The sequence below is a fragment of the Xyrauchen texanus genome, chromosome 4 (genome assembly GCF_025860055.1).
Source record: "Xyrauchen texanus isolate HMW12.3.18 chromosome 4, RBS_HiC_50CHRs, whole genome shotgun sequence".
Lineage (NCBI taxonomy): Eukaryota > Metazoa > Chordata > Actinopteri > Cypriniformes > Catostomidae > Xyrauchen > Xyrauchen texanus.
This window is the reverse complement of record NC_068279.1, coordinates 34,594,818-34,666,906: the sequence shown is the minus strand read 5'-3', so window position 1 is coordinate 34,666,906 and position 72,089 is coordinate 34,594,818. Positions and strand designations below refer to the sequence as shown.

At 36.5% G+C, this 72,089-nt stretch overlaps 1 protein-coding gene across 2 annotated transcripts; it reads left to right on the top strand.

Moving 5' to 3' along the window:
- Positions 1 to 42,624: 42,624 nt before the first annotated feature.
- On the top strand, positions 42,625 to 70,516 carry LOC127634219 (transmembrane protein 161B-like). 2 transcript variants are annotated; one of them, XM_052113681.1, is made up of 12 exons: positions 42,625 to 42,839; positions 54,014 to 54,117; positions 54,930 to 55,016; positions 58,862 to 58,959; positions 59,092 to 59,248; positions 61,826 to 61,977; positions 62,960 to 63,020; positions 63,190 to 63,330; positions 64,241 to 64,354; positions 64,542 to 64,716; positions 67,384 to 67,480; positions 67,582 to 70,516. In XM_052113681.1, the coding sequence occupies exons 1-12, from the start codon at positions 42,837 to 42,839 to the stop codon at positions 67,845 to 67,847; spliced, it is 1,455 nt and encodes a 484-aa protein (XP_051969641.1). In that variant the 5' UTR covers positions 42,625 to 42,836; the 3' UTR covers positions 67,848 to 70,516. The 2 variants fall into 2 exon arrangements, with proteins under 2 accessions (XP_051969641.1, XP_051969642.1); XM_052113682.1 differs by lacking the exons at positions 42,625 to 42,839; positions 54,014 to 54,117; positions 54,930 to 55,016 and adding an exon at positions 56,768 to 57,557.
- The last annotated feature ends 1,573 nt before the right edge of the window (positions 70,517 to 72,089 follow it).

Genomic DNA, 72,089 nt, shown 5'->3' with positions numbered 1-72,089 from the left:
TTTGTTCATGATACCTAATACATTAACTAATGTTAATGAATGGAACCTTATTGTAAAGTGTTAACTCTGTTTTGATACAGTGTTCTTGACAACAACATTTCATTAACAAATGTATTTATTCACATTAAAAACAGATTTTTTTTTTCTCATCCTAATAAATGATTGGCTAAAAAAGAAAAAATGAGGTCAGTGCTTTAGCTTTTTCAAGTTTAGATATTTTTCAAGTGTGTCAATGGCTTTTCATTATTCTCAAGGAGAAATATTGCAAATATCAAATAACCCTCCCTACTAACTCCCCACGAGTTTGAAAATAGGACTTGATGATATTCATAGCTGATTACATTTTTTTGTGAAGCTGCATGATAAGTAAACACTCGTGTGAGAGTAATATAATTTTACAGCTGTTCAGCACCATTTGGAAAAGTATCTTTCAAAATTTGTTTCAGTGACATATTCTGATAATCTCAAATTCATCTTTCTTTCTTTCTTTCTTTCTTTCTTTCTTTCTTTCTTTCTTTCTTTCTTTCTTTCTTTCTTTCTTTCTTTCTTTTCTTCACCATTTATGGAGACTCTTCCATAGAGCATGCACACTTTTATGTGTACTTTTCTTTAGACGTGTGATAACCTAGCCTGGGTATTATCCGCAAGGCAGTGGTGGAACAATGGTGTATTGCTACAATTTATAAACGTGGGTGAGTGGGTGTGGTTGTCTGTATGCGTGTATGTGTGAGTTCTTCCTTTTCCAAAAAGATCAGTGATTTGTGTGCACCAGCACATAAAAAGGCCATTAAAATAATGCCCATCCCCAGACAGGAGACACAATGCTGCATTAGTCTGTGGCACACAAATGCATGTCTGGGCCTCTGCTCAGACACAATATGGCAAATGGTGTGGGAAAGAGAGAAGAGAAGGGGGTGTGAAAGCACAGACAGACACTCAGAATAATTCATAATGATGTTAACATTCCTGCATGTCTAATAGAGCAGGACCCAGCACACAGAGATGCACCAAGTCATATGAGCATATATGTGTTGTGTGTGTGTGTGTGTGTGTGTGTGTGTGTGTGTGTGTGTGTGTGTGTGTGAGAGAGAGAGAGAGAGAGAGACACCATGTACTTGTGCCTGAGACAGCATGCAGAGATGATAAATTAATTTGGCCTCTTTATTCGAGGTTGTAGCAGTGAGTGCTGGCCCGAGCACTGGGACGTTTAGCCCAATCATGCTAACATGTTACTGTAATGTATCTCTCAGAAACACATATACAGAGTGTCCATTGTATGCTCGATGTAAACAGAAACTCATTTTAAATTTTACCAAAATGCTTTTGCAGTATTTTGGTATTTTAAAATATTGCTACGCTTTTGCAGTGTTAGACTGTGTCGTCGAAAAAGTGTAGAAAAGTGTGTGCATGCAGGAAGATTCGATATGACAATGTGGCTCCGTCCAGCATGCACATGCATATTCTAAAAAATCCTAGTGGCTACAAAGCAACACTCCTACCCCATTTCAAAACCATCTCATCCTCCGACCTGGGTGGCTGTATTATTTTAATTGGGAGCTTAGACTGAGGTGAGATTGTCCCGTTTCCATTTATTTCATTTTGTTAACCTCACATCAGGCAGAACCTTGCCAATGGGACCATCTGAATTGCATATGAAAATAGACAGGAAGCATTTGTCGAGAGGGAGAAAGAGTGAGAGAGAGAGAGACAGTCATCTCTGGAGGAAGGAAAAGCTCATTTTCCATGGCCACCCTGTGCTGTCTGCATTGCAGATCGGTGAAAATCCTGGCGAATATGACGGCAAGGCTCGGGAGAGGGTTTATGTTATCTATGCCTTTGGTACGCTTCCTTCCATATTTTTTCTCTCTCTGGTCGCAAAATAATGTCATGTTAATTTCCTGGGTGGTGTGAGCGACGCTTCCCCATGTGCTGTGTGACATGGTGAGTGTGAGTGTGTGTAGGGAAGGTAGTGGTGGAAGAGGTTTGCAAAGAGGAGCTCATGCAATGTGACACGTTACATGCATGTGTGTGTGTGTGTATATGTTTTCTTTAAAAATAAATATGCTATATACAGTATATGTGTCTGAGGGGGAGTATGTCAGCATGGCTGCATTTTATGTGAACGAACAGTCACTTTGCACATGTACTGTAAATTAACCGTTGCTACACTGTGTTAGTGAGAGTTTCGGGACCTCATTTGAATGCAACACAAGTTGAAGGATTATGAGTTGATTATTTTACAAGAGGATTCAGACCTGAACCGTATTATAGGGTTCACAGACATCCCCCAGCAAAATTAAACACCCTCTCCTAAATAAGAACAGTCTGCCTGATATTAAGGTATATCTATCTATCTATCTATCTATCTATCTATCTATCTATCTATCTATCTATCTATCTATCTATATAAATATATATATATATATATATATATATATATATATATATATATATATATATATATATACACCTTACTTACACATATACTCACTCAGGCAGGCAGACTGTTCTTATTTAGGACCATATATATATTCTTATTTATTATATAAACACACATTCAGAATGACTCGTTGTAGATAATTTTTTATTTTACTGAAAAAGTTGTGAATAGTATGTACAGTATATACATCAACATATACTGAACAACAATTCCATGAAATTGTTCAAAATAGAGAGGAAGGAACCATATTGAATATTTTATGGATTGCAAAGTGTATATTTGTGTGGTATGTAAATATAGATGTGAGTGTCTCTCACTGTTTGTACACTGTTTTTTTTTTTTTTTGTTGTCCTATCAATAACTCACAAATTGATTATCCTTGAAACTTAGTCACACAAACAATTTCAAAATTTTATTTTACAGATTTTACAGAACGCCCTTGATGTACAGAATAAAAGCACTCTGAGAAACCTTCATTATCCATTATGAAATCTTCTCTTGTTCTTCCTCTGGTGGTGTTCTGCATATCAATGCAAATATTAGCTTATGGCTGTGGTTTGTCAATCAGGAAATTACACTGAGTGAATAAGTAGTGTAGGTGTATTTTTTATGCAAGAAAATATACTGATAGACCTGAGAAATGTTGAAATGTGGAGGAAGGCATTTGTCACTCTCGCTTATGCTGATCTGTGTCTCTGCCCCACAAATGTCACATCCCATAAGTTGGAAAAATCTCACCAGCCTTGCCTAATTGCACATATTCATGATGGCGCTTTGCATATCGCTTGGAGTGGTGACGTAGTGATATATATATGTATATAAATGCACTGCAAAAATGTGAATTGGGACTTAAACACACAGTTTTCTGTAATAAATCACAATAAATTGCAATTAAGCTATGCATGATGCATTACAACAAACATTTAAAAAATCATCATTAACATATTTACTTTTTCTCAACGAACTTGCAAGAAATTGGTTAGTCATTGTTTATTTAAATTATTTAAATATGCATGTTAAAATATTCTTTTTATTAATTTATTTTATCAATTTAATTTAATTAATTCGACACATTTATACAAGTTTTAATCGTTGATGCAAGTATATCTAAACATGCCATAAAATCAGTGGATATTAAAGTAATTAAAATCACCATTTTACAGTGGATTTAAAAAAAAATTATAGTATTTGCCCAATGTGACACCTTTCTCCTATGAGAACGGTTTCAGGAAGTAAAAAAGATATGCACACTGTGTTAATTGCATTTTTTTTAGCGTTGAATTTCCCAGCTATAAAAACAAACACACACGCACGCACGCACGCACACACAAACACGTTGGTATGGCTATCATTATGAGGACTCTCCATAGACATCATGATTTTTATACTGTACGAACTATAGATTATATCCCCTAAACATAACACAACCCCTAAATCTAACCCTCACAAAAAACTTTCTGCATTTTTACATTTTCAAAAAACATCATTTAGTATGTTTTTTCTAGCAATTTGAATTATTGGGACACTAGAAATGTCCTCATAAACCACATTTATAGCATAATACCCTTGTAATTACCAGTTTGTAACCTAAAAAAAAGTCCTCGTAAGCCAGACAAACTCGCCCACACACACACACACATTTATTTATATATTACATATTTTATTATTATTATTATTATTATTATTATTGTTGTTGTTGCTTTTGCTGTTGTGTTCTTGTCTGTTTGTTTCCCACCCACAGAGGGTTTGTCTCTATCTCTATAGTTTTAGCATCTCCTACAATTGTTGCTGATGATCCATGTGCACATCAGGAAAAAGTGCTCTTGCATATTGTATAGGCTAAACAGATACATGTGAGTAGTTTATTAGTGGGCATGTTTGATTGCACTATGATTAGAAAAAGGTAACTGTGGATGGTGTATAATGCTATGAATGAGTCCCTCATTTCTGAATCACTGTAGCTGAAAGGTAGTTTTAGAGTGGAGTGTACAGAGCAGACTTAATCAGGAGCCTTCCGATTAATTAACGGACACAGCAAAGACCTCTGCTGCTGCTTGGGTAAACAGCAACTGTTTTTGGCCCTGGGCTTCCAAACAAGGTAACAATGATGATAATGTCCCATTGCCCCTCATTAGGGGAGTGTGAGGGAAACTTAGGTGGATTGTATATGTGTGTGTATGCAATCAGTCTCCCATGATCCCATTACCGCTTCCTGGTCCTGGCTCCTATCACATCGCTCGTGCCAGTTGCGGAGAGAAAGAGAGCAAGCCTGTCATAGCATCTTCACATCAAAACAACCTATCTATGAGTGAAAGAAAGGGTAACGGGGACGAGGACAGAAATAGAAAGAAAGAGAGTTTTGTGTTTGGACTTCATAAGCATAGAGGAAGAGGGGCACAAGGGAGGAATTTACATCCTTGTTAGTGAGAAGAAATCAATTAGCAGAGCCAGACTTTCCCTGGCTAAAGCTCTGTGGTCTTTGAGTGAAATTTCTCTCTCTTTCTCTCTCCCTGATGAATAATTGTTGTCATCATATGCTTGATTGGACTAAAGCAAGTGACAGTGCTTTTTATTTTCATTTGTGTGTGTGTGTGTGTGTGTGTGTGAGAGAGAGAGAGAGAGAGAGAGAGAGAGAGAGAGAGAGAGAGAGAGAGAGAGATAGAACAATGACATTTGATTTCAAAGGCACAAAATATGCCTCAGTAAAATATATCTTTGTTTACAGGAAGAGTATAGAAACATATCTGTCATCATACCCTCTTCAAAGTTATTTTTGTTACACTTTCTTTATCTCTATCTCTGTCTGTCCATTTATACATATTTTCATTAACCATTATCCCAGAATCCTATGATGTTTTTCTCCACCTATGAAGCTTAGTAGCTGCAGTCTATATCTAAAAAGCAAGGGATATTTCTCCTTCCCGCGGCCTACTATTACTTAAGTCTGTAATATCTAATTAAATGACAGGCATGTATCCAGTACTGTGATGTCAGATTGTAGATTTTTGTGAAAAGTTTAACTTTAGAATTACAGTTTTCTCTTTAATATCAAGATTGTTATGAATTAATTTGTTATGTTCCTAAATGTTTCCATTAAAGTGAACAAACAGTTGTGATTTAAACATTTAAAAATAACTTGCTAAAGGATCATCATTGAACCTAAAAAAAAAATTCATTTTCAAAGTCTTCATTATAAAAGACAACTGAACCAAATGAGTTATGGCTTTATAATACAGTAATAACAATGTTATTAATATGTTATTAATGTATTAATAATAGGTTCTAGATTTCATCTATTAAAAGAGCATAAATAATTTGAAAATCACTTGTGTATGGCACAAATCAACAAATTCAACACATTTATTGCATGACTATACATGACAACAACCTCTGTAACTATGGGCATCACAATCCCAGCAAACTCATCTGGAAGACAAGGACACAGTCTAAATTTAGGGCCTTCATTTCAAACATCTTGATTTTCTCCACATCATCACATCTGAGATGTATACAAATAGAAGGCTTGCAGATTGTGTCGCAAAGGCGTCTTCTGTTAAGCTGATGGTCTCAGCCAGCTCCTTCAAATATCTGTCAAATAGCATACACAAACACCCTGCATTTCCTAAAATGCCAGGTGTTTCCTCTGTACCCTCCTCCTCTGCTCATTTCTGCACATATGTGGTGTTTAAAAAGGAAGCTCAGATACATTATCACCCCCTTTTATTAAATTGGAATACAGATTGTGTCCATAGTGGCAGTCCACCAATCTGCAAATCCCCACATAGGGTCTTTGTGGCTGCTTCATTTGCATAGAGACTGCCGCTTGCTTGGCACTCCCTTAATGGCACATTGCCATGGCAACAGCATATTGTAAGCAAGGGAATAATTAATGTTGACCCAATGATATGGGTACTAACAGCATAGACGGGCAGTGGCAGCACTCGGGTGGTATACATCGTAAAGCATTAGTCAATATTAGGGAGAAATGCATGGCACCTTGATGTTTAAAGAGTGTTGAGAAAGGAACAAAGAGATAGAAAGAAAGAAAGAAAGAAAGAAAGAAAGAAAGAAAGAAAGAAAGAAAGAAAGAAAGAAAGAAAGAAAGAAAGAAAGAAAGAAAGAAAGAAAGAGGACGTAAATGAATGGAGAGGCGTAGGCACAGCTGAAGACGTGGGGCTTCCGTATATAGTGAACAGATGCTGGTAGTCAGCGCCAGGAAGAAAGCAAAGATCTGAATACGATTGACACTCTAATAGTGGTGGTTTGTTTTGCAGCTAGCGCAATGCACACTGTGTGTGTGTGTGTGTGTGTCTGTGAGTGTGTGTGTATACGCATCTGTGTGTTTTGATGCGAGGGTGCTTGAACAGACTCCCAATTGAAAGTTGAAATCTTCAATATTTAATACAGTGGGAGAGAAAGAGGGTGTGTGTGTGTGTGTGTGTGTGTGTGTGTGTGTGTGTGCGGGGAAGGGTGTGGCTGTAATAATTATTTGTGACAGAAGACTGTGTGTGTGGGATCAGTCAGCTGAATGTAGGGCAACGTCAGGAAGCCTTTCTGCCTTCTGTGGGTGCTGCTGTTAAGAGAGCAGGAGGGGGCTCATACAGCCCTTTGCTGCAACTGAGGAATACCCTGTGTCAGTGCACTTTGCCTTTTTTGTTTAATCTCAGCGGTTGTTATTTGAGAAAAATGTGCTTTGCTAAAATATGGTATCTCTTTCATTGCTGCGATGCAAAACTAAAAAAGAGAGACAAATGCATTACCAACTTTCTATTTTTATACCTCCTATTCTTGAAGACATGTTAAATACAAACTCAAGACAAACCTATCATTTGCTGGTTGAATTGTTCCTCTGCATTATCTTTTGCAGAGTCTTATTATGCAATAGTACTCTCAGCTTCAGCACCACATTAACTTTTATCTCAGTGGTCTGAACATTTATTGAGAAGGCACATCAGATTGATTGTTCATTAGCACAGATTAGCAAGCTAAATGTTTATTACATTGTTATTGGCTACTATGGATCACTCTTATAAAAAAGTGTCTTCAGTGGTTCTTTGTAAATTATTGATAATGATTATCTCATTATTTACTCACTCATATGCCATCTCATATGACTTTCTTTCTTCTGCAGAAGACAAACTAAAATATTTTGATTGCAATACAATGTGAATATCTCCATACAATCCAAGTCAAAAGAGTCCAACATTTCCAAGCTGCAAAATGGACATATAGGCTGCATAAAGATTTAATTGTGTGATCTAATCCATGTCTTCTAAAGTTATACGCTTGGTTTGGGGTGAGAATAGACCAAAATGTAAATAATTTTTCACGAAATCTTACCATCTGCAGTCTCCTAGTCACAATAATGATTTGACGCTTGATTACACTTTGTTGTACTTGACGCAGAGTGCGTGTACATTGGCATGGGCAAAAAAAAAAAAATGATGATTTTGGTTATATAATATTTTTGACTTGAATAAAACATCTTGGTTACGTGAAACGTAATCCTGGTTCCCTGAGTGGGAACGAGATGCTGCATAATCGCATTGGGACAAGCCCTGAGAGTCACATGGTCTGAAGCCCTTGTACAATTATGCCAAATTATTAGCTGCTGGTACTTAAGCAACGCCCATAAGGAGTTACATAATGGGCTCCATAAAAGCGCTCACTTGGGTGCACATTGCTGCATAGAAAGCTATAGGATGCACCCTTGCTCCCTTGCTCCCTATTTAGTGAATATTTAACCTCCAGTGTGCTGTCTGTCTCCACTGGTCTCTGAACAGTTAGAAATGCACCTTATTTTCATCCAAAATGCAACATCCACATTTGTGGACGTGGGGTCACATAAGGTGAAATTGCAATTCTGACTATCATGAATAACATATATAGCAAGCAGCTCACTCAGTTTTAATCAGCTTGGATAAAAGTGTCTGCCAAATGCATAAATGTAAGAGAGAGGTGTGTGTATTGGTTTGCAGGGATGGAGGCTTATCTTCCCATTCAAAGAGGGCAGGGACATGGCAATGCAAAGCCAAAAGTCCCCAAATGCACACAAACTCCCACAGCAACCATGGGAATGAAGGCTACTGGGGTTCAATGCTAGAATAGGGAGGCCTGCAGTTGCATTGTTTGTTTTGCCCCAGACACATTTCTCACAAGCATTTGCAAACACACACACACACACACACACACACACACACACACACACACACACACACACACACACACACACACACACACTACCAATACCAAATACATTTCACCAGCACCTCCAACCATTTGAGTCTGTTTGGGTGTGGCACAAAACTAACAAGAGCAGCATCTCACTGTATGTGTGTGTATGTGTATGTGTATGTGAGTGTGTATTCACATGTGCACACTCACCCGTCCTATCAGTGGCCTATATAGAATCAACAGCTGTACATATACACAGAGGGTAAATATCCCACAGCTTTGTTTGTCAATCTGTACAAGCTTCGAGCTAGCTGGCCAGCTAGCTGTGAGAAATGATCTAAGACCAAGAGAAAAGAAAGACTGTGGTTAAGGCCGAGGAGAGAGTCTGTGATTAGCTCCTTTGTTGGAGGTCTTTTAAGCTTCAATGGTTCCAAAGAAAAGCCATCTAATGAATCCATCCAAGCTTGGCCGAAACTTTGTATGGACGACAAACTAAGTTATGGTGGTCTCCCCGTGCACTGCAGCACAGCATAATGATACAGAACGTTTGCACATATGGTCCCCTGATTTCAGGACCCCACATAAACGCTTTCTCATATGCCTGGTTGTCTGTCTGGTCTGAGGCACTGGAGGGGTTGGGGGGGATTACTGGGCCTGGGGAGATGGAAATGTGTTAATAAAAAATATGTTGTGTTTTAATAAAAAATATATATATATAATTTATGCTCAGCAAAATTTTGTTATTAAACAGTGTCAGAAGTATTTTTCCCATAAATTCCATAGACATTTAATAAAATCCTTCATAAAAGAGTTCTAAGTCATGAACCAATCCAACCAGCTCCAAGGTGAATCAAGCAAGAAAAGGTTTTTGAAAATCGGATAACCAAAGACAAAGGTAGAAGACTGTGTACTTACCTTCTTTAATGAGGGAATGAACCAGTGTGTACGATCAAACCGGTGCGATCTATATTCATGCTGTTATTAAAGCACAGATTGACTGAAGCGTTTTCATAATAAATCAGCTGCTTAAATAGTATTTTCAGCATCACAATATCTTACTGTTGGAGCTGACTGTTTTGATGCAGCAATGCAACAATGTTTTCTGAAGTCTATAAAAGAATATATGAATTTAATTTTATAAAAAGAATATATTGCTTATAGAATATATATATATATATATATATATACAAATTCAGTGAGCACCATATAAGTAAAAATAGAACCCTTCAAATTTCCCTTGAATCTTTAGCCAGACACCCTTTGGGTTATGAGAAGATATATCTTGTTCACCGAGAGCTGGCATGCTCATCAATACAATACTCACTAGGACAGGGGGTTCCGAGGCTCACTATGGTTTGAGTCTAAAAGTTTCCGTCAGTCTGGGAATGTCCCAGCAATGTTGTCCTTGTCCCATTGTCCAGGACCCATAACTGAGCACGGCAGAAGAAAACGGGCCCACTTTGTAGCCACACAGCAGGAGCGGGCCTTACCTATTCTGCTCCCCAAACTGTCATGCATAACAGCTTTATTGTGACACAAATGGGAGCTGAAAGCAAAGAATAGGGCAAGGGAATGGATGATGAGAGGGAGTGAGAGAATTCTTCACTTCAAGCAGAAATGAAAAAAGGAAGATCAGGGATAAATTGAGCTTAAAGATGACAAATTTAGAATTCATTGTGGACTCAAATGTTATCATATTGAAATATGGAGCATAACCGTATTTTTTTATATACTGTAGGTATGTATGTGTATAGTACTAGAATGAACTGAGATGTGTTTTGTGGGAAAAGGAAAGTTTTTGTTTGTCTGTTTGTTAGTTTTTTTGTTTTTTTGTTTGTTTGTTTTCTTAAAAGCACAAGCAGTGTAGGCCCAAAAGTGGCCAGTGTACTGTCACGTGTTTGTTTGTGGCATAGTTAAATGTAAAGTTGGTGATAAGTCAAGTTAATGTCCAATTTCAAGTTTAATGATAAGGCTGAACCTCTCTGAAAGATGAAAACCACCCAAATCAGCTAGCCAACAAAAACCAATGAGATATATAGCTGAACTTCATGTAAATCCCCTCAGTTTGAACGGTAGGGATCTACTCCTTGAGAGTTTGTTTAGAATGAACGTCATGGAGTGAGACTATTCAGAGGATATTGAGCCAGAATTAAAAATCCTTGCTGTGAGGTTATTATTGAGGGTATAAGATGGTCTCCTTCTCTTTTTTCTCTGATATTCTCTGGCATGATATTCATTTGAATCAAGCCAGACTACCAAGCCTCTGAAATAACGTGGAAACAAGCTCTTTTGTGATAGTATGGAAAAGGTAAAAGTTAACTGTGTGTGAGAGAAAGAGAGAGAGAATAAGAACAGAGGGGAGTGGTCTGTTCAGATCACAGGATTGAGAGAAGTAGCCCATGGCTCTGTGAGACTCAACAAAAGGCCATCTCTATCCATTGTGTTAGTGCTGGATTTCCCATTAGAGCCCAGTGCTTGAAAAGGGAAGTGGATCATTTTCTCCTGACATGGATGTTTATTCATTCTGTGGCCAACTGTACCCCTAGCTCAGAAGGATTCACCTAACGATTTTGATGTGTATGACACACACACACCTTTTTGAGTGAGATAGGTGAAAAAGAAAAATACTGTCACATGGAGACTAGTGTGAGCTGTGTGAATAGGCATGTCCACCTTCACAGTGACAGTGTCTGTGACAGTATCATGGTAGCTTGTCTGGACTTTTGGTGGCTTTTGGTGTTGAAGTGAGGCACCATTTTGTACTGGAAGATATCAGGATGATGGTGGAAGTTAACCTATACTGCTGGTATAAGATGAGGTTTTTTTAGCTTCTTACATCATATTTATGATGAGGTTCAGGTTTGGGGAACTGATTTCCCTCCAAACAATGCCTCATTAAGGAGCAATTTGCCATTATGTCTTTTTCCCCCCAGACTGATCTCACAGTAAAATCTTAAACAGTAGGTTGACTTTTCTGTAGGTAAATTCGGTCTACGCTTACTGAAATTCGAAACACTGCCTAGAGTGGCCAAAGTAGTAAGTGTTGTAGGCTGGAGGGGCACATGTAAGCTCAATTTTCTTGGTGTATTGTCCACGAAGGGGCGCCAAAAGTGAGTTGTTTAAGCAGTTCAGGATGTAATAGAGTGAAGAGGAATGCATATTTTGTAAACTGAACCCCCTGAACACAAGCCCCATACCTGAAACCTAACCTTCAGTGGAGCAAAAATGTAATGATAGAGGGAAAATTCCAACCTCCAAATATAGTTTCACATTCTCTAAAAACGAAACTGTAAGAGTTTGCCCCAAGGATGACACGTGAAATGGCTTCTTGGCTTCAAGGTAACGCCCCTTTTAATTCACACAGTTTTATATAAACAATTTTACAACTCTTCTTAGACCAATGTTGGGTTGGTGTAGGCACTCTCTCCCCCGAGGCTCTGTGGCTGCTGCTTTATATGCCGCTTTCCCCATGCTTACTGAAATTAGACACAAGTGTTAGACATAATTTAGCTCAGGTGTAAGCGCCCTTACCGCTTTTCTCTCCCGGACGGGCGCTTGACCACGCCCCCGCTGCCACAGACACTAAAACATTTTTACTAAAGTTTCATTTTACATTACAATAACAACTGTAAAGCACCATGATTGTGTAAGCAAACAGCTTTGCTTTGTTTTGTGTTAGCTAACTTACTAACTGGGCTATAGTTGAAAGGCTTTGGCTTGTATGCCCCAATTAACATGATTCATGATCAGTGCTTGAGCTCATGCAGTACAACATATGTAGCCTGATCTCATGAAATTTACATGTACATGACAAAATGTTTGCATTTCAAAATGTATTTGTTGTATAACATGTTTGGCTGCAGTTTTTGAGTGAAATGTTCAGCTGGGGGCAAATGAAAAGTGAAATGGTGTGGTAAGACACAGTTTCAAGGTGAATTTTGGATTGTTTTTAAAATATACCTCCCTAACCTACAATTTTGTTTGAAACTAAACATTAGTGTTTTAAAATATAAATGAGACTTCTTTGTCTCTGACATGTCACATGTCAGCATGAGCTCTTGGCTGGTCTTGAACCACAGTCCTCCAACTCAAAGCATCAACATGTATCATTTTTAAAAAGCTGCGTTAGTGTCAGGGTTGTAAATTAAGGAATTACAAATACTCACTTTACTGTAATTAAGTAGTTTTTCCTAGAAATTGTAAATTTTAAGTAGTTTAAAAATGGTATACTTTTACTTGAGTACATTTTAAGTGCTGTAACTGTACTTTTACTGCTCTATTTTCCCACCATCTGTGTTTGCTACTTCTCTGTCCTGATTTTACTTGATAGGCTAGGGAGAGTCTTGTGACTCCCATCAAATCAAATCACACACTTGAACAGCAGCTGCAGATTTGGCGCCCTCTGTTCAAGCACACCTAAAAGGGCTTTTCACAGTGAAAAAGGCAAATTGCTTTATTGTATCATGTGAGTTTTACTTGCTCAAGCCAGATATCAGCATTAATCCTGCCTTGAAGAAACATATCGACGTAAATGTATTTCTGCTTACTAGATTCTGTGTGTCTATAATGTAGCCTGTAAATGATCAATCTATCACTGAGCTTATTGGGTTGATGTGAGAGATTAAAGCAATGTTATCAATAGGGCTGGGCGATAAATCAATCTTGATGTTTATCTGAAAAAAAGAGAGATATCCGTGATATGGATGATAAACTTCTGAGTAATTTTCTGTACTTAGCCTATGTTCAACTTCTAGAACAGGGGTATTCATTACATCAACTACGATAGCAAGAGCGCCACTGGTTGGTTGATCTAGATAAAATATAAAAGATTGTCTTTTTATTTCTTGAGGTCTGTAGCTGTGTGTTTGATTGACAGTCGCTAATATTTGAGTGCTAATGTGGATTCGCGCCTAAACGATCAAATTCACTTTATAATTCCGTAAATGCCCTTCTTGATAAGACATTAATGTAAACGCAGTCAGTTTGGTCTGATAAAAATTTAGTTGGCTATGTCATATAAAAACAACAATAACAAGGAAACAAGAAAACCACTCTCTGCTTTTGGCTGAAAAACTTGAGTAGCTTTAAAAGTATTAATGTAATTAATTAGTTAAAGGTGATATTTTTTTTATAATATTCTTAGTTCTTTTAATAATACCGACCCTTGATGCAGAGTGTTAATTTGTATCATATATTTCTAGGTAAGTAGAGATGATAAAATAATTGATAATTATGCTTATTAATGAGAATTAATAATAAAAATGTACTTAAATACTGATCTGTTTCTCACCCAACCAATCATATCACTTCTGAAGACATGGATTTAACCACTGGAGTCACATGAATTAGGATATTTCTATGCTGACTTATGTGATTTTTGGAGCTCCAAAATTTTGGCACCCATTCACTTGCATTGTATGAACCAAAAGTAAAAATCTTAATTAGTGTTCTACTGAAGAAAGAAAGTCATACACATCCAGGATGGCATCAGGGTGACTAACTGATGAGAGAATTTTAATTTTTGTGTGAAGTATTCCTTTGAAGCCCGATATGGCCCCTGCACCAAACCACTGCTCTACCCCCTCTATTGTGTGGGGCATAACGCACCAAGTGACCATACTTTTTTTGTGGGTTTTCATAATTATTTGTATTAATGTTTTATGCACAACAGTAACTTTCTCTGTCGGCATTAAGGGAAATTTAAACAGATTTGAATGTAATTGTTTCATATATTATGATATTGAAAATAACTTTTTCATAATTTCATTTCTGGAATCATGTCGCCCTTTAATTTATTTTTTTCCATCAGATTCATGTAGTGCTTACAATATCATAGATAAGTGATGTATTTCAAAAGTTGTCAATCACAAACACCTATAACATACCTATATTTTTTATTCTTTCTGGCAAACAGCCATAAAAGAGAATGTAAATTTAACGCATGATTTCAGTGAAAGTGAATCAAACACACAGTTGTTGTTGCGCCTCTAGTGTTCATTTCACCTGGAAACTGCTGGGAATTGTACCTGGAGACACGTTTAAAAAGTTTGCCAAAAATGTATGTGGATTCATGTTTTCAATATGAGATGAGGTTGAAAATATTGCTTTATTTACACTCCACACAACATTAGATCTTGTGAGCTAAACTGTCATCCACATGTACATGAGGTATTAAAGTGTGGCCAATTCCTTCATTTCTTTAGCTATCCAAATTGAACAGTTTTAGCCTCTCAGGTAGGCAAATAAAAAAAAACTCGAAAAAAGAAACCGTCTAATTTCTGGAGCACCATTATCGTCTAAAATATCTCAACACTGCTTCTCCTCTCCCTCTTGACTCTTTGTGAAACAATCAGAACCTACGGACCCGGTTGCCACGTTGAGTCTTGATTTGAATGGCTCCATTGTTGCATTGTAACAAGATGCCAGAGCTGGTTGTTTGATCCACTTTACTGAAAAGTTTTTGTTCCCTCTCTTCTTTTCTCCACCTTTTTGTTAACCGATGGATCAGCTGAGAAGGTCAAGAAACATTGTATTTCGTTTTGTGTGTGTGAACTGTGGCCTTTATGGATTGCATTTAAATTGTCATAGCTAATTTTTCCAGATGGCTAAATCGCCTTTTCTTCTGCTCTTACAGTGATTGTCCGTCATTATCATACTAGTTTGTTGAAGCCTATCCACATATTTGTCTGGGAGTTGCCTGGTTTTGCAGCAGGTGTGTCTGTCAGCCGACTTCTCAGAGGCAAAATCACGGTCTTTAGTGTGAAAGCGAAGAGGCCGCTGTCTTTTAGCCTGAGTGCTAGCAAACTGTCAAAAATCAAGTTTTAGTGGCTTGTTCATGTCACACTTAGAGAGCAGCCTACTGTATATTTTTCTTTCTTTCTGATTACCCTTTTCTGTTGTTCTGCTTCTTGTTGTCTATATTTGCCAGTTTACAATGTGCATACAGTTTGTTGTTAGTGTAAGGTAAAATAATAATATAGACCCAGTTTACAACTGACATGCACAGCATACAATAGCTAGCTCTATATTGATTCTACAAGACATAGTTTTAATTTTATAAGCCTGTACTGATAAATGTATCTATATCAGCTGATATGTTTACAGTGAAAGTAATCCTTTTATTAAACAATATCTTATTTTCATATCCCTTCCTTTAGCAAAGCATTGCTAGTGTTAAAAGGATCCACTAGCATGAGGGAAGACAGAAAAACACCATTGTCACATTATACAAGACTTTTTGTCTGGCAGACTGCTTTGCCTAGCGTGGCATGATTTGTGGGTAGCCATCTGTGCTCAGACCCCATTTGAAATGTGAGACAGAACATATGCATTTGCATGAGTATAATTGACACTCCAAATTGGCCCTCCAATCACAAAGGATTATGTTTAGTGTATGCGTAAGTAGGATCTCTTCCAGAGGTGTCCTGGGATTGAAAGAATGTAAGATGCTACACTTTTATCAGTATTTCTGTTATGGAATACTGCTACTACTAATACTACTACTACTACTACTAAAAATAATAACAATAAAACCCTTTGAGCTGATTACAATCTTCAAAAAGATAAAGATAACTTTTAAAAGCATGATAACAAATGTAATATCTTAACATCAAGGACTGTTTATAGGTCATGAGTGCCAGTGTATGTTTGTGCACTCATACACACTCATGCCTGCATTGTAACTTAAGTGGTAGTGCATTTGTAATGTTGTAGCAGATAGGGAGGAGAACTGAACAAGCACACTATTAAATTATTGATAATAGCTAATGAAAAGAATCGTTTCAGGATGAACTAGAGGATAAACTGTACTTGTCCCTAGATACAAGCACCACAGAGATTCAAATAGACACATCATATATTTAATGTATAAATATGGACAACCAAATTTCAAATAATAGTGCCAAAACTGAAGAGCTTTATGAAAAAGAATAGAGTACTAAATACGCATAACCAGTGTCTGGAAGGCCCTGTGATGTGACTGCCCATGCTCCAGTAGGTAAACCATTGGAAGACAGGGTAGATCTTGCCTGCTCTATATGGCCGTGAATTCATTTGCACACATATGAAAGAAGAGGAGCCCCAGGCAAAGAACTGAGATATTTGTGCTGTCTTCTGTCAGATACCAATAGAGAAAGTGTGTTTGTGTTCACGGATGCACAATCTCACCCATCGTGCTTGGAGGAATAGTATAGGTTTATTCTGGTCTTCATGGCAACATTGCCTGGGGAAATCCTGTTGATTCAATAGCCAATAATCAAAATAAGCAATTAAATTTAAAATTTTACAAATTGTTTTGCACTATAGTTTTTTCAATGTGTGTGTGTGTCTGTGTGTGTGTGTGTGTTTTGATCAACCCTTCAGAGATCCTTAACTTAGACAGTTAATAATTTGTTCTCACCAGCACTTACTCACACAACCACAACTGTGACTTTAAGAGATAGTTCACCCAAAAATACAATTTCAGTCATTTACTCACCCTTATAGCCTTATATACCAACCTTTACTCCCATACCTATATAATTTTCTTTTTTCCATGGAACACAAAAGGAGTAATAAGGTTTTCACTTTCATTATATACTGTATACAAAGAGATGCAATGAAAGTTAAACATTGTTTCTTGCATCTCCTTTTGTATTCCTTGAAAGAAAAAAAAAAAGAAAAGATGAGTAAATTATGATAGGATTTTTATTTTGGGTGAATTATCTCATCAACTAAACCACAGCCTATTCCAGGTTAAGATTTTACCTTCTTATAAAGAGCCATACACACATGCACTGAACAGATCTGTGGAGGATATATTTTTAACCTAAATGTGCTTTTTGCAGAAGGGTTAAAAGGGCAAATGAAAAATTCTGTAAATTATTTATAATAGCTGAAACTCTTTTAGTGTTCCTCTCTGTTGGGTCTGGAGAAAGACTGTGCACTGGAATGTGCTTTACTTATACATTGTCAGATACTGTATGTGGTGCAGGAGGTGCTTTTATCTACATCAACAAAAGAGCTGTAGGTGGAGGAAGAAGTAGGTCATGTAATTTACTTCAGGTCAGAAAGGTACAGAGAGATTTTGACGGGCTGAAGTAGACATATAGAACCAGTTCATTCACACATGACACTAATTATTGTCATTTTCCTTTCCTTCAAGGAATGGTGAGAGGTGCATTTATTTCTGCTGTGGGGAAGAAAGGTCAGTAAACTCTTCTCTTACTTAGTTATGTCACATAAAATGAGTGGTCAAATTTTGGGTTAAAAGGCGATCATTGTTGGGCAAAGACAATTCAACTGTAGAAGGCGAATTAAAGAAAAAAAGAAAATTGAATCCAGGTACAGTATCCCCCCCCCAATTCATGTTTGTACTGCTCAGTGAGAAGCATCATTGATTGTTTAGTTGTTTCAGAGGCCAAATGTGCTTACTGTAATTGACCCAATTATCAGTGGTATTCAGCATAGATCTACACTTAGGTCACATAATACATTTTCGTTTGAAACTATATTTATAATGCTACGTTTACGCCTCTTATCCACATTAGAATAGAGTTTTCCTCCACCAAAGACAGAGACATTCAAAAATGCTGTCCATAACCACTTAGGAAAACTATGACATTTGGAAAATGAAAACTGAGTTTCTCGATTAGTGTGGACATTGTATTAATTTGATATCTATCTTTTCAAATCTTGGAAGGGGTTATACCTAATTTCTATTTTTATTCAGAGATTAGCAGAGTGACTGAAGAAAGCCAGAGTGGTAATTAGACAACTGAGGACAGTGCGCTCCATGTCGAGTCAATTTGTTCAGTTTGGGAAAGAGTGGATCAAGCACTTCTTTTATTTCACAGAGAAAAAAATATTAAGTTGCAACAGAATCTGACACAGATAAGCCTATTAATTCTGCAGAGTCAGTAAAAGCAAAGTGATGCTGAAAAACACATCTGTGCAGATCTTGGACCACACTTCAAAGGTGCATGTTTCTCCTGAGGCAGTGTGCTGTATGCAGTGAGTAATTTTAATGTATTCCTCTAGGCTGAAGTACTTTTTGTTGTTGTCTTGATTTTGTATTTAATAATTTACTTTCTGGGACAAGAGATTTAGAGTAGAGATGGTTGGATCAGACATCCCATAATCTAACAAGCCACTGAAGAAATACCCAATGACTGTTTTAAACATCAAAAGAAGATTAGAAAGAGGATGGTGTACCCCAATAAAGCAACCTGGTCTCATATAATCAAGTTACTATATATACATTTTTGCAAAATTATTTTCAAGTGGCTCATTGTCCATCGCAGCTCTCTCTTGGTTAAATGAACAATAGAAGCACTACAGCAACATGACTTTTTCACAATCATCACAAGTAAAATGGCAGATTATCCATTCATAAACACATACTTTTTGCTGTATTCCTCACACAATAACATCTAAACACTTTTACTATAGTGCATGACTTGTAAGGAGATACATTTTAACGTATGCAAAATTTAAAAAAAGATGTTTAAGATTAACGCATTTCAATTTAATAATAAAATTCCTTCAAAATATCATTTATTTTGTTATTTTCAACCAAAAAAAAAAAAATGTAATAACATTTTATTTAGTTCAATTCAGAATTTTATGAAATTTAAATGCATAAATCTTAAAAATAGTCTAAAATACTAATTTTGTGAGTGCATTACATAAACATGAAGTGCAGTCAAATAATGCGGTAGCTTAACTGACAGAGTGTTGCACTTGTGATGCAAAGGACGGAGGGATGGGCCTGAAGAGCACACAAGTTGCAAGTGAGCCAAAAACATCATAGAAGCACCACACAATAACGTGGTTGCTTCAGCATATGCATTTACGGTATATCTCACATTTGCGTTTTATAACACAATCGGTCAGGGCTGTAACCGCAATATACTTTGAGGGGGACAAGTCCACCCCAATAATCAGATATGGTCAAAATGATCTATAACACAAAGTAAAGCGTTTTCGCCCTCAGATTAAAACTACAACATGGTAAGACCTGTGACTTGAGTTTTAAGTTGTGACAAGGACAGTGTCATATATTTTTAGTGCAAATAGATTTTCTAAAAAATGTCTTTGTGTTTAATTAATTCTGAATTTTTTACAGCAACTCCTAAGAGTCTAATTTTAAAAGAGATTATTTTATTTTGAGAATGTCTTGTCAAGTTTGTGCCCAAAAAATGTGTCTCCAGTTAAAGGAGTAGTTTAACTTAAAATGTACTTTTACTCACTCATTTCTCACCATATGTTGTTTATATATAACTTTTTTATTTTTTAAATAAAAATAGATATTTTAAGCAGCTCTAGAATAGCATAACAGCATATTGCATAGAATAACAGTTTAGTGAGCAGAAGCAGTCAAGCTTTTTATAGGACAAATACTATAAAGTGTAATTAAAGGTTCAGTATAAATACATTATAACATTCCAAGCTTTCTGGGGCCATAGAAAAGCTTAGTGTTGTATGGACAATAACGGACAACTTGATGACAGTAAATATTTTTTTGTATTTTCTTGTTGCAAGCCAGCTGATGTCATGTCATTTTACAGATACATCAGCGATGAAAATAAATTCAAATAATATTATTCTTTGAAAAAGAAAGAAAAGATGACTAAAACAGGCAAATTGCTAACAGTGCAGACACAGTGTTTGATTTGTACTGTGTGAACTTATAATTTACATATAATTTAAAAACTAAAATTATCAAATTTTGGTCATACAATGTAATACAAAAACACACAAAGAGAGGTATGTCTAGGGGAATAAATGGAACCGGATAAGTTATTCTCTTGCCCAAACGCAAACAACAAATAATAGGCTAAGCTGTAACACAGACTCTCCAAGATAAAACAAATAAATATTTAAAAAAACACACTCTGATCAGTTGTTAAGGAAAGGTTGTAATGTACTCCGATCAGTAAAAAAAAACATGTGAGAAGACAATGAAAAACAAAGGTGAAGACTAGAACATGTCAGACACTTGTCAGCCATTTTTGTTTTCCTCTTTGTTGATGAATTACATCAAGGTTTTTGAGAACTCTTTAATCATTTTTGATTCATTTGATTCGTGTTTCATAATGAAGCAGGGTTTAGTTTCTCTTTTGTTAAAGAACTCAAGCCTGTTTGTAAGTCAAACTCGAGGTCATTGGAAAGCATCATGGATGTGAGAAGTGTCATACTGATATCCTCCATGTTTGTCTAAGATGACATTTTAGGAAGTGAACCAGTTTTATCTTAAAACAAGGTTTCAATGATTTTAGGTATGAAAAAAATAAAACACAATTGCTCATCATGTGCATGACATGTGTTTTGCTTTAATTACAGTAAACTTGACTAGCACACCATAAACTTGTCTAAAGTTTCCACAAAGAAAAACTGTGGTTTGCAGTTGCCTACATGGAGTGCTGAAACAAGGATGTTTCATTTCAAAAGAAAAAGATGGAGAGCAGAAAGCAGAGGGCCATTCTGGTTCTATTAGAGCCAAATGGTTTCAGAATTCAGCTTATGAATGTGCACTTAAAGTCTGACAGGGCTATAGAGACTATTCATATTGCTACAATCCTCCATTTTTATTTTTCATTCATCGGTTCTCTTCCAACTGTATATTTGGATTAAGTGTATATCTATATTAAAGAGGTATAATAATACATTGTAGGATTACCTAAAGACAGTCTTCAAAATAGGAAATGTTGGGAGACAGGCGGGAGACAACTTTTAATAAATTGGCAAACTGTGGAAAACTTTGTGATGCTTTTAAGGACCCATCTAGTGCTATAGAGGGAGCTGTTCTTCAATTTCTTGATAAATGAAATGCTCATGGTAGCTCACACTGGACTAAATGAGCAGCAAGGTATTTGTGAGGGCTTAATGTCAGAATTAGTGCTTTGTGTCAAAGAATTTATGAAAAAGAGTGAGGCGTAACAAAGCTTTTATATTTATTTATTTTTAATTCACCTTTTGCTCCTTTCTTTGAAAAGAAAGAAAAAAAAAACATAAATTATATAAAACAGCATTCCAAAAACATAAAGAGGTATCAAAGTACAACAAAATAACAATCCCATATACAATTCAGCACCAGTAACAACATTTCTGGTGACAGTGAATGCTGGCCGAGACACTGTTTTGGAGAAGATAAAAAAAAAAAAAAACGTTTTTACAGCACAGCACCTCCCATTTGATTATCAACACGAGCATTGCCATAGTTTTTTTTGTTGTTGTTTTTTTACACTAAACTCAAGTTTTTAAAAATAGTAGTTCATTTGGAAAGAGTGCCGTCTATATATCAATGGTCATACTTTTAATTTACAGATGCAGACTGATTTCACAATTAAATTGGGCACAGAAGGTTGACTTTTCTTTAGCTAAAATCAGTCTGTTCCTTCCGTGAAAACGTGAAAACTGCCCCCCGTAGACAAAGCGATAAGTATTGTTGTCCACAGAGGGGCGCCAAAAACGAGTTGTGAAGCAAGTTCTTTTCAGTTATACAGGCTGTAATTTAGTAAAGAGGAATGCATATTTTATAAACTAAACCCCCACAACCCAAACCCCAAACCTAACCATCAGTGGAGCAAAAATGTAACGTTAGGAGGAAATATTAAACATCTGAATCGCACTTGTCACAGATTATATTAAAGTGATTACTTCCTAGTTTCAATGATGGATCCAGCAGAGGTCTCCCACACTGCTGACACAATGTACTCCGATCATGTCACTCAGAACCGATACCGATTAAATGATGTATCTTTAAAAAAAACACAGAAACATGGCTTTTATTAATATATATATATATATATATATATATATATATATAGCTTTAACAGAATATAAATGTCTGCCTGGTGGATGAAAAATTATCAAAAAATTATATTGACTCCCATTGAAACATGGGATCAGTGGATTAGGACATCATAGAGTCTTCGGGATGGTCTCTTTTGACTTGCCCCAGTAAGCAACAATCTTGCAACCATTTAATAATGCCCTAACAACCACATAGCAACACCCTTGTTATCAGAACCCAAAACACCATGGCATTGCATTGTAGAAAAATATTATAAAAAAATTATACATTTCCTTTTTTTTACTTAATCATTTATACATTTTTGTGGAGAATCCAAAGCCATTTTGACCAAATGCAAGTTGTACTCTTAACTCTTAAACTACTGTAAATTGTAGTCCATACTAAAGTGTCCTTCTCTCACTTGCAGGTTATGAGAGCTCTGCAACACCGACCACCCTCAATAATGTCCAACCCCTGAAGACGAGAAGTCAAGTATTGAAAGCATTGACCATTTTTTTTTAGATCTGCTGATATGGATGACCACTGTGACCTAATGTTGCACTACGATTTTCCAAGCCTGACAGCACACTTAAAGCAACATACAAAGTGACTTGAATAATCCTTGAACTTTGTGTTGTATGGAGTGTATTACAATATTTTATGACGAAATTGCTATTTGATCCAACTTTTCTTGACGTGCTTGTACTCAAGATTTTCAATAAATTGTGTATTTTTTCTAAAAAAGGAACAGGTCTTGTGATTTATTTGCCTAAGTGTGGGTGATGAAATATTTAATATCCTGGGTATTAAAATGATCAGTCTCAGATCTACTGAGAAGGTTGACATGGTTGAATCAGTACCCTGCTAAGGGACTGCCACTCAGGGAATTATTGCTTCACTCTGAACGTGCCACCTCTATATTTGTTGGAATATAATGTACAATTATCCTTTATTTCCTTTCTCAGATCTAACTTTTCTCTGTCGTGCACATTGTTCAAAGATTTCACATAAATGCAGACATAACAGATTTGTCAAGGCCGTAACCACCATTGACATTGAGGGGGACATGACATCAGATAATGTCTAAGATGAACCAAATCCAATCAAAAAGACAAACCTCAAATCACAATATTCACATTCCCAGCAAAACTGCTTTGCTCTTTTCTCTGAAATGCATCAGTAAATTGTCAAGATGAATGAATAAACGTACTTTGGTCTGATAATTAAAGTTCATGTATTTTGCTCTTTCTGCATGTGTCACAGAGAGTTGAGCACATGGGAGTCCACCAAAACACCTGAATACAAAGCCAGGCATTGTCACGTGACTCTGTTATGTCCAGGTGTTGCTTGTATCTGGAGCAAAAAAATGCTCTAACAGCCAATCCAAAAATAAACTAAAATAACATTATGGAGAGGGAATATTCAGGAAATAATGCCTAATTAAAAGTTTTTTAAAAAGATTGAGAGTGTGATTATTGTAGTCCTATGCATTTATTAAGTACCTGGTGTCATTTACGTCAGACCGGCAAGAAACCATTAGAAAACATTTACTTTGAGCTGTTAAAAGAATAAATCACCCCAAAAACTGCCTTTCGAAACCTGAAAAACATTTTTTATTATTATTATTAACTGTGTTGTCTTTGGAGCACTGGAGCAAATGTCCAAACTGCTCTTTTCCATACAAACAAAGTAAATAGTGACCACACAGTCAAGTAAACTTACATTTCAGTCTGTTGCTAACAAAATGCTATCATATGGCTTCAGCAAATTGACTACTTTTATGATGGTTTTATTATCTTTTTTTAAACTTTGACAGCCTCTGGTTCACAGACACTTTCGTTAAATATCTTTTTATATTTCAATCTGTCTGTTTGTCTGATTGAAATCACACAACAATACCCTCCTGCAGTTGTGCTACTGCATGGATTTACCAGCATTTAGTTATTTTAGACACCATCTAAAGAACATTTGAAATCACTTTTTGAATCTCAGTTGTTTCAGTCCAAATCTTCAGATAAATGATGTTAGACTCATAATCTATAATTCAGAGATAAAAAATAATAAAGAATTAGAAATGACGGGCAGAGGCAAAATTTGATTAGCCATATTGACTGACTAATGCCCATTGTAAATCTATGATGACTGATGTTCCATCTTCAGTTATGTATCACAGTTTTAGAGTAGATCTTCCCAGAACAATGGTGCTGCCTGCCTCAACTCTTCGGCACAATTGAATTGTCTGAAAGCACATAGAACCACAAAAAGCCCTGCTAGCTTTGCTTTAGAATCACTTACCAATGATCCTAAATCAGCAGCAAACAATGAAACTCAATATACTTTTTGTTGACATTTGAAGTTTAGAGAAAAGATGAACTCAGAGTGCTTTCAGGGCCAAATAAAGTGACCTTGGTGAAGCCAGGCAGAGGTATCTAACTTAAAAAAAACTCCATTACCTAATCCAGGACTTGCACAATTTATTTGGTTCATAAGAATGAGGAAAGCACAGTGCAGTATTTCACCTTTATATCCCGATAGCAGGTCTTTGTGTTGTGTTATCTTATTCTCATCGAAAAAAGGGAGAGACGAGTTGGAGGGGAAAAGCCTCCAAGGCGCGATACACCACGCGTTCCCCAATGATTTTCACGAGATACCAAACACTTCCTTTCTAAACTTTCCACCACTCTCATGCTAAAGAAGATGACAGCCAGTTGCATTGCAAAAGGGGCTTTTTTATTTCTCTACAGACAAATAGAGGGATACATCTGAAAAAGCAGAGCATATGCCACTATATGAGCTGTGTGCATGCAAGTGTGTGTGTGTGTATTTTTGAGTATATGTACACGCACAGAACACAAAGGGAACTTTTATATAGAGAACTGTGTAGCATATTCCCAGAGTGTCTGTCTGCCAGTCAGAATTCCCAAGCATGCCAAGTGATGTCCTCTAAAGCATAGATCTACCTGTGCAAGACGCCCCTGTGACAGAACACATATCGCACTGATTTTTACAGATGGGTTGCAGTGGCCTGCGAGGTTTCTCTGTCTCTTCAGACTGAGAATGACAAGTTTTGGGTTGCACTAATACTGTAGCAGGTGGATGCAACACTCAGTTGTTCTCTCTCTCACTCACTCTTTTTTTATCTCATTTTGGCTGTGCTGTCATTTTAACTTGGTAGCACACATGAAATATAAACACAAAGGCATTATTGATGAAACACAAGCAGAATAAATTTCTGCAAAAAATGTAATAATGTTTAATGAATGCTGTTCATTTTGCTTGTATTTCATGAATGAGGTCCAATGACTTGATTTTCTATTGTGTGTGTGTGTGTGTGTGTGTGTGTGTACTTTAGAACCAATATACATATTTTTTTTTGTCTCAATGCATTTTGAAGTCTGGTATACGAAAGACTGGGGCTAGTTGTCACATGGGGAATTTGTCACTAGGGCTATATCTAAGTAAGATTTTAAGGGCTATATCAGTTTTGAGTCAGAAGTCCAATAACAAAAATGCTATATTTTAAGATTGTCTGTAACTTGAATAATTGTGTGGAATTTTATCTCTTCACTCTAAAATTCCAGTTTCATGATATTATTTTAATAGTTGTTGGTTATACATATAAACACAATGAAACCATACTGGTATACATTGATAATGGATTCTAACTGAATGGTTGAACTGTTTAATTTATTTATTTATTTTTCAGTTGTACCAAAAAAATGTGTTATGTCAGGGAATTTTTTTGAGGCATGTGTTTTAAATGTTCTAATTTCATTAAAATTATTTTCAGATAATTACATTTTTAGGTAATTATTGATACTAGATGGACGGACAGACGGATGGGCGGACAGATAGATAGACAGACAGACAGACAGACAGACAGACAGACAGACAGACAGACAGACAGACAGATAGATAGATAGATAGATAGATAGATAGATAGATAGATAGATAGATAGATAGATAGATAGATAGATAGATAGATAGATAGATAGATAGATCATTCAATCACTATGTACAATCACATTTTATAAAATTTATGTTGGTCATAAAAACGGTTTGACTTGTTTGTGTGCTACATTTAACATTTTTAACTTCACATTAGTTGTTTTGTGTAATTAATATGAAATAATAGGCTATGAAATGGCAGGTTCCCATTGTGATCTTATATACAGTACTTTTGCAATTGGGACATGTTGTCACAAAAGTTTAATGTGTGTTTGATGAACTATATCTTGTTTTCCTAAGCAATAATGTTGGAAGTATTTGATAGCATATTTTATTTTTTTTAAGCCAAGACTTTGAGGTATATGTCTATAGAAAATGTAAAAATGTGTGACAACTCGCCCCAGTCTCCCCTATACAATGATTGAATCTGAAGTGTATTTTCAGGACTGAGTGTAGAGGTCTCCAGAGATGCAAAAATCCATTGAGCTCAGAAATAAGGACAGTTTTATCCTTTTTCCCTCTGTAGGTTTACATTTATATATATTTTTTTATTGCTACAAAAGCACACTTCCTGATATGGTGAGTGTAAAATGTTTATATTGGTCAATAACAGGATATCTGAAGCCTTGTGCTTCCCATGATTTATTTCTGGTTCACTACTGTCATATTTTCACCGTCTTTATGAGAACTGTGACAAGCCACATAATACAACAGTCATCTACAGCAGACATGTAGAATCTCCACATGACAACTTGTTATAATATGCATGAGATGGCAAAATCAAAAGATATTGTACGACTTCCTTCATATGCACATTTTCATCATGAAACAGCATGTTCCTCATTTTAATTTAACTCCCAAATGAATCACAACATTTAAAATAGTTTGTCATACTCATGTATAAATCACAGAGAATGGTTTGGGAAACTAATATTAATAACTGATGGTAAGTTGGTGAGTTTGGTCTTTATTTTTTAAGTCAATAAGTGTCTCCTCTCACCTATTATGAGACACATCTTTCTTCTGTCAGCATGTAGGTTTAAACAAGTGGAGTGCTTTTTGCTTTTCAACTGATCCACAAACAATAGTCAAAATCATGATTGTTTCATGCATCCTACAAAACCAAAGGATCATGAAGAGAAGCAGAAACAGAGGGCTGTTTTGTATTGAACCTTTTGTAACCTGTTACAGTAACAACATTTCAATAGGACACTTCTGAAAATGATGTTAAAGAGAGAGGGGGAGACTTTAGGTCAGACTGAACATTGAGTCTGATGTTGATTTTCGGTCATAAATAAAAAAAAGATTATCGTTGTTTAGAAAAAAGGGAAGCATCAACATTTGTAAAAATATCTAATCGTGAAAAAGAAATTGGGAGTGAACTATCCCTTTAAGACAAAGTCGTAGCCAAGTGTGGGACAGAATATTATTTTTTATTAAAAAAAAATATTGATACAGTAACTCTTGCACTCGCTTGGATCTTTGTCCTTTTTAAGAATCAGACTGATCCAGGCTTGCGTCATGGTTGGCCAAAGCTTTCCATTCTTTAATGATTCTGTATAAATTTCTAACAAAAGTGGAACCAGTTCTGTGGCATAAGATCTAAAAATTTCAGCAGCAAAGCCATCTTCCTTGACAAGCTCCTTCAAGGTTATATCAGGTTATCTTTATTTGCTCAGTTGTCAGTTTAGGGAGTTCTAATGGTTCCACAAATGTTCTAATGTCTTCATAAGTAGATGAATACTTGAAACTATAGAGATCAAGATAGAATTCTTTAAAAGCATTATTTATGTCAGTGACTGAGGAAACTATTTCACCACCAGCTGATTTCACTGAGGGAATGGAAGAAAAAAATTCTCTCTGCTTTATATATCTAGCCAAAGCTTCCCTACTTCGTCCCCCAACTCAAAGTATGACTGCCCTGATTAGCCAAACGCCACCTTCCATGAAAAAATAGTATTATATCTGTAGTTCAATCAGGTCAATTCTCTGAGGACATCAGACCACATTCTGTGCTTCAGCTATGCACTTTTAATATTCCCTTTAACTCCACTGATTTTTTGGTGAATGAGGTATACTGTGTGATCCGACCCCTAAGAACCACCTTAAGTGCCTCCCAAGCCACACCCACAGAGGATACTGAGGACCAATTGGTCTCCATACAAACATTGATTTCAGCCTTTAACATTTGTTGAAATTCAGGATTTTGCCAAAGGGATACATTAAAGCGGCAACTATATGATTTATTTTTCTCCATATGTGGCAATTTTTCTAAACTCGCCAGGGTGTGATTTGAGACTAAGATGTTTCCAACTGAGCAATCAACAACAGATGAAATAAGGGATGTAGATATACAAAGAAAATCTATTCTAGAATAAATCTTATTGACTGATGAAAAAAATGTATAGTCCCTACCATATGGGTTCAAAAGTCTCCAAATATCTGCAAGACCAAGATTTTTGCACATCCTGTGAAACATCAGTGTTGCTCTAGGGGGCCTAAACACTTTTGCTTCACTACGATCAAGGATTGAATCCATCAATAGATTAAAGTCTCCCGGCAGTATTATATCATGAGGGTTGCCAGAGGCTTGCAACATCCTTTCAAGATCTATAAAAAAGCCATGATCATCAGTGTTAGGTGCATACATATTAGCCAAATTCAGGGGTGGACTGGGAAGAGAAATCAAAGAAACTGGCCCAAAAGTTGTTGAGAATTGGGGGGTTGCCGCTCTCCTTTTCTGTATATTGCCCCCTTCGGCATATCGCGGCACCGTTTTGTGGCCCGTACTGCATAATGCGGTGGCTCATTTCAGCTTATCGCGGCTCATTCGGAAATTAAAAATGTGTTCAATGAGACAGGTCCACTAGGTGGCAACATGAAAATCACCAAATGGCTTAACAACTCCAATGTCTTTATAAATGATCATGCTTGATGGGGACATATAAATACTTTGCGGCCATCCTTAGTATCTATTCTCAATTTTGCCGGAAACATCAATGCAAAAACGAGATTCTTGCATTATTTTCTTTTCTTTTCTTTCAAAAATATTAAAGCAATTTTAGTAGCATGTTCAGTAGGGGAAAAATACACTTAAATGGCTTAATCAATCTCTCTTTTCTTCTCTTTGCACAAGAAAATCAATCATACATGTGCCTGATGCTTTTTTAATTAGCCTTTGTAAAAGCAAAAGATGGCCAATGTGCTATTAAGCTTAAAATCACAGACATTAAAAACCATCACACAATTGAAAATTACTGAAGTCATTTTTAGCTATCATTAGCAGTCATTTAATTCACCATTCACTGTGTGTAAATGCTGTCCTCATAGACCTTTTTCACACTCCGGGTTTTTGAATTCAGAAGTAAACGTTTGCAGGGTTAACTTCGACAGTGGTGAATGGGAGATCACAGCAAATATTATTTTAACTTACCCATTTTCTCCAAGACCAAAAGAAAGAATCCAGCATTACATTTGAATGACTTTCCAGAAGAGTAAAAAATAGATAGTCAAATTGGTGAAGATGCCAAATTTATTGTCACTCTCTCAGCAACTGTAATAGAAACCCCATTGAAGCTGTGGTAATTCATTTTCTAAAAACTAATTCTAGGGTAATACAACACAAAGCATAATGTTATAAATTTACAATACATTTTCAAAAAATGTATGTTCTATAAAAATTGGCAAGATTTAGGAGGAAACGTGTCATCACAGTCTGTAAAAAATGTCAGTTGGACACCAAAAACCTTTTTGAATCCACTGCACACATAGTCATGTATGTCACTTTCCATTATCCAATGGGCTGACTTATCAACCTGTCAGTCAGACTGCACACTATTGCTGTCTCGCTGAACATGACAGCTATTTGATTCGATTCATGAGATTCAGACATTAATATGCAAAAAACAATTGACATCTCACATTCTCAAGGAACAAATTTTACTATGATTATAGGACAAAACTTCATTAATCCCAAAAATCTCTGTCTAAAACACCTTATATTGATATAGATTTTTGATTTTGAGTTGATATCCACAAATAAATTAAACCTCCAATTATGTGTCTGTTACTAAAGCCAGTGCCCCAGGGTCAAGTTCCTCTATTCTCACAGGACATGGGGATCACAGGAGACTCACAAAAGTGGTTTGGTCTAGACAAAGTCCCCTCACCCAGCGCTCACACCACAGCGGAGGTCCTGAGAGCCGTCATTCATTTATTTCCATATCCTTTCTCTACTTGCCTTGTCAGACACCAAATGTCATCTGCCAAACTCACTGAAGCCTTCAACTTGAACTTGAGACATGTGTCCCTCTCAGCAAAATATTAAAAATAAATAACATCCATGATTATCATGTTTCAGATGTCATATTTAGTCATTTTAAGTAAGACATATATATATATATATATAGTAAAAAAATATATATTTTCTTCACATTTCAGATTTTCATTTGTGCATTATCTCTTGTTCCTCCCATTACCTAACAATGTACACTACTTAACCAGGAGGTTTAATTTCCAGTTCTCCTGAACTTGCTGGTAAATTGTTACATGCCTCTGTATTTTTCTGTACCAAGAAAATATCCTTGTATGTCTATAGTTGCAGAAATAAGTTCTAAATTCTCAACTGTAATGCTCAGTAGCGAATTATGAAAAAATTATTGTAAAGCTGCTGAGTTGCTGTGAGATACAATAAGTCAAAACTTTACATAACATTTTATTGGCTGCAAAATTTATTGCAATTAATGAGAGATTAATTTTTTGATTAAGATAACAGTCTGGGAGACTAGATGATGTTTCTAATTGGCCGTAGATTCGAAGGTAGACAACTGCAGATCACACACAGGACATTCTTATTGTATTAAAGGAGAGCAGTCGCAAGCCTCGTTCCACTATATGTCTGTATTCATGTGTGGGAGAGAGGCCTATCCATGGCTAACTCTGATGCAAATCACCCTGAGAGCATGGGAATATAGTATGTTTGTGACTGTGTGTGTACACCTATATCCCCTCTATGCATGTCTGCTTTGCCTGAAGCATTGTTCAAATGTGGACCAGCTTCCACATAATGGAGGGACATCACAAAAAATAAAAATAAAATAAAATTCAACCAATATTAACAAGACACTGAAAAAAGCTCTACTAAAGACAGTTGTTTTCTGCATTGGAATATACCATGAAATCTAATCTTACAATATATCATTCTGGTCTTACTATAATGTTTTGCTTAGAAACCACTAAAGGAACGTTCTGGGTTCAATACAAATAAAGCTCAATTGGCAGCATTTGTAGCATAATGTCTCAATTACAAAAACAACTTGATGTTTAAAAAAAATATATGTAAAATTATATATAACAGAAACGTTTAATATATATATGGAGCCGTCCATACAAATTTAAATACACACTGTTTCAATAGTACGTTAACATGATTTCAGTGTTAGCTGACATGCTATGATGCTATTTTATCACATTAAAATCATGTTAACATATACTATATAGTGTTCACATCTTGTGGCTATACTTTTGAAACAATGCATAATTTAACATTTATAGTTATGGACTAGGCCTATTCACCTCCATTGTAAGTGCCTTTCTCTAACCGTGATTTTTGCTATTTTTAAAATAAACGTTGAAAATGTTTTTTTCGTGGTAATCAAAATTACACCACAAATGTTGTCATTTTAGCTTTTGTTTTTTTTTTTACCTTGTATTAAACACTTTCTTTTAGTGGCCTCAAAACGCATCTGTAAATTGTTTTTTTAAGTCACACTAAAAATGTCTGAATTTCATTGCCCAATAAAATGATGCATCTGTAATTTGTATCTTTTTAAACAAATTATCCTAGATCTTTTATTATTATTATTATTATTGTTATGTTAAATAATGCAAAGACATTTTAAAATGTGGCTTAAGTGTCCAAAACAATTTTGATGGTACTGCATTTTGTATATATACAGTGTATATATACCCCTGTCATAATGACAAACCAATCAAAGTATTAAAAAACAAATCATTAAATTTACACACTGTTGGCACTAAGAAACTGTTGAATGCAGATTTGCATCATTAGATGAAATGCTGAAGGACTGAACCCTAGAGGTCTCCACTTGCACACAACCTCTCAACAGTGCCCTCATCTGTAAAGTGCTGTCGAAGGCACAGTCTCATACACATCCACATATGCAATATAACCTGGAATCATTTGGATGTCTGAGTCATAAGCTACTAGTGCTGAATTTATGGGGTCTTGAGACAGAACTGGACCTTCAGTGTTACTTATAAACTTCAGCCTACGCTTTGAGTACAGCGCACACAACCACTGCACTGATATCACTCTGCCATGATAAACACACCTTTGTGATGCCCATAGATGACATCACTTTAATTTGAGGTAATGTATTGTTAAGAGCCTCAAAATGTGTACTAGAAAATGACAAAGCCTGAGATGTTATCAAAATAAGAGGAAGTTTAGAGGACATTCCAACGTCTAGCATGATAGAGAACTAAAATCATTGCAGACGGTTAAAAAGATGTCAGACATGAGTTGATTTGTTTAGCGAGAGCAACTGTCATTTTTTCATGCGTTCACTTTCGAGGGAGAACAAGTGCGAGAGAAGCAGAGATAGAGAAACATTAACATCAATGCATCATTCAAATGTTTTTTTTTTTTCCAGAGTAAATAGCAACAAAATAAAATGCATCTCATCTTGATATTTTCTGATTAATTTCCCTGTGCCATAATGGCCATACGTGATTGATTGTGATTGTGTTATTTATGTCATTGATGTACAGAGGTGCTCTACTGCCACCAAATACACACACACATGCACGCTCACGCAGCATACATTTCAATTGTGCAGAGACCCATGAGCAACAGCTGCCTATTTAAACCAGCCAAATAATAAAAGAGATCAAGGTTTGTGTTTGTGTGTGTGTGCGTGAAAGAGGACCAGAGGCTGTGAATGCCTCTCCAGATGAGAGATGGGGACATATTGAAATGTTTATTAAATTACCCTGATTAACAATTTAGCCAAGAATAGTAGAGTAGTGGAGGAGCTCTATGAGGAGGCCCTAGCCCCATTCATTCGTCGAGCTGCAGGGTCGAAAGGTTCCTCAAGTTCACATGCTCTAGGGCCTTTGTTATGCTAACGTCCCAGCCCCCACTTCTTAGCCAGACAGAGGGTGAATCTCAACTGAAAGAACGCAGAGAACGGACTTGCGTTCTTACTAAGACCGGTCTTGTCAAGCATCCTTGGAAGACTGAACTTGGAAGGATAGGAGGACGTAGAACACATCTATTGCAAGCTTTGAGATGTGCTGTGATCTTCCTGTTGTGCAATTAACCGTCATAGCACATTTGAATCCAGTGAGAGAACTACTGGCATTCACACCAGTGACACGTTAAAAGAATAAAGTCTGTAAACACTCATTCTATCCATGTTTCTGACTGTATAAAAATTATGCACCAAAAAAAATAAAAAATGCTGATGTTGACGGAGTATAACGACTCTCACGAGCTTTGCATTTTGCCAGTTTGCATTACAGCAACTCATTCATGCTAAACTGCAGAAAGGCATTGTATAAATATAATATTTTAATTATGAAAGTTCTTATCATGTAAATTCTGAGAAATAGTTTTTTAAAGTGCATTAAACAATGTATTTGCTTGTTATTATTATTATTATGAATATGTGTGTGTGTGTGTATATATGTATATATATATATATATATATATATATATATATATATATATATATATATACACACACACACACACACACACACACACACATTTTCTATTTATTTTCAATAACAGGGACAGACATTGCAGCAAAACAGGCATCTGGATAAATAGACACACTTGTGCAAAGCATTTGAAAAAGGCTACAGACGTTCACATCAATTTTCTGCCAAATAAATGACGATGAATGGAGCTAAATGAGCGGTCAGTGAATGATCTCTGGGGACTTCGAATCAATATGACTTTAACAAGAGGAGGGTAGCAGATAGCGTTCATAGAGGTTAAGGTCAAATGCTGGCCAAACACCCTTAACCCAAAGGTCAAGCTCCTTATCGCCACAACACATGTTTTTAGTTAACCTAGATGCTTTATAAACATCAACAGCTCCATGTTAGCTTGAAAGTGTTAAATCAGATAGCCGTTTACGATAGTTGAATAACTGATAATTTCGCTAATCATGCAAGCTGTGGGCTACAGTAGGCCTTTATTATTACTGCTTAAACACGCTTCTTGAAATTATGCCTCCTTTTCTTCTCACCCAATTCCCCAAACTTCCTCTTTTCAGGTCAAAATGAAGCTCTCCACTCAAAACCTTTTAATCTTGCTGAAAAACCAAACTTTGCCCTCAGACATGACACACAAGCCTTCAAAAACACACACACTTCAACATAGTCTTACACACTGGTGAGATACATTTAAAACAATACTACAAAAAACAGTAATAAGTTATGCTGCTTATGATGAACATGACAAAAGACACAACAAATGTATTCATTTGCACATTTTTTATTCCTTAATGTACTGTACACAACAATACACTAAACAACAACAACAAAATGATTCTGCCCCAGCATCCCGTCTTTGCTCTGGGACAGGCCAGAGAATCTCGTCAACATCACAGGCTATATTGGCCCTAGCCAGGCAGCAGGGGTAAAATCATCTTGCATGCCTGATCCACCTCTGGCAAGTATCAACTGAAATGTCTAGACATTATTAGACATTAGACATTGTGCAAGCTCGACAGAAGAGCGGGTCCGTTCTTACAAGCAATTAAGTGTGTCTCTACTGCTTTCATCCCGCAATCTTACTTTCCTGATGTGCCAAATCAGTAGTGTGTGTGTGTCAGTGATTTCCTTTATGTCCATCATCAATCCAATGCAAATAATAAGGCTGCTGAATGACTCAGTATTAAAGCCTGGGGTAATTACTGTTGAATTACTGATGAAGATAATTGCCTCTCTCTCCCTGACTCTCTCTCTCTATCTTTATCTCTTTTCAGTTTCAGTTTTAAGATGCTTTTTTGGCATGTCAAACATTTTTACATTCGTATTGTCAAAGCGTTTACAGCTGAGCTGCATACAAATAAAACAGTGCAAAACAATATGAAAAATAAACTAAAAAGGATAATGTTAAATAATACAAATTACACAAGTTTAAAGTCACACATAAAGGAAAAATAAACTACCATTAAATAACTAGAAAGAGACAAAATATGTTGGAGATGCAGACTCGGGTCAGTTCACTCACTGTTTCTCATTCTGTGACAGACACATATTGTGCTGCTATCGCACAGCAGAAGGCCAGTTTTTTATTGTTGGTTATATGGCCAAATGTGCTGTGAATATGTTGAATTTTGTGGTAAATTTTTCCCTGGATGTCTGTATATTTTTTGCATTATGTTAGAAAATGCAGCTCTGTCTCGATTTTGTTTTAATCACAATGTGGACAACTTTTCTTCCTGTGGCAGCCCGTTTCTATAGTGAGGTTGTGTCCACTGAGTCTGTACCTTGTCAAGGTGGCTCTCAGTTTTTTATCTGTCACTGTGTATAGATAGTCTGCTATGGTGTATTCTCTTTTTAGGCCCAGATAGCATTGCATTTTACTCTGTGTTTTTGTTTGAGTTTCCTAATAAGTGATATATTACGTTTTATTTGTGCTATAATTTGGCTGTATCTAATTAGTTAGCAGTATTGTTCTGGTCCAGATCTTTAGTGTGATGAGGGTTAGTAGATATTGGTGAAGCATCAGGACTAAACCTCTAGACCAGCTGAGAGAGGAGATTGGTTTCTTTGCTCAACTCTTGGTATAGCAGGGCTTTATAATGGTATGCATAGGGGTCACTGTGCTTTAGATGTTTCCAGAATTGGATTGCCAGTTTTAGTATTTTTAGAATTTGCTTAATTCTGCCCTGCATGCATTATCTGATGTGTGCCGGTGTACTTGTAGAATATTTTTACAGATTTCTGTATGCCGTGTCTTAATTGAATATTCTTTCCCATTTGGTGAATTCTTGATTTGGATTTGTCAGTGGTCCCCACACCTCACTGCCATACAGGGCAATCGGCTCAATCACTGATTCTAAAATTTTTAACCAAAACAGGTATCTCTATTTGGTTATTTCCTTATGTGAATATTTGTTGCATTCCCTGGGATCTGGATCTTTTCTGGAAGGTCATAATTGTATTTATTATCAGAAGTTTTATTGAGGTTTACAGTCAGGGCCCAGGTCTAACAGTATTGCTCTAGCAGGTCCAGGTTCTGCTGTAGATCTTACTCAGTTGGAGACAAAAGAATAGCAGGCATTTTATTTCTGAGTCGTATAGAGTGAGACCAGGGGCAGTTGATCGCTCAAGACTGGTAGCCAGTTTGTTGATGTAAATGTAAAAAAATGTTGGACTTAAACAGCAACCTTGTCTCACTCCACGCTCCTGCAAAATACATCTGTTTGTGCTAATTTTTACACATCATTTACTTTGTGTACATTGATTTAACAAGGTCATAGTTTTTACCTCCTGTGCCACTTTCAGTAAGTTTGTAAAATAATCCATTGTGCCAGATTTTATCAAATGCTTTTTTAAAAGTCAATAAAGTGTTCTGATATTGTACAGTTTACTGAGCTGTGTTATTAATGGTAGTCCTTGTCCTTTTGATATATACAGTGATTTGGCTGTGATCGGACAGAGATGAAGGATCTAAGCCTGTTATCATATAATCTACTGTGCTATTCCCAAGAGGTGAGCAAAATGTAAATCTCCCTAAAGTGTCCCCTCATATTCTACCGTTGACAATGTACAGTCCCAGCTTGGACAGACCAGCAGGAGGTCTTTCCCATTCTTATTGACAATCCGGTCATGGTTATTTCTATGAAGATGAGAATTTTTTTTGTTTATACATGTCAATTTATTGTTAATATATTTACTCCCCATGAAGTCAGTCTGTTGTCCTGTTCTTGCGTTTAGGTCCCTACAAATAAGTATATTTCCCTGTGTCTGAAAATGGCATGTCTCTTTTTCTAATGAGTAAAACATGTCTTCACTGTAGTAGGGGACCCCGATGTTTGGATGTATATAGCACACAGGAATGTGTGTTTTTGTGACAGGAGTAGATCCTTTCAGAGTTTAAGCCATATATTGTATTTTCCAACTATTACAGTGTCAATAAATTTGTGGAACTTAGATTAGTACCAAATTATTTGTCCTCCTTAGTCTCTGCCTTGCTGAGTTTCTGTGATGGTAAAATTATTTCTTTATATTTAGGGGGACTCTCTCTCTCTCGCTCTCTCTCTCTCTCTTTCCTGGAGAGCCCGTCTTCGCCTCTCTATTAATTACCACATTTCTGGATTGCATTTGCCATAAAACCAAGGCATATTTTTTCAGACTAATGCCTTCAGCGTAGACTTAATATATAGAACCACATTGGGCCATTTAGTCAGGATGTCTTTGTGTGACAGATGGACTTGATTTTCAGAGTGGCCTTTGAGGGTCATTTAAAATTGTAAGAGAACTTTTCAACATCCACTTTGCTTGCTGTTCTGTATGGCTTATTTCAAAGGAAATGCTTTAAAAAAGAAGAAAAAAAGAATATTTATCTCCATTTCAGCCGAGCAGCGCTGGGCTTAAGGGGCTCTGGCCATTAGGTAGGCACTTCTCTGTGACAACAGAGTGGGACCAGTAGGGAGAGAGAAGGATTGTAAGGTGTGGGAGTTCACAGCAGGGGATCTGTCTAACCCGATGGACCCACAAAGCGGCCCTCTCAGAGACGGTCCACCTCTCTTTCAGAGCTGCTGGCATCTGTTCAAAAGGCCTCACTCAGAGGACACTAATGGTAAAGAAAGACACAGCGCTACTCTATAGCAGTTGAATCGTGTTGCACCATGCCTGTGAGCAGTGGTGGGTAGATTACTTCTGAATTGTAATCTGGTACTGATTACAAATTACATGACTATGATTGTGGTCAGTAACGTAGTCTCTTGGATTACATGGCAATCTAATTTTATTGCTTTAAGATTGCTATTAGATTACTTCTGACCTCAATCTTGTTTATTTGATGTGACGTGCATTTATGTAATGTTGTTTAAATGTATTTAAGGTAACTTATAGGTAAAAAGATGAGAATTTAAATTATGAAATTTGTTTTACTCTATTTGTCAGTTACTGAGTGAAATAAAAATGCTAATATTCTTACTCTGGCAAGTGTGGCATTACACATGCCATCCATGTGTTAGAACAGATCAGGGCCTCGTTTCCCAAAAGCATCGTAAGCCAAAGTAGATCGTAGAATCCATCTTACCATTCATCTTAGTTTTGTGGCCATTTCCCAAAAGCCTACTTATTTAAGTAGTAGTTGAAAATGCTTGTAGATTAACGAGAGCTCCGAAGTAATCGTACAGCGCTAAGAACATCGTAAGGACACAGACTTATGCAGACACCAGCAGGAGTTCTTGATATTACACCTAATACAATTTAAACACCTCGCCCGCACCACGCCCGCCCGCACCACGCGTTGTGTAGTACCGCACATGTTGTGTAGCATTGCTGTTACCGTTATCACTTTTGAGAGCAGATCCCCCTTTGATTGGTGAATGTCCCTAAAGCGTCGCTTACATACGTCTCCTTATTATGGACGAAAGATTTTCAAAAAGAAGAAGAATTTGAGGGATCAATAAATTATAATTTCCTGCAGTTGCCTGATTAATATATAATAGTGTAATCAATTAAAAAGTAATTGTAAAGAAATTAAGATCGTTTTAAATAGTCATTTAATTACAAGTAGTTTTGTTGTCTGATTAACTAATCCAGATTACATGTAATCCATTACTACCCAAAACTGCCTGTGAGTTAGTTCCAGAAAGACTTTGACTTACTCATGCAACATAACATTTGTAAGCGCTTGATGAGAAATTAAATTATTTATATATTTCTTTGCGCCTCTCGCCCAATGTTAGCTGGGATAGGCTCCAGCCCCCCGCGACCCTGTACACAGGATAAGCGGTTGACGATGGATGGATGGATGGATGGATATATTTCTTTGAATTTCATGTGTTAGTCCCAAGAACACGGCTACAGCCACAATATTCACTGTGGTTTCACAAATAAATAAATAAGTATTCCTTCCACTGTTCCCTTTGTAAGATGTTGTTTGGGGAATGCAACCAGGGTCTAATGTCAACAATGCACTGAGGTGACATTTACACTGAGAGGCGTCATCCATATATATGCAACAAAAGCACCAGCAGTGTAATTCCTTTAAATAACATTGTCTCTACAAAAATCATATGACATTTGATAGGAAGAGTGTAAGTGGACTGAATTTCATAATGCATATAAATGCCATACTTGTATTCCTTCAAACAATATGGAATATGAATGCTTAACTTAAAGTATATAAGACTGGGTTTATTCCCAGTAACTTCAAAATAATTTATAATTAAATTAAACTAAAAACAATGAAATATCTAGATATATTATTATGAAGTCCAAATGCCACTGCTTATTATTAAAGACTGGAAAATGAACACACTTTTTACATATTAAGTGAACAAGTCCCTAAATTATGTTTATGCAACAACATCAAACTCTTTTTAAGCAAAAATACAAGCAAACATAAAAGCCAACAAAATTCATTCAAATGTGTTTGCATTTTTTGATAATATGTTTGTATTATAATTTAAATGAGATTATACTGATACATAAATAGGACTGTAAAATTCAGCTGTGCTACTGTAGCAGAATTCTCTCTTTTTTCCCCTGTTTCTCAAGGGCAGAGCGGCTGGGGAACACTGGCACACATTTCAATTCATGTTTAATTAATAAAAGATTGGAATTGGATGCAATTTTTCCAAATATGTACAATAAAAAAGATTTAATAATGAATGCTATCTATTAACAAGGATGTCTGACCGAATGTAAAGCTGGGCTGTGGTATTTTCACTGTGTGTATGGACATTGCAGAGCAAGGAGGTTGGAGATAATGGAACAGACACCAAAGAGAACACTTGGATAAAGAGCCGAAATGCCTGTGAAAGTTGACTGTGGTCTCTCATGACCCAGATATGGTATTTCATCCAAAAATAAGCATGCAGGATAATAATGAAGGCAACTTTCCACCACACTGTACAAGCAATAAAAAGAGAAGGGAAATGTTCATTTTATTATCTACTTTTGTTTATTTAAATTACAATAAAGATTTTTAATTGAATCATCTGATTTCTTCCATTAACAAGTACATACAGAATATTCTCAGAATTACTCCTGTTCAGTTTTAGGGATACTTCTTAACAATTATATCTGAACAGTCCAGATATGTTTGTAAGGAAATTATATTTTCAAAGGGGAGAATATTTATTTACTGATTCATGAAACAAACAGAGGATTGAGTTTAGCATGTTCAAAATCACAAATGTTGACATGTCAGCACATGCTATTTTCAAAGAGCTCAAAATCCATACATTACTTAAAAATATACAGTATGCATCAGGCATATAAACATTTATTGGATGATTATGCATCATACAACATATAATTAGGACATTTGACAATTATTGTCCAAATTATTATTATTATTTTTTTAATAATAATGTAAGTAAGCGGAATCTTGGCAACATCCCACAAGACAACATCCCACATTTTTGTATATGGGAGGGTGAGATCTTGTTTACTGTACATGGGAGAGGGGATAGAGGCTGAATTCATATTGTTTTTTACACTGCCAGTCAAAATTGTGGATGCACCTACTCACTCTTTATCATTCACAATTTCCACATTTGTGAATAATAGCAAATTAATAAAAACTACAGTATGAAACATAAACAAATCCAATTTCTGGAATTATGTAGCCTAGTAACAAAATAAATTAATCAAACACAGTGTTTTCATAGTTTTGCATGTAGATTACAGCTCTGCACACTCTGAAACAGTTTAGCGAGGAATCAACCTTTGATGCATGTATAAACAGTATTGAAGGAGTTCCCCTGTATGCTAAGCAGTTGTTTGCTGCTTTTCTTCAATATCTGGTCCAACAAATCTACTATAACAACTAAAACATTTTTAAAGAAATACCATTTACAATTTATATGTTTTACAAGACCAGTGAATGAAACTTATTTGAAGCATACAAAATTAATAAAAAAATTAAAATTTAAATCAAAAGGTTTTAAAGATGGAACAAATTTAGTCAAATGTGTCCAAACTTATAAATTGTTTAACAGTATTTTTCCATATTTAATGATATTACAACATGCAGTTTAGCTTTTTAGTAGACAATCAGTTTTCCTTTAAAAAGATATACCTGACAAGGTCCCTGTCACAAAGAGGCTATTATAGACATCAGGCTATTTAGGCTCAGTCAAATAAAGTTGATTTGCAGTGATAATAACTTTATTAAAATGTGTGATTACATTATTATTATTATTATTATCACCAATGAGTGTTTCACTCTGGTATTTCAAAGGAACAAAATAAAATACACTGATCACAGTCCTGCATAGGGATTTAATGCTTTAATTTTGAATTGTATCCCCTGTACTGTTAACAGTACAGGGGATAAAGCCTACAGCAAAGAGCCAGCCTAATACAACATACAATAAAAAGTCAATACATTAATACATAAATAAAGCACATAAACTCAAATATAAAATAACAAGAAATAATACATCAAATTATAAATATAAACCTCCAGATCATGCACACTTGAACAATCATTTTTCTAATGAATAATGTTTTTATCGGCTTCTTGTTTGAAGAAAAACAAGGGGGAGGACGTATAATAATTTTGAATCAATAAAGAAAACCCTAAAGTTGTGTTTTGCAGTAGTAACCTCGCATTTATGTAAATGAAATTGTCCACAAAGGGTTAACGTTTTTCCAACATCATTCAACGCTTTTCAAACATCATTCACCACATCCAGTACACAATCCCAACTTAAAACAATTTTCATAACAAACAAAAATAACAAGTGTGTTATCCAGCACAGGGTTAACACCACCGGTAGGAAAACGTCACTCGTGCTCCTTCCACTGCTTCCGGTGAAGGGGTCCAACAAGATAATTTAGTCGCCTATAATAGTGCCTGTTTCAAACACTACTTGAGTAGAATTATATTGTTCAAATTTACGTCAGAACAGGCATTTTTAAGCAGATAATTGTATTTTAATTAACCTTGAAGTGTATTTTCACATACTTATGCATGCTTAGGACGTCCTTTAGTCATTAATCTGTACAGGCTGTCACTGACAGCTCAATACGGAAAGCGTTGGCGTGACCTCTATTGCAGTTTAAAACAGTGGATCTGCGGGTGAATCGTTTAACTGTCAGTGGAGATGTTTAGGCGTGCGCATGGTCTTAATTTTACCTATCAACACAGTAATCTCCTATAACAGCACCGCAAGACAGGCTTATGTGCTCCGTGCCGCTGGATTTCCGATTAGGGGAGCTCAAAGTGTCAGCCGGCGTTGAGATCTATCACCGTACTGCAGCATCAATATGGTGAGTAATGCACTGATCTGATCAACTGGATCTGCTGATATCTAATGCAAATACTTCTGTTATGTGTGCATTAGTGTTTACGAGTTATATAAGGAGAGGGTTGCATTTATTTGCTCATTAAGATTATAGATGGCTGCTGCTGCTGGCTTTGCAGATCTGGGTCATATTTTTACCCATTTGAAAGCTGACCATTACATCTCATGGCTGCAAATGTATGTATGTATGTATGTATGTATGTATGTATGTGTGTATGTGTTCTTAACAGAATTTAAGAATGTTGCAGTTTAATTTGATTTGAATGGTGACTGACTGAGCTAGAGATATCATAATGATTGTGGCACATGGTGGTTGTGCCTCACCTGGTGCAGGTAACCTCCACTAGAGTTCAACCTAGACTTGACCTCAAAATGCCCTCCAGTGGGAAACAGCATGGAAGGGCACTGGGAGTTTGGCACTACAAGAGATCTCTCACCTCACAACTTTAGAAAATTATTATATTGTGTCTTAATTGCATTGAAAAATAACACAAGTGGATGAACACATTACAACATGGTTTCAGCACTTTTCACAGTTCAATTCAAGACATGAGCTTTGACTCTATAAAAGTTAACTTTGAGCAAACTTCTTCTATAAGCGCAGCATCAATATTTAACTATTAGCAGAAGTTTAGTTCTAATTGGCTGTGGGCAGTACATTCAAGTTTGCTTATTAAATGTATGTGGCATATTAAGGTGGTGTAATTAGTATATTAATAATAACATTATTAGGTTACAGATTAGTTTTTGATGGATACTGGTGTATTTTATAATGCAGACATTAGTCTTTGTACCCAGGTTATTTTATAATCTCAATACATGAGAGCTAAGATGGGTAGTGCAATCAAGTTCATTACAAAATCTCTAATGATGACATGTTGGCAGGAACAGGATATTTTCAAAAAGCTCTAAATCTACACATGGCTACAGCAACTCTTCATTTGGTGACTGAGCTTGTTGACCCGCTAGTTATCTTTGGTGGCCACCCTCACAGCTCATTTGGTCCCTGTGCTATCCAGGTCACAGCCAGTGAGGCAGATAAGTGTCCCATGCTGCTTCAATTATCTCTCTTGCCCCAACCTCACATGAGATTCAATGAGGCCTTATATTAAAGATCAAACTTGGACAGCAAGGGGGCTGTCCCATATTTTCTATGTCACAATTTTAAGTAGAATGGCTGGAACAGGGTAGGTCGGAATCCTAAAGGTCCCAGCACACTCACGGCGAAGTCTTTCTTTGTTCTTCGCTCTTGAGCCAAAAATGAGTTTGAAACCGCTGATCAATGACATACTGCTTGCAAACATTCAGAAGCCAGCCATGGTTCAGGGGGAGGTGTTTAGAGGAGCATGTAAATATGAGGATGCTCAAGACTACATGTAAAACATGTATGAGTCTCATGCCTCATACAATAAGTAGAATTCACACAAGGGCAGTAAAATAAACTGTTTTATACTTGAAGATGATTCAAAGAAAAATATATGCAGTAGATAATGTGTAATTTATAACGTTTTCCTTTTGCCATCACGGTGTGCTAACGCACACGCAGCTATAATTGGCGCTAATTAGAATTTATTGTACAAGTTATTGTAAATTATGATGACACTGATATCCTACAACTGCAAAGTAATAATGGGCAGAATACAGACAAAAGAATGACCGGCATACCTTACTTTGGGCAAATGTGTGAATGGCTTTCGGCTGCAAGTGGAACATGAATGAAGCAGCTGTTGTTTGATATGCTGAGTGAATGGGATTTAAAGGGTATTTGATTCATTTTGTAGACTAATTAAAAAAAAAATTGCATGACATGGAAAATGTCTCTACATGAACAATCATACAGATGTAGGTACATTTGCCCCTGCTCGCTAATAACTGCATGCCAGGGAGTTCATTTTGACTGATCTTATCTCACTGAACGGGAATTAGCTGTCCGCCTCAAAGTTAGTGGAGCTCCAGGTCACGCCAACTGGTAATGAGTACCAATGGCAGTAAGAAGGCGTTTAGTTGCTGGTAAGACGTTTTCCTGAAAGTTCACCCTGGCGAGCTGTTACAAACCAACGAAACAAACTCAAAAACACCTTCTTTATTGCCAGTTTGTTCAGAAATGTGCAGGTTACTTTTTCTAATAATTTGAGCTCAGTAAAGGACATTCTATTGTAAACTGCCCCATTAACATTAGGAATGCACCAATACCACTTTTTCTCTTCCGATATCAGAAATCTCAGTATTGGCTGATACCGATCCAATACCAGTGTTGTTTTTTATTTCAATGTAAATGTATAGCTTATTAAGAAAAACTGTATCGTTTATAGTATACTGGATAATGTAGCAGCAAAATTAACAGTAATTCCAGTATGTCATCGGCAGAAAATATGCAGTTTTTTTATTTTGCAAAATCTTTTCAACTTGCATCTATATTTTTTGGTTAATTTAGTTGTAAGATATCAGCTCACTTTTCATTCTCACAGTTATTTTTTGAAACCCATTTAATTTATATATTATTATAATTTGTAAACAAATAATAATATATTATAATAGTAATATATATTAATATTTCTTAATCATGCACCTTTAACTTTTAAACCCTCATGCTTTTATTTTGACATTCTAAACTCTCCAAGAAGTCCTGTAAGTGTCTGTTTGTAGGCAAGTTCACAGTAGATTAATTCGCTTCTTATTCAAATTCTGGTAAAAAGCACCTCCAGTGCCATTCTAAATGGATATAAGTGAACCGAACTTTTGAGCATCTACATCTGAGATGTTGTTCATGAGTAGTGCTAAAAAACTCGTGCTAAAAATAGCCGCGAGTGTGTGTGTGTGTGTTTAAACAGAGCAGCGCAATTCACTGACACACTGTAGCTGAGCGTGCATTTTATATATTTACTTATTAAACATTTGTGATTCACAGAGCTATCGCACATCGTCAAGTGGCTTTGAATAAAGTGCACGAGTCATATGAACTACTTTAATGGTGTTTTTCTGGATCTTTTATATAATGTTTTGAGCTTGACAGTAACGAACATGACTAACACACAGTATATCGGATTTGGATCGGGCTCGTCTGACCGAATACACAATCCATCTAACAGCTTCAATATCAGAGCCGATACCAATCCAGGTATCAGATCGGTGCATCCCTAATTAAAATCCATGGATGGTTAACTTGGCATGGGCATTGACTTTTGTCATGATTAATCGTCCAGCCCTAGTTCCTATAGTCAAAAATTTTCGACAAATAAACTGATTTGGTGTGAATAGTCATTTAGCCTTCAACTTCATGCCTACATCATAATTACAGCCATGCTAATATTTTGGACATCAACACTCATAACATTTGTGTTATTGTTTAATGAAAATATTTGTATTTTCATTTGTGATATTGTTTAATTAGAATATAGAAAATCTATAATTTTGTTTCCAAATCCTTTTTTTTTTTTTTTTTTTTCTGACAGTATGAACAAAATCTTATTTTATTCTTGTTCTTACATCAGTCATAACATCATTAAGCCCCCCTAGTTCAAGCACCAACCATTCATACCTCACAATCCATAATCTAGTTTTTGCTAGAAAAGCAAATCTCAGCAAAAAAATAATTGTCCTCTCGCTTTCAACTGCTTTTATTTTCAGCAAACTTAACATGTGTAAAAAAATACCCTGGGCATCTTTCTTTTGGTGTTTTTCAGAATCAGTAGAAAGGTCTCTTTAGTGTCCTAAGTTTTAAAACTGTGACCTTAATTGCCTACCGTCTGTATGCTGTTAGTGTCTGAATGACCGTTCCACAGGTGCATTAATTGGTTATGGTTCATTGAACAAGCATGGAAAACATTGTTTAAACCCTATAATAAAGATCTGTAAAGTTATTTGGATTTGTACAAAATTATCTTTAAAATACAGTGTCCTGAAAAAAAGACATTTCTTTTTTTTTTGCTGATATATATACACTCACCTAAAGGATTATTAGGAACACCATACTAATACTGTGTTTGACCCCCTTTCGCCTTCAGAACTGCCTTAATTCTACGTGGCATTGATTCAACAAGGTGCTGAAAGCATTCTTAAGAAATGTTGGCCCATATTGATAGGATAGCATCTTGCAGTTGATGGAGATTTGTGAGATGCACATCCAGGGCACGAAGCTCCCGTTCCACCACATCCCAAAGATGCTCTATTGGGTTGAGATCTGGTGACTGTGGGGGCCATTTTAGTACAGTGAACTCATTGTCATGTTCAAGAAACCAATTTGAAATGATTCGAACTTTGTGACATGGTGCATTATCCTGCTGGAAGTAGCCATCAGAGGATGGGTACATGGTGGCCATAAAGGGATGGACATGGTCAGAAACAATGCTCAGGTAGGCCGTGGCATTTAAACGATGCCCAATTGGCACTAAGGGGCCTAAAGTGTGCCAAGAAAACATCCCCCACACCATTACACCACCACCACCAGCCTGCACAGTGGTATCAAGGCATGATGGATCCATGTTCTCATTCTGTTTACGCCAAATTCAGACTCTACCATCTGAATGTCTCAACAGAAATCGAGACTCATCAGACCAGGCAACATTTTTCCAGTCTTCAACTGTCCAATTTTGGTGAGCTCTTGCAAATTGTAGCCTCTTTTTCCTATTTGTAGTGGAGATGAGTGGTACCCGGTGGGGTCTTCTGCTGTTGTAGCCCATCCGCCTCAAGGTTGTGCGTGTTGTGGCTTCACAAATGCTTTGCTGCATACCTCGGTTGTAACGAGTGGTTATTTCAGGCAAAGTTGCTCTTCTATCAGCTTGAATCAGTCGGCCCATTCTCCTCTGACCTCTAGCATCAACAAGGCATTTTCAGCCCACAGGACTGCCGCATACTGGATGTTTTTCCCTTTTCACACCATTCTTTGTAAACCCTAGAAATGGCTGTGCGTGAAAATCCCAGTAACTGAGCAGATTGTGAAATACTCAGACCGGCCCGTCTGGCACCAACAACCATGCCACGCTCAAAATTGCTTAAATCACCTTTCTTTCCCATTCTGACATTCAGTTTGGAGTTCAGGAGATTGTCTAGACCAGGACCACACCCCTAAATGCATTGAAGCAACTGCCATGTGATTGGTTGATTAGATAATTGCATTAATGGGAAATTGAACAGGTGTTCCTAATAATCCTTTAGGTGAGTGTGTGTATATATGTGTATATATATATATATATATATATATATATATATATATATAGCTCTAGCTCCAAGGAATTTTATTTACATTTAGACTTTGTTGCAAATAGTGTAAAGTAACAATGTTAGTGGTGCTCATTTTACAAGACTGTCAAGTTCTATTTGACTATTGCAGTGGTTCTCAGTGCTGTTAGAACTAAAATCTGAAGGAAGCTAGATCTTGAGGAGCAATTCAGGACCATTGTGTTTGGCAGCCAGACAAACTGACTGTAAACTGTCAGTTAATGGTGATGTATTGATCTTGTAGCAAAGCAGCTTTCTTTTTCTTCAAATTGGGCTTTTCCACTGCACGGTACGACTCAACTCGATTTTTGGGGGATTTCCACTGCGGTACCTGGTACCTGTTACTTTTTTTTAGTACCACCTCGGTCAAGGTTCCAAGCGAGCCAAGCCGATACTAAATGTGACATCTGAACCCTGCAGATCACTGATTGGTCACTATCAAATTGTAAAATGAAACGGCTGTTCGCAAAACCACGCCGAGGTCAATAAATGAGGTGTAGACTTTCCTCTCGTTAGCGGCGAATTAAGCGAAGTGTCTCAGCTGTTGGCCGCACACAGCTACCATCAGACCTTCCAATAGTGTATGGAAAAGTTAAAAAACTTAAAAGTGACTACAGAGCCATCAAGGAAAAGTGGAAGTGCACTCTCATTGTGGAATTAGTGGAGTCGGAGCTCTTTAAAGGAAACACTGTTGTTACATCTTAAATCCAGTTATATTTAATGTGTTATAGCTTTATTAAAGATCAAATAATACAGAAGCAGGTCATGTAATTTAACTACAAACTCCGAAACTGTTATTCCTTTGTGGCTGATTAACACTCTGTCATGGGGATGCTCGTCCCTCGAATGCGCCCTTGCTGCAGCTATATTATAACGTGATGACTCGTGACTTATTGAATCATAATTGACAAAATTGGTAATAAGAAGCTTTATTAATAAGAGAGAGATTGTTTTTTTGAGAATTAAAGATGGATTGATGTGAACAAAAAGGTCAGAGAGGAAGTCTTCGTCCCACTATACACTGCAACAAAATACTTTTATCATTTGTTTTTGCTTGTTTTCCAATAAAAATAAATAAAACTCATTTAAAACAATGTACATTTTCTTTAGGAACTATACTGCAGAAGAAATATTGTTATCTGAGAATGTTGAATATAATATAAAAAATACAAACTTCTTTAAAAAAAAGATGCATTCACCTGAGAAGTAGCATATAAGATATTTAGACTTGCTTTCAGAGAATAGATCTTGTATATGTGTATGTGTTGTCTTTACTGCACTCGCAGAAGTATAACCAAGTGAAAAAATACACTTGTATACAAAATACACTTACTGTATATTTAAGATACATTCTCTTAAAGCAAGTCTAAATATCTTCTATGTTGCTTCTCAAGTAAATTCATCTTGTTTTAAGGATTTTTAGACTATTTTAAACGGAAAACAAGAGAAAAACACAATATGATTTGTTTTGCAGTGAATTTTCTAACTGAATTAAACTTAATAAAAAATATTTGTTTTCCTTTAATTCAGTGAATGTCATTTAGAGGTACTTTTAAAAGATGATTTTGTCCTCTTTATTGTTAGTTAGAACATTTAATACAACCTTTTGAGTCGGGGCACAAACTGAATAATCGGTTAAGAGCTATAGATTTATCGTTGCAATAATTGCAGAATAGTCGAATAATCGTTCTAATAAACATTAGATTAATCGATTATCAAAATAATTGTTAGTTGCAGCCCTAAATGTTATGTGTGGCTTAGAAAAAAAGAAAAAAAAAGTGTCCGAATGGACAGTTTGGAAAATGGCATGTAAACATGCCCAAGACTTCACAGAACATATTTAGTGTGCCTGATATCAACATACAGTGGTTGCAGTGGTATACCGTTTTCACGGTATGAAAATAGACCGTTATCATACGATGTACATTTGCTTATCTACAGTATTGAGAGAAAAAATGCAATCGGATGGAGAATCTCACTTTCGTGTGCGCATCTCCTTTCCTCCTTGTCAGACTCGTCAACTTGCGCCACACACACACACATGCAGTGGAGAAAATGTCAGAGAGAAACAAGGCGAGAGGGTCTGACATAAGTGATGGTATGTGTGTGTATGTGTGTGAGAGTAATAGCAGTATTTCTCAACTGGTGGGTCACAGGTCTATTCGAACTGGGTCGCAGACAGCAGGGAAAGAACAATGCCATGGTTCTCCCATTGAAGATTTTTCGGTGGCCTCACAAGTGATAGCCTATGTAGGACTGCTGAGTCAGCCTGACATGCCAGAGGAAAAGAGCAACAATTGCGCAAATTGTTTTTCATTATACATCACCTTTACAAAATTGTTTCACAATTTTACATGATTAAAAGTAACTTGTATTTTGACAATGTTGTAGTTTGAAATAATCTAAAGGTAGAATCTATTAGACCTAATTTTAAATGAACAGTGGCAGTTTTAGTTAAAGTTTCAAGATGTGTTTCAGCTAGTATTTATTTTTCATAAATACATACATTTATTATTATTATTACTATTATTTAAGACTAGCACACTTACCTAACCATGGTAAATGAGGAGCCTTTCCTCCTGTGTAATATGTATGTTTTGTTTGAATTGTGTTTGAAATTAGGAAACAAACAGGATAATAATGGGCTCGTATAAGTAAATATATAAAGGGGGGAGAAAACTTCCAGTCACTTTTGTTGTTGATGTCAACAACAAAAATAATGTCACTTTATGCATGTCCTTGTACTTGAAAACCATGAACAAAACTATGCAACATAAAAGGAAATGCGACCCAGGATACATTAAATACAGGCTACGCTTTTACTATGGTGGGTCGCCACTTGATTTCCAATGTAAAATCTGCGTCCTGAAGCAAAACCAGTTGAGAACCACTGAGTTAAAGGTACAGACAGGAGCAGTCTGGCTGTGCTGTCACACACCTACAGTATATGTTAATAATGTAATGTATAATAATTTTTCATTTAGTATTTCATTTAACATAATATGCTAACATGTAAAGTAACATGCTTTAATTATATAACATGTTCTTGTTGCATGCTATTTTACATCATGTTTATTGTAATATTTTTATTATAACTCTGTTAGCTTTCTTATTTATTCCATTTATTTTCAAAAGGGACACTTTTTTTTACACATGTATGTATACTTCAATTAAAAAAATAAATAGTTTCAAGCTTCAAATATAATTAAGCATTTTTTCAACCAAAAACCCCAAAACAAAACATTCTGTTTTCACTGCTTTAAGGGTCATTGTAACTGATAATAATAATTGTGTAATACCACATACTATGATAACGTGAAACCATGATATTTTATGAGACAGTTATCGTATCGTGAAAATCTCATACCGTTGCAAACCTAGCAGTGACATAGATGATAAACATGCACACCAAAACTTATTTAAAACTGGTACTACTAAAATAATTTAGAAATGCATTAAAACGTCACATTTTTGCTTCGAGCTCGAGGTAAATTTAAACGATATCTGAAGCGATTTTACCAAAAAATACATAAAAAATATGTCCGCATGCCATGCCACTATTGTAGTGAGTGATGTGTGTCGAAATCCGAATACAAGTGGGTGGGAATCACAAGGTAACTGGTGATACAATATTTGATCAATATCTAGGTCATGATTCAATATTATTGCGATTTTCTTTATTTTTGGTGTTTTGGGATTCAAAACAGTGATAATATATAGAGATATTGTAATATTTTACTCACTAATTCTCATTATTTTTCTAAGGACTTTAGAGAACCCAAATTACCAAATGCATTATTAAATGAATATAAAGAGTCAGAAATGATTTGTTTGTAATGATTTATTTGTAAACATAAGCAATACTGACCCTCAAATTAAAAAAGGATATTTGACTTGGACCTTTTAAAACAAATCAATCTTTGGCTATAAAATTGGCTATAACATTAAAGTTAAAAATGGATCGAAGTGAACAAAATGGTGAGAGAGGGTAGTCAGCCCATTATACACTTAAACAAATACATTTTTGAGTTGTCTTTTTTAAACAATTTACATTTACTGTACATTTACTGTACTGCAGAAGAAAACAAATTATCGGTTAATGTTGAATATAATATTTAATACTTATTTTTAAATATCTAAAAATCCTATTTAGACTTGCTTTCAGAGATATTTAGACTTGCTGTCAGATAATATATCTTGAATATGAGTATATTTTGTCAATACTGAACTAGCAGAAGTATGAACTTGAGTGAAAAAGTGAAAAAATACACTTCTATACAAAATACACTTACTGTATATTCAAGATATATTCTTAATAAGTCTTAATATCTTATACATTGCTTCTCATGTAAATACATCATGTTTTAAGGATTTTTAGATCATTATAAAGGGAAAAACAAAACAAGACATGACAAATATTATTTTTTTCTTTCTGAAGTAAACCTCATTTAGAGGTATTTTTAAGAGATGATTTTGTTAACTTTGTTAGTAAGCATGTTTAATACAACCTTTTAAGTCAAGGCACGAGTTGAATAGTCGGTTAAGAGCTAATGATTAATCATTAGATCAATCAATAATCACCCAAATAGGTGTATTTACATTTACATTTATGCATTTGGCAGACGCTTTTATCCAAAGCGACTTACAGTGCACTTATTACAGGGACAATCCCCCCAGAGCAACCTGGAGTTAAGTGCCTTGCTCAAGGACACAATGGTGGTGGATCGAACCACCAACCTTCTGATTACCAGTTTACCAGTTATGTGCACCAGTTATGTGCATTAGACCACTACACCACCACCACTCCACGTGTATAATTGATCTAATAATCGTTAGATTAATGGATTATCAAAATAATCGTTAGTTGCAGCCCTAATGACCATAACATTAATGTGGAAAAATGTAAATAACAATTTAGATTTTTGGTACACACATATTGATACAGTATTGTGAGAAAAAAAAATTGCAATACTTTAACATATATCGATTTTCACATGACCTCTAATCACAGTTGTCACAGATGATGCATATGAGATGTCTGTTAGCAGGCATAAACCGTGATCTATCTCGAATGACTGCTTGTGATCAGATCATCCAAGACGGATCTAAAAACCAGATGCAAACAGGGCCAGAGAGGTGCAAAGTTTGATTTATGGCAATGTTATTGTGAATTCAAGGTAACAAGGAAAAGAAGATTCTGTCTGATTGACTTGCTCTAGAACATGATTCATAATTCCCTCTTCTCGATTAGCCATGTTGAGATGTAAATTTATTTTGTGAGTTTTTAAATGGCTTGCTAGGCACATGGCAATTTGTGCGGATCAGTAATCATTTGAATGCACCTCACCGTCTCCTCAACACTGGGGCAGGACACTGTGCCTTACACGCATGGATGGTGAGATTGCCCATTGATGCCAGCATTTCCCCACGCTAGCTGGGATAGCTTAATGCTGGGGTGTTTAAGGCAATTATAGAGTAGGTGCTTGACTGACGAAGTCAAGATTATTTTTCAGAGATTATTACCTGTGCAAAACTGAATTTATTGACCTTTCCATGTGGAGTTTTGTCTTGGACACAGTGAGCAAATTCTTAGTAGCATCTTTTTTTCTATGAAAACAAACTTCTTTCTTTTTTTGTTACCCATAGATGCTAGAGATTTTAAGTATGTACATAAAACCTTTGAAAACAGTGTAATAAAATAATTTTGGTGGTGCTAAATTTGCAAGACTGTCAACTTCCTTTGAAATTCACAGTCCTTAATTTTGTCTGGCTCTAAAATATTTTTTTCAAGCCAAGATCAATGACAATTGAGATTAGTTACTAGGTTTGTCTGAGTTCAGATTGATTTAAACTAGTCTGAATGTTCTGTATTCTTGCTAGTGCAATCGGAAAGTGTCCTAATATTTCACTCTTTTACTTCAGGGTGTAATCAGTGTGCAGCTGGTGGTTACCATGGTAATGGCCAGCGTGATTCAGAAGATCATACCCCACTATTCCTTTGCACGATGGCTCCTCTGCAGTGGCAGGTAATGAGGAAGCACAGCCTACTGTGTCGCTCCGACATCCCTCTCAATGTTCAAACTAAAATGGCAACAACGCAAACCAAAGAAGCTGCATCTCTTTCCAGTCATATCCCATGTTTTATTGTTTGTATTAAGAGCCCATCAAAAATGTATCATTATGGAGCATCAGTGAGACCAAAGGGTATCATCAAAAAGTGCTACGACCCGAGAGAACCGCTAACGAAAGTACAAGCCATGCTTGTTTCTCCTTTTAATTAGCACCATATGTGTTTAGAGTAAACAGCTCTGAATGTGCTCAATAATTCATCAGGGTTTGTTTTCTGGCTGTAAAAATTGTTTGGAAAAATTCTGTCTTGAGCGTAGGGCTTGAAGTTTTGCCCAGGAGACTTTCATAATTAAGATCTTTCATTAGTAAGGAAACATGGAAAAAGAACTGAAAGCAGCACATCCCTCTCAGGGCTTGTGACATGATGGTTTCTAAACAAAGTTGAAGGGGTTGTGCTAATGTTTGCTGCCAAAAGTTGCATCAAAAAGCTGCTCATTTTGTTAGCATCCATTAATTAAGTTTTGTAATTAAACCGCAGACCATTTTAAAGGCTAGCAGCATAATGTACGGTTCAAAAGTACTCCTGTTAAGAATTTTCATTTTTGGGTGAACTGTCCCTTTAATGTCTTAAAGCACACTGTGAAAAAGCCAAAGGTGACTATAGCAATGAAAATTAATCTCTTTATTAAACATGTTTTTTTCTTTTTTTAAGAGTTAGTCCTATTTGAAATCAGAAATAATTAGATGACTTCTCCTTGTGTTTTGGTAGCTTGCATTGGTACCAGCACCCCACGGAAGACGAGTTGAGGGCCTTGGCTGGAAAGCAGCAGAAAGGAGGGAAGAACAAGAAAGACAGGTACATGAGCTTTATTAGTATTCTGTAAATTTGTGCATTTTTGACAAGTATTTTAAGCTCATTTTGTGGGAACTACAACATTGTCAAAGGCAAGCAGCTTTGTTGCTCATATTCCGCTGTGGATGAAAGCTGTGTCCTATGCACACATGCTAATTCTCTGAAAAGGTAGACCAGCCTGTGTCTAGCAGCTTAGTTTTGATCGTCAGCCCTATTATACCTACCTCCTGTTCTCAGACAAAAGCCCATTTCTTTCTCTGCAGGGAGCTCTTGGGCCATTTTGTCAGGCAGGTATGCTGCAATGCAGTGCAGAGAGACTACGATGCCCACAGTGCTTTTGTGCCGACCACCATTGTGCACACTGACCTATGTAAACAACAGAGGCCCAGAGGAGAGCTCCAAGAATCTTAGGTTCAGCTAGCTCAGAGCCATGGGGCAGAAAGCTCGCATACTAGACCCATTCACTCTGAGGCCCGTGCCCCATTCCAATATCCCACAGCTCCCAGTACACCCCAATATTCATTTCTCCATTCTTTGTCATGCAGACAGCATTAGGGATGGGTGAAAATATGTTTGATTTGAACATTGTATGGATTTAGCTCTTTTTCAACAGCAAGGAGGGCTCCTCTAATCCCCAGTAAAATGTGCAAACTCTAGTGTTTGGTTTCCAATAGAAACAGAACCCGCTGCTAGGACTCCACTATATCTGCTTTGGGCTGGTGCAGATCCCACACGTTGATATCTGCTTTTTAGTTTTCTCGCAAAATAAGTGAATTGTATCATCTTTCTTGCTCATCATGGAATTTTTATATTTGTATAATTTTGCATTATCTGGGTAGCATAGGAAGATAAATTAGTTCTTGGATGAAAATATTGTAATAATTGTGTAAGTTTATTTATTCTTTTTTTCATTTGGGCCCAGATATTTTGAAAAAAAGTGCTTTAGAAAGAACATGTTTTCTGGTAATAAAATGGTTTTCATCACTTTGTAGTTTTTCTTTGCTGTTTCTTTCAAAAGAGCACATGAAAAGCATACATTAAATGGATAGTTGGAAATGGAATTGACATAAATTGAAAGAAATATCCACCACCCCTCACCTGTCTATCAACCACTGCACTAAAACAAGTGTTTAAACTTTGCTGGTTATGAGCGACTTTGAAATAAATTAACCATTCAATCTGAAAATTTGTGAAAGATAATACATGTAAAAGTATGAGAACTTCACGGATCGTTTCAGTGTGTCTGATATCAACATGCAGAAACACAGATGACAAGCGCACTCATCTAAAGCTCAGGTTAATACAAAAATAATGGATAATTCTGCTCAAAATTATAAAATTTCAGCTGCATTCAGTTGCATTTTTCTGCCCTTTTTGTGTTTTGTTTTATTTGTGGTTTATTATCATGCAGTAACACACTGACATAGTGATTGAGGTATGACAATATCTCTCAGGAGATGCATTAACTCTGTGAAGCATATGAAAGAATTGTCCGAAAACTATACTTTTTGGACATTAAACAGCTTTCAGTAACATTAGACAAATTTCACATGCAGATTTGATACGTAATGCTTTAAAGGTCATTATCATGCTGAGGCCCAATCATTCATTTTTGTATGGATATTTGTTAGGGCTGTAATGATACGCGAACCGCAACCGAAATCGCGATACAAACATCCACTATCCTGTGTCATGGTTCCTGAAGACCGAACCGCAACACACGCCCCCCTCCAACCCCAGAAGCCTGCCAACAGTTACAGATGCAGCCCCTTGAGCTCTTTACACACACTACAATAAAATTCCGCTACAACAAAATTAATTTTCTCATTTCACAGTAAACATTACATGTAAATCATTAAATTATTATGGAGGTGGCAGTGAAAGAAGCTGGGTTGTCTCTGGGTTGTCTCTGGGTTGTCATATTAAGGGTTTTGCAAACATTGAATCTTGCTTCGCAAGCAGGATTGCATGCTCCCTGTGTCAGTCGCTTGCTTTGTCACGTGAGAAAAGTCATGGCTTTCTTTCACCGCAGTGCCACAGCAACAGCTGCTGTTCAAAAGATGCTTGAGATCGCATCACATAATCTTATCATGGATGTTGTTACACGATGGAACAGCTCAATGGAAATGCTGGAACGCTATCTCGAGCAACAAGCGGCTATATCATCAGCCCTCTTGAGCACAGAGGTGCGCAAAAATGCCAGTCAACTCGATACTCTGGATAGCGCCGACGTCAGTGATGCCGAAGAAATGGTAAACCTTAAACCGCTAAAAAGAAGTCACCACCGTCCTGTCTAATGAAAATAGCGCCACCCTGTCACTCATTGTGCCCTTGAAATCCACAATCGAACAGAGCATGACAAGAAATACTCTACAACTATAGCTAACATGAAGACAGCCATCCTGCAAAACCTCTCAAGCAGATACACAGAAGAACAGAATTATCTGTTAGAGTACTGCCTTGGACCCCAGATTTTGATCATTGCCCCACTTACTCCCTGAACAACACTTACTTTTGAAGAACAAATCGAACCAGTTACAGCAGGTATGTATGCATTTCTAATTGTGTGAGAATCTGTGTATTTGCATTTGTGTGCGTGTTTGTCACTCCATTTGCATGTTGGTGTACTGTAAATAACCTAAACAAACCCTTCAATCTGTTTGTGTTGAGTTGAACTTACTTGAACAGAACAATATTTGTTTTAATGTTTTGTTTTTTATTTTTGCACTTTTACTGCTTTAAGAATTTCTCTCTTAGGTGTCAGCTATCATAATTCTAATTTCATGTTAAAATTCAGTTTTATTGTTCAGTGACACCTAGTCAATTGTTAATTTACATACAGAAGGTTAACATACAACAAAGAAAGTCATTGAAAATTGTTAATGCTTTGGAAATAAATCTGTTATTTTAATTTGTAAATTTTTTAAAAAAAGATTGTGATGCGTATTGTATCGTGAACCCTGTACCATGATACGTATCGAGTCGTGAGCTGAGTGTATCGTTACACCCCTAATATTTGTTATTTAAGTTTTTCTTTGCCTATACATGCTACAGTGGTAAATCTTGGGGTATTATTGGAGGACTCCCTTGGCTTTTTAGATATACCAAATGTTTGAATGTTAGGCCGTGACAACTTTCTCTGCTTGGTCTATAAATATGGTTTGAAATGTAGTTCAATTCAGCACATCAAATACCATATGAATGATATTTATATATATATATATATATATATAGCTTGAGTGCATTTTTTTTTTTTTTTTTCAGTAAACAATTTTTATCATACAGGTATGTATTTTATGCCCCAAACACTATAATGACTTTTAAAAAAGGGATATTGTAAAACAATTTCACTGGGTCTCAAGAACTGATGGTAAAATGACATCATCATAGCTTGTAATGTAAAATAATAAGATCTTTATAATGACAGAGCAGGCTGCACTTATGAAAATACACAGAAATATTAGTTAACACTTTAAATATATCTTATAAAAGTATACGTCAGAATTTTCAAAGCTCTGATTTTATTTATTTATTTTTTATATTGGGCATGAATGGAGTGTAATGGTGACTAAGAGAGATTCCTCAAACGTCTATTGTGTCATATTTGATGCATGTAATTTCAACATCCTTTTTCAATAATATAATATACAAACTTTTAACCAAGCACAAGTTGCTTATATTCAGCAAATACTTATTTTAATATATCAATAACAATATACTATTTACTGTCTCTTTTACTTTATTAAAATAAGCTGTCACAAGTCCGCCGCCATTTAAATGGATTGATATAAACATTGAAAATTTCAATGAATGACTGTTATATGCTGCATTTTCCTTTTGATTCTCAGAAAACACAATGGCCACTTAGATAACAAGCCGTTGACAATTCCCAAAGACATTGACCTTCTGCTGGAGACCAAGTGTATTGCTGAAGTGGACACACTGGGTAAGTCAGCGATAGACCTGTTTTCATTCCAGTTGCAAATCTTCATAATTCCAAACATAATGCATTTTCAAGGCTCTTCTTACTAAGGCTGGTTCCTGAAGGTCCTGTTTTTGTCTGTCTTCATTTATCTAGCTCTGCACTACTTCCCTGAGTTCCAGTGGTTGGTGGATTTTACGGTGGCAGCCACAGTGGTGTATCTCATCAATGAACTGTACTTCTGTGTGGCCGAACCCAGTGGGGAGATGAACATTAGTGTGGTGTGGAGTCTGTTGGTCTTGGCCTTTGTCATGTATCCTTTTTGAACTGGAATGACTGAAGGAGTTATTCCTTTCTTCCTTTTTTTTTTTTCCTTCATTCAGAAGTCATAACATTTTTTAATTTTCAGTATTTTCAAGCATCAGTATTATTGTGTACTGTCATTAATAGAGATTTGCAAATGTGTCAAAAACCGTTGGACATTTTTAAATTTACATGATGTCTTAAACACAACGCTTAATGTATGAGGCACTGTAAAAATGCCTTTTGTTAGTGTACATAGACCAACGTTTGAAATATAGTGCAGACTGAATCTACATGCAGTCTTTGAAGAGGATAATTGACAAATATTAAACTAATAAGGCTCTATAACTACAACAACACTCTGCGAAGTTGCGTCTTTTAATTCGTCCTCTTTAAAGCTCAAATGTTTAAAAAAAAATAAAAATATTAAAGGGTATAAACTAGTTGTTTGGTGGATGACTAGTTGATCGTTGTGATCAACCCCTTTTCATTAAAGCTACACTATGTAACTTCTGGCCCTCTAGCTGTTGAAGCACAGAACTGTAAGTTACTTGTGGAGGAACACTGTTTTGGTCATTGCGTGAGCTAGACTTTGGCTCTGCTCACAGATGACCAACTTAGAGCAAAAGTCACTAACAACAACAAAATTCGCGACATCTCTAAAATGAAAATAATTATTATAGGCTTCCCATAGTGAATCGGGGAGGCAAAAACATGTTGGTTTACTTGCACATTAATGAAATGTTGTTTATTTCTAACAAAAATTCTTGCCTTCTGTAGCTTTAATATTAGTTAAGTGCTTTAGAGTTTTAGGAAACCCTAATTGCTAGAGTATCTTGAAACACCAGAAATTGTAGCAATAACCAATTTCTAATAGCTGATGTTGACATCATATGACTCTTATAAAAGAACATATTTGTTGTTATTTTAACAGAACCATTTAAGGATCCTTTAAAACATATTTATTCCATTACATGTCTGTGGTCCCTAAATGTTAAAACAAACTTTATAAAAGACGACCCTTGTCGAGAAGCTCCATTTTCACAGTATAGGAGCTAAGACAGTTCAGCGTGTGAGTGATGAAAGCTGCACCTGTTGCCTTCAACCTGCTACTTTCCTCTTCTAGTGGCTCACCAAATCACACACATTAACCCTAGCACAGTCCACAAAGATCAATCTCCTCAACTCGGTACTGCCCTTCACCAAGCTCAGCCTGCCATACAAGATTGGAGGCCCAATTTGCACGGCCCACTGGACTGATTTGCCTGGGAAAAGTAAAGGCAGTCAGGAAAGAAGGTGGCTGGTTGGTTGGGTGATGAAGATGATGACGTTGATGATAGGTCTTTATGTGTGCAAATGGATGAATGTGGACAGGAAGGAGCCATTTCTCCTCATCTCAGTGGAGAGTGTGTGGTGGGGAAAATGGCCTTGTCAAAGTGATGGTCACTGAAACATTTCCTCAGATGGACGCCCGCTTGCTTTGTAGATTTGCACGATGGAGCCACAAGTTGAATGATTGACCCTCGACCAGTTCAATCAACACAGGCACATACATGCAAGCCATCATAACTCAGAGGCACATCATTTCTTACCTCTGTATTTGTTGTCTTTTTTTGGTTTTCTAATTTGTTGTTTTTCATCTTAGGGAAATTTGCTTTGACTCTTTTATGGTGTGTGTTAAAGTCACAGTTCACCCCAAAAATGAAAGTTTTGTCCTAATTTACTCACCCTCCTGTCATGTCAAACACGTGACTTAAGTGGAATAAGAAAGGAAAATATGAATGGATATTCTGGTCCAGTTGATAGTGACTCCTCTGAAGGCATACAATGAGAAAAGCTCATTCATGGTGGCTAACGTGTTTAAGCAAGTACTTGTCTTGATTAGCGCTAAAAACAAATTCTCTCGTCATGATTTTCACAAAACAATTACTTTAATTTCAGGTCATTTTTCATCAAAGCCTATTGTATGTCTTTAGAAGTCTTTGACTCTCCGGCCTTCCAACACACCATCCCCATCGAAATCAAGGCTTCCGCAGCATTCTCTGATGCGGTGTGAAGCCACGCACTGGTAACACTATGTGAGATTTACAAGCCATGCAACATAGGACCGTCAAACCATCTTTAGTAATAAAGTATTTTTATGCAGAATCCATGAAAGCAATGCCACTTCAGTTACAGACAACTGCTTCGTTAAAAAATAGTGAGATTATGAGATTCAAAAGTTTTGAGGTGAACCTCACATTTATGGTACAGAACAATTGTGACCTTGCATCAGTCTCTGTGAGGAAGTATGGAGCTTTATTAGATCTACAGCTGTAACATACTTTTTATTTACTGTATATTCTTTGAGCCAATAATAGAGGGCAGTGTGCCAGAAAGTAATATCTGAGGGTCAAGAACAGAATCCTCTTTTAAGCCTAACTTGTAGTGTGGCTGATTTGTCTACTGTTACTTTTATATTATTTTGCTGGCAAAATAGGTCATTAAAGAAGATGTGCTCACTTGTTTGCTCACTATGTTTTAGAGTCTAATGTACAGAAGTTACCTGTGTAAAATGAATGTGTTCCTTAACTTAAGCTGCTATCAGGAAGATCCTTTTCTCCCTCACGGCTCACTACTTCAGACTAGAGGAGGGCGGTGAACGATCCCTCTGCATCACCTTTGCCGCTGCCTTCTTTGTGAAAGCCATGGCTATTCTTATTGTCACAGAGAACTACCTGGAATTTGGCCTTGAGACAGGTACAGCTACTGGGTTTTTCACAATTAAGCTGTGACTGTAACGCCATGATGACTTGCTAATGGAATTTGGTGCAATTTTATTTTATCATGAACGTTTTTTAATAGTTATTGGAAATGTCAAAATCAATCTTTGTGCACACCTGCCAATGACTTTTGAGTTTAGGATATTTACTGGCTATAATCCTCTCTTATTAGAAACATAAACTGTATTTGGTCTTGTTTTATAAGAAATACGATAAAGGAGGGGGCCTGGGTAGCTTAGTAAGTAAAGACACTGACTACCACACCTGGAGTCGCAAGTTCGAAGTGACTTCAGTCAGGCTTCCTAAGCAACCAATTGGCCCGGTTGCTAGGGTGGGTAGATTCACATTGGGTTAATCTCTCTCTCGGTGGGGTGAGTTGTGCGTGGATGCAGGGAAGAATAGCGTGAAGCCTCCACACACGCCAAGTCTCTGATGTAATGCACACAGGCCACATGATTGAATGACTCCGACACGGAGGCAACTGAGATTCGTTCTCCGCCACCTGTAGTGAGTGAGTCACTATGCCACCATAAGGACCTAGCGCAAATTGGGAATTGGGCATGCCAAATTGGGTAGAAAAATAAAAACAAAATCTTTATTCTATAGCCCGAGGCCCATTGTGACTTTGTTCCTCATATTTTTGTTTAGTTTGTTAATACCAAGAGTGTCTCAGCACATATAGTCCTGAAGTTGTGACAATAAATATAAAAATTAGCAACAATGTGCAATAGTCACCACACTTTTATTTTGTAGATCCTTAGTCAGTCATTTGTCAGTTACAGTCGCTCACATCACTTACATCAGCAATTTAATCATGTGCCTCCATTTTTATAGTCAAAGTCAGTTTTACACTCATTTGGTGCTGGGTAATTGTAATTTGGATCTCATTGCAGGATATATTTTAAAAATGTGCAAAAAATTGTTATGTATATTTATGAATTTTCTTCCTCCTTTTGTAGGCTTTGAAAATTTTTCCAAAAGTGCTGTGCATTTTCTGGAAAACCAAGGCCTTGAGTCCCAGTGAGTAGTATGACTAGTATACCGCCTTCCTCTTTGTCAGTAATGTGTGTGTGTGTTTGTGTGTGTGTACAGTATACCATGTTTCTGTGTGTTGGGATTAAGCTGTGTATGTGATGGTTTGTGCTTCCCTGCTGTGAACAGGCCTTGCTCTCTTCCTCTGTCTCCACAGGGGCCCCATTTCCAAACTGACCTTTAAACTGATCCTGGCACTGCTTTGCTCTCTCATTGGAGCATTCCTTACCTTCCCTGGCCTGCGATTGGCCCAGATGCATCTTGATGCCCTCACCCTCAACAACTGCAAAATCACACAGTAAATGTTTATATCTTAAAAAAAAGAAAAACGCAAGCCATATTAATCTGACCCTCGTTATATTGACTAAATGCTGTGGTATACGTAAGGGATTGCTTCTTTCTTATTTCAGCACAGAAACTGTACTGTACAATAATAACAGGCATGTTAAGCTTGCGTTGTGGATATCTCTACAACTAAAACTTAAAGAAATGCGTTATGATGTGCATTATTCTTTTATTGATTGAATATAGATTAGAAATTGATTATTCTTTTAGACCCCATTTACACTTGATATTTGCATCTGTTTTGGATAATACAATCACAAGTGGATGGCATTAAATACAGGTATAAACAGGGTCCAAAACATTGTTTTTATTGTTATTAATGCTATTTACTTTTGGAGCTTTATTAACAATGCAGTAGTAAGTAATATGTTCATGAAATTGGATATCCTCAAACCAGATTTTGTTGTTTTTATCGAAATATTGTGATCATCAACCAATTTCCATATAAATCCATGAATTGAACCAGTGTGTGAATATAAACTCAGCAGATACAGTAAGCATTATTACGGATGGACCTGCTCTCTTTTTTCGTGCCCGCATTGGGCTCTAGGCTACTCTGCTTTAAAAGAGGGGTTCGGCAAAACACATCTAATCTAGCGAAACCAGTTGAGAGTGGCCAACTCTCTATATGTGCTTCCATTTAGGCCTGCAATACATCTGTATAGACTTTCAGTGTCTAGTGCTAGCTCTCAATGAGTGGCCTTTTTGTATTGAAAAGATGAGCATCTTGTACAGGGGAAATAGTACATTTAAGGCAGTGGCACTTTATAATTGCTGGTGTTTACTGTTCCACTGATATTTATACTGTTGTTAGTTGCCAAGTCTTAATTGGTTGTTATTGTTTTAATCTGTTTATCCTTCAGGACTTTGCTGCATATTAACTTCTTGGCCCCCTTAATAATGGTACTGCTGTGGGTGAAGCCAATAACAAAGGATTACATAAGTAATCCCACATTTGGGAAAGATAATGTGCCTTTGTGAGTACCCCGTTATTCAGTGTATTTAAATTATTTTAACAACATGGATGTTTGTTTTAATAGTTTACTTTTAATTATTCTAAGTAATGTAAAGCTGTAGCAAATTATTGTTATAATAGCAAATGACAAAAAATAAACATTACCATTGGGATTGGCTTTTTATATTCTTTTTATTTATTGCTTCCAGAATGTCTGAGAAGACGTACGACACATTGCGTCTATGGGTGATCCTCCTCCTTTGTGTGCTGAGACTAGCCATGATGCGGCACCATCTGCAGGCCTACCTCAACCTGGCCCAGAAGTGCATTTTGCAGATGAAGAAGGAAGCGGGACGCATTAGCACCGTGGACCTCCAAAAGATGGTGCGTAGACTCTTTTCACAAACTGTCCTGCTTTTATTTTTTTACTGATAAACAAAAGTTGGAAAGTGCCTTGTTTATGCTTATCACGTTAAAAAAATGCTGAGATCGTAAGACGTTGCCGTTGGGAATCGGCAGGGATGTGATGATATCTTTGATACGATGCGATAATATTGTGATTCTTTATGTTTAGAATATTGTGAGTACAAAACTGATAAAATGCGATAATTTACTTGTTTCTCCTTCATCTTGGAAGGACTGGGCTTCAGTGGTTTGCGCAACAAATACTTTAAGGTATAGTTCACCCAAAAATTAATATTCTCTCAACATTTTTATTGCCATCCCAGATGAATTACCTTATTTTTCTACTGAACACAAATTAAGATTTTTCGAAGAATATCTCAACTATGTACAGTTGAAGTCAGAAGTTTACATACACCTTAGCCAAATACATTTAAACTAATTTTTCACAATTCCTGACATTTAATCGTAAAAAAACATTCCCTGTCTTAGGTCAGTTATGATCACTACTGTATTTTATGAATGTGAAATGTTAGAATAATAGTAGAGAGAATAATTTATTTCAGCTTTTATTTCTTTCATCACATTCCCAATGGGTAAGAAGTTTACATACACTTTGTTAGTATTTGGTAGCATAGCCTTTAAATTGTTTAACTTGCGTCAAACTTTTTGGGTTGCCATCCACAAGCTTCTCAGAGTAAATTGCTGGAATTTTAATTTTGGCCCATTCATGAGACAGGTTTGCAGGCCTCCTTGCTCGCATGCATTTTCATTTCTGCCCACAAATTTTCTATTTGATTGAGGTCAGGGCTTGTGATGGCCACTCCTATATCTTGACTTGTCTTTAAGCCGTTTTGCCACAACTTTGGAGGTATGCTTGGGGCCATTGTCCATTTGGAAGACCCATTTGCAACCAAGCTTTAACTTCCCGACTGATGTTGTGAGATGTTGCTTCAATATATCCACATAAATTTCCTCCCTCGTGATGCCATCTGTTTTGTTAAGTGCACCAGTCCCTTCTGCAGCAAAGCACCCCACAACATTATGCTGCCACCCCCATGCTTCACTATTGGGATCATGTTCTTCGGCTTGCAATCCTCAACCTTTCTCCTTCAACATAACAATTGTCATTATGGCCAAACAGTTCCATTTTTGTTTCATTAGACCGGAGGACATTTCTCAAAAAAGAAAGATCTTTGTCCCCATGTGCACTTGCAAACTGTAGTCTGGCTTTTTTATGGTGGTTTTGGAGGAGTGGACTCTTCGTTGCTGAGCAGCCTTTCAGATTATCTCGATATAGGACTAGTTTTACTGTGGATATAGATACTTGTCTACCTGTTTCCTCCAGCATCTCACAAGGTCCTTTGCTGTTGTTCTGGGATTGATTTGCACTTTTAGCACCAAACTACGTTCATCTCTAGGAGACCGACTATGTCTCCTTCCTGAGTGTTATGATGGCTTTGTGGTCCCATGGTGTTTATTCTTGCGTACAATTTTTTTTGTACAGATGAATGTGGTACCTTCAGGCATTTGGAAACTGCTCTCAAGTATGAACCAGACTTGTGGAGGTCCACGATTTTTTTTTTTCTGAGGTTTTGGCTGATTTCATTACATTTTCCAATGATGTCAAGCAAAGAGGCACTGTGTTTGAAGGTAGGCCTTAAAAGACATCCACAGGTACATCTCCAATTCAGTATACCTCCTATCAGAAGCTAATTTTCTCAAGTCTTGACATATTTAAGATATTTTTTACTATAAATCTCCACTCTCAAACAACCCTCCTCATCTTCTTTTCGAAGAGTTTTTCTTTTGTTTTTGGCGATTCGCATTCTTTGTGCATATCACCACCTACTGGACAGGGATGAGAATTTATAAAGCATCCACATTCTTTAATAGAAAAGTGTGCATTGACCTAATGCGGCCATACGTTTTGTCTACTTACACAGTTGCTCTTAGTGATGATCTGAATTTTTCCCAAAATATATTTATGTGAAAAATGTAACAACAATTTTTATATATATTTTTGCATTAGAATATTGATAAAGTATTATGTAGTATGTTATCCCGGTACTTTTTTGTAAACAGTCACATCTTCCCTGACATAATATGCAATTATTTACTATGAAAAGCCACCTTATTTTGCCTGATATGAATATTACAAGAATTCCACCTTCAATATAGTGCCAAGGACATTGTTGTGATGTCTCATCTGATACTGGTCAATAAACACAATCAGGGACCCTCTTGTGGCATCCACTCTAGGGGCCTGTATTACTGCATCAACATTCCTCAGAGGTGGAAATATGTGGGGATAAAAAAAGGACTGCGTGGCATTGTTGCCCTCAAAGCTCCGAAATGAGTAGGCCATTTGAGTTTAGTGGAGCGTAAGGATCAAAACTCACAGCACTCCACAGCTGGAGCTGAGGAAAAAGAGCCTGTTTGATGTTCTAAGCCATAAGTGAGACTCGCAAATGGCTGTATATGTCGCAGGGGTGTCTGGTCTTACATCTGCTCGCAGCCTCCCTCTGTACTTAAGCTCCCAGTGATGGCTTCTGCAAGTCTGTTTGATGAGCTCCTCTCCTGCGAAGTTGCTTGTTTTGAAGTGAATTTGCTTAAATGTTCTAACTGCAAATTTGTTTTTCCACACAGGTCGCCCGAGTCTTTTACTACCTATGTGTAATAGCTCTACAGTACGTTGCACCTCTGGTGATGCTGTTACATACTACTTTGCTGCTAAAGACATTAGGTGAGTGTATTAAGGTTTTTCTCAACGTATTCTTGCAAAAATAACTATAATTGCCCCTGTAGGGTTTCTTGAATTTTTCAGACTCTTGTTTTAACACCCAGGTGGATATTCCTGGGTGATTTACCCCGAAGAGAGTTTGCCCTGTCTATCAAATGAGGACTCTAACCCTGCTGAGCTGGGGCAAGCAGAGATGCAGGCTTCTCAAACTGTGACCCAGTTAGCGGTTGCTCTCGGGGGGCTAAGGACTGTTTTCACCCCCCTTCTCTTTAGAGGGCTCCTGTCCTTCTTCACTTGGTGGATTGCCGCCTGCCTGTTCTCTACCTCTCTCTTCGGCCTCTTCTACCACCAGTATCTGATGGCCGCATAGCATCGGGAGGGATTGGGGCCCACAAGGGTGCGGACTCTTCCAAATGACCTATCCAGCACAAGGCCCTGGAACATTTCCCTTCCTTGCAACCATATCAGCAGAGTTTTTTCTGACGGGCTTCCTCATTAAACTTAATTTCTCTTTTGAGGAAAATATAGTTTAACATAACAAATACAAAAATGTAGATAGTAAGAATTCTGTCATATTCGTGGGATTGCTTTGAAGCATCACTGAATGAAGGATAGCCTCTGAAGGAGTTCTCAAAATGAAGCTGATTTTAAAGGGAATGGTACCCGTGAACCAGCAGATGATTTTCAAAAGAGTTAAGGGTTTTAATGGTTTTTAAGATTTTTTTTTTTTCCAAGTCATGTTACTTCTCCAAAGTAGAAACTTGACTCTGCTCTAGGGGAGGTTGTCATTTCTCATTTGTTAAAGAGATGGAGATCCACCCAAAAATGTAAATCTTGTCTTAATTTACTCAACCTCTTGTTGTTCCAAACCTGTATGACTTCACCATCACCATTCACTTTGATTGCATCTTTATACCATATAATGAAAGTGAATGGTTACTGAGGCTGTCGTTCTGCGGAACATTTTGTTTTGTAATCCACAGAGGAAAGAATGTCATAAGGGACAGCATGAGAGTTTGTAATTGACAGAATTTGATCTTTGAATGATCTTACCCCTTTTAGGAAGAAACAGTGTTTTAGTCGATGACAAGTACATTACGGGGAATGATAAGAGGAAATTATGTATTAAAGGTGTATTCATTTGTCCATTTCAGAGGGACTGAAGCCAGCCTTTCCCTTTAGAAGCATTTATTTGACTGTAGAAGACTGAGAGCTCATTTTGAGTGTGTGTGAGAGTGTGTTTGTGTGAGAGAGTGTGTGTGTGTGTGTGTGTGTGTTAACGTGTTAACTTCAGTGCCTGCAGGTTCCGAGTGACCCCTGCTGCTTGTGGGTATATATCTAAAAGGGGCTTTTTCATCAAGTAAAAATGCTCACTCACTGTCTAAAGCAGTGGCTTCCCTGTCAAAATATTTCGCTTTTAAATTTCGGGGGGCCAGTAGGATCAAACAGATCCTGTAAGCACGCTCCATGTTTCTGAACAGAGCCTATTGATTTTCTGTTATAGATCAATTAGCAGGATTGGATTTGTTTTATGTGAAGGTGCCAAGCTTTTATTCCCCGGTCCCCTGTGAGTGTCTACTATACGTCCTGCTGGAATTCAGAAGCACACTCGCAAAGGCACTCTGTAGTGTACAAGCCAAAGCAGTGGGCTTGATTACACGGGTAATGATATCTAAATCAGTTTTGAGAGATTTCGGCACTACAGTTCCTAAAGACAGCACAGAGGCATATCTGAAGTGTTTTTAAGCTGTTTTTTTTTTTCTGTAAGTGTTAATCTACTGTAAAAGTCTTATTCTCACCCTTTTAGAAGGTATGCAGACAATGAATGTATTCATCCTGCCTGATTTTTCAATTGTAGTTATGGTGCATTATTTTTGTACATTGATTTTATGTTGTGAACAAAACCATTACACTCGGGGGCCCCTAATAAACATGGCCAAATATGTCGTAACTTTGGTGGTAAAAAAATCTGTTCAATTACAAATCTGAATTTCTGTTTGTGGTCTTTTAGTGACGTTTGTATTGCGAGTGTGCGATATCATTAGCAGTACACCTTGACAGTCAAATGGCGGAAGCAAATAGTTTTTTTTTATACCTGTACACAGTCACAACGTTTGATCGATCGTCAGATGGGTGACCAATATGGATTGAAAAAATTTAACCTTACTAACTATACCCACTTTTTAAGGTATTTTCAATAGCCACCATGTTTTTTTAACCATTTCTAATTCTAATGCCAAATAACAATATATTTAGGCTCAGACCTGATCCATATTAATTTGTTGAGATGTTAAAGACAAATCACTTGTTTTTCCGCAGAAATCTACAGTATTCTGGTCTTATGTAGCTGGGATCTTGTTTTAAAATCCATGGCCCTTAATGAATCTGTTGGTCTTTAATGTGTTTTAAGTACTTATCTTTATTTATTATTTTTCAGTTTGTTTAATAAATGATTAAGGAAATGTCATGCCATTCTTCTTTTTTTTTCCCTTCATTTTTTGTTCCACATTTTTGCATTTACATTATTCTTGTTCTTTCAGTGTTTGCAAAACTTGCAGTCATTTTCCACCTCTATTTTGTTGATGTAGCCTATTATGGAGTAGGATTTTTTTTTTTCCTCCCTTAAAATTCAAATAGCCTGAAAACTAGAGTTATCATGGAGGGATGTGACATGCACAATAGAGAAAATGAATTGTCCAGATTTCACAGTGAAGTAGTGTTCATCCATGCGATGCTGGCGTAATGCTGTCCTGAGTGCTACTGTTCATATGAAATGGTACATTGGGCCTCCTCTTCTGGTCACCGCTCTTGGATTAGTGAGACAAATTCCAAAACAAACAGTCAAAGAGGCTTCTTTCTTTTCTTGAGAAGTCTCCATTCACACAAACCATTTCATCTGGCACACCAAACGGGGCTTTTGAGGGTCGTTGTGTCCTGTGCCGAACGAGAGAATCTGTTTGAAAGGTATCTTTTTAATGACTGAACAACTGTCTGTGAGTTTCATTATTGTTCTCAAAGTTGAGAGTGCCAAAATAAATAATGGATGACCTAACCTTGTCCTTTTTGTCCAGAAATGAATAGACCGAACACGGACGCTTGGACGGTAAAGTACCTGGACGCTTTTATTTCGCGCAGAAAGTCCATTTTCAAAGACAACTTGAACATTCCGTAACTTGGAATAACACACATTTATTTGCTTTTAGATAAATTAATCACGATTAAAGGAGAGGGATACAGTCTCTGCCTCGTGGTCTGATATATTTATTATACATGTATACATACAGTACTGTGCAAAATTCTTAGGCACATAAGATGTTTCACAAAAGCATTTGTCTATAGGAAATATAAATGTTAGACATTCCTTTTGCGATTAGAATAGAAGAACAGGGAGCCCTGCAACAGAAGTCATGGTCCCCACAAAGCCCCCCACTGAACATCGTGTCATTCTGGGATTACAAGAAGAGACAGAAGCAATTGAGACAGCCTAAATAGATAGAAGAACTGGGGTGAAGAAGCTTGGAATATCCTATCTGCCAACAAGAAAAACTGTCCAGGTGTACCTAGAATAATTGTTTTTAAAGGCAAAGGTGTTCACACCAAATATTGATTTGATATTTTTTATGTTTATTGGACTTTGTATGACATTAAGTGATAAATGAAAACTATTTGTCACTATATTTGAAGACATCCTCACTATGCAACATTTTTCACAAGTGCCTAAAACTTTTGCACAGTACTGTATATAAATATATTTATTTATTATTATTTTTTATTTTTTTCCTGTAATATGTTATTTACAAATTTGGTAGGGTGCTTATAGTGTCCGTTATAATGCAATTAAATCAACCAGAAAAATACAGGAGATAAACTCACATCAGTGCGTTTGAACAGAAGTGACTGCCCCCTAGTGAAAGCAGCATGTAATAACAAGCTTGCCTTTTATGTATGAAAGCCTGAGATCTGCTGAGACATAATGATTCGTTTTACATGACAATTATGCTACTAGCCAATATTTAATTTTTGATTTTTAATATATGGATACGATTCAACATTTAAACTTTTTAAACATGAAACAAACGTTTCAGTATAGTTAAAACTTTTCATAGGCTGTTAAAATCTTGACTGTATCACTCTTCAGCTTTAGAACTAAGTAAATAAAGAAAATCTGAATAGAGTAGAAGCAAGAAAAATAAGGTTTGACTTTAATTTATTTGTAAAACTTGAATCTTTGACTAAAGATTGTGGGTAAGTGCAATATTGAGCTACCATATATTTATTCATGAATATATCCAAATAATAATAAATATATATATTTTTTATTGTAATATAGAGTCTTAATTTTTAAACTGATCATAATTCACAAAAAGCTAATATTCTGTTAGAACTTGAGTGGTTCCATATGCTCTCTTATTAAATGATAAAAGTAGAGCATACAATGCTGTGCACATTCTATACACTCTATTATTTGTTATGTCCACTGAGCTATAATCCTCTTTAGCCATCAGTTGCCATTGATGTGCCTCTTGATTGAACTGTGGCTAGCGGTCCAAGGGCAGCATAGGTCAGCAACCAGTCAGTTGAAGTACCCATGGGACACTGCCATTCAGAAACC

Excerpts from the sequence above, each read along its gene's own strand:
- LOC127634219 (XM_052113681.1), top strand. Across the intron at positions 55,017-58,861 it reads GGGAAGAACAAGAAAGACAG|AAAACACAATGGCCACTTAG; the intron begins GTACATGAGCTT and ends TTTGATTCTCAG. Across the intron at positions 61,978-62,959 it reads GGAATTTGGCCTTGAGACAG|GCTTTGAAAATTTTTCCAAA; the intron begins GTACAGCTACTG and ends CTCCTTTTGTAG.